At 45.9% G+C, this 72089-nt stretch overlaps 1 protein-coding gene and 3 pseudogenes across 1 annotated transcript; 2 read left to right on the plus strand and 2 right to left on the minus strand.

The window, feature by feature from the left end:
- The first annotated feature begins 19872 nt into the window (after nt 1-19872).
- On the plus strand, nt 19873-22433 carry LOC136496783 (1-aminocyclopropane-1-carboxylate oxidase homolog 1-like). Its single transcript, XM_066492543.1, has 3 exons — nt 19873-20502; nt 21538-21859; nt 21970-22433. The coding sequence occupies exons 1-3, from the start codon at nt 19985-19987 to the stop codon at nt 22228-22230; spliced, it is 1101 nt and encodes a 366-aa protein (XP_066348640.1). The 5' UTR covers nt 19873-19984; the 3' UTR covers nt 22231-22433.
- A 291-nt stretch (nt 22434-22724) lies between these two features.
- LOC136495578 (subtilisin-like protease 4) lies at nt 22725-41517 on the minus strand (annotated as a pseudogene).
- LOC136497601 (1-aminocyclopropane-1-carboxylate oxidase homolog 1-like) lies at nt 24189-28684 on the plus strand (annotated as a pseudogene).
- An 8353-nt stretch (nt 41518-49870) lies between the features above and the next one.
- Nucleotides 49871-50746, minus strand: LOC136495275 (1-aminocyclopropane-1-carboxylate oxidase homolog 1-like; annotated as a pseudogene).
- Nucleotides 50747-72089: the final 21343 nt, after the last annotated feature.

Here is a 72089-nt window from a genome sequence, read left to right on the forward strand (position 1 = left end):
AGGAGGTTGCTCAATATATACTTATTCATTGATGTAACCATTGAGAAATGCACTCTTAGCATCTATTTGATAAAGCTTGATGTTGTGGGCACAAGCATAGGCTAATAAGATTCTAATTGCTTCCAATCTAGCAACCGGGGCATATGTTTCTCCAAAGTCAAGACCTTCAATTTATGTATATCCTTGTGCTACCAATCTTGCTTTGTTCCTTACTACTATCCCATCTTGATCTTGCTTGTTTCTAAAAATCCATTTGGTTCCAATCACATTGTGTCCCTTTGGTCTTTCTACTAATTCTCATACTTGATTTCTTGTAAAGTTATTCAATTCTTCATGCATAGCATTCATCCAATCAACATCCTTCAATGCTTCATCTATCTTCTTTGGTTCAATGCATGATACAAATGAGAAATGCTTACAAAATAAAGCCAATCTTGATATAGTTTGCACACCTCTTGAAATATCACCAATGATAGTGTTCCAATGGATAATCCCTTGCAATATTGGTTGATTGGAGTATTGAAACTTGATTGCTTGCACTTGCTTGATCATTGGGTTGAGATGATGTACTAGACACTTGATTTTGTTCATTGTCATGAGAGCCATTTGTACTAGCTTGATTTATATCATCTTGCAAATTTGTGTTAGAGAGCACTTGCACTTGATCATCTTCATCATCATTCACTTACCTAGGCCTTAATTCACCAACATCCATGTTCTTTATGGCATTTGAAAGTTGAATACCTCTAACATCTTCCAAGTTCTCATTCTCATCTTGTGAACCCTTGGTTTCATCAAATTTAACATTATGAACTTCCTCAAGAGTACCACTATCCAAATTCTAAACTCTATATGCTTTGCTAGTAGTTGAGTATCCAAGTAGGAATCCTTCATCACATTTCTTGTTAAATTTGCCCAATCTAGTGCCTTTCTTCAAGATATAGCATTTGCAACCAACGACCCAAAAATATGCAATGTTGGGCTTTCTACCATTCAAGAGCTCATATAGTGTCTTCTCTTTCAATAGGTGACAATAGAGGTGGTTGCTACAATAGCAAGACATATTGATAGCTTTGGCCCCAAAAGATTGACTTACATTGTACTCGCTAAGCATAGACCTTGCCATATTAATGAGTGTTCTATTCTTCCTCTCAACAAGGCCATTTGATTATGGAGTGCACTTGGTCGAGAATTAATGTCTAATTCTAAATTCATCACACAACTCGTCAATTCTAGTGTTCTTGAACTCACTACCATTGTCACTTCTAACTCTCTTGATGGTTGTTTCAAACTCATTATGAATGCCCTTGATAAATGATTTGAATATTGCAAACACGTCACTTTTATCTTCTAGGAAGAATACCCAAGTGTATCTAGTATAATCATCCACTATCACAAAGCCATATTTGTTTCCACCGATTCTAGTGTATTATGTTGGCCCAAACAAATTCATGTGCAATAATTCAAATGCTTTACTAGTGCTCATCATGCTTTTCTTAGGATGGGTGTTTCCAACTTGTTTGCTGGCTTGACAAGAGCTACAAAGCTTATCCTTCTCAAATACTACATCTTTTAAGCCTTTAACCAAGTCATGCTTGGCCAATCTATTCAATTGTTTCATTCCAACATGACCAAGCCTTCTATGCCATAACCAACTCATGTTAGACTTAGTGAACAAACATGTAGATAATTGAGCTTCACTAGCATTGAAATCAACCAAGTATAGATTCTCATATCTAAAGCCTTTGAAGATCAAGTTAGAGCCATCTACACTTATGATCTCTACATCATCTACCCCAAATATGCATTTGAATCCAAGATCATACAATTGAGCCACGTACAACAAAATTGAAGTTTAAGCTCTCAACAAGCAACACATTGGAAATGTTCATGTCATTGAATATTGCAATCTTACCAAGCCCCTTGACATTGCCTTTACCATTGTCACCAAATATAATACTATCATAACCATTATTGCCATTGGTGTTGATTGAGTTGAACACCGATCATGTGTTGAGTGCACCCACTATCAAGAACCCAATGCCTTCCTCTAGCTTTATAATTGACCTACAAAAGAAGGTCAATTCTTTTTAGGTACCCAAACTTGCTTGAGTCCTTGAAGGTTAGTGACCTAGCTCTTTAGCACCCAAATGGCTTTCTTCTTTGAGCCCATCCATGGTGTACCAATGAACTTAGCTTTCACACCATTTGTACCCTTAGTAAGCACATAGAAAAAATTAATCTTAATTAAGGATACATTAGCATTTTTGCTCTTGTTCTTGCACTCATTCTCTTTATGACCAACTTGTTTGCAACTAGTGTAAAACCGACCATTGTTCTTCACAAAGCTAGTCTTGTGAGGAGCAAAGGCCGCCTTGCCTTTCTTGGGGGTATAGCCCAATCCCTCTTTGTAGAGAGAAGCTCTTTGGATACCCAAGCACATAAGCAAGCAGTCCTCGCCAGCATAGGACTTAGCCAAAGTGTGAGTGAGCTCATTGACCTCCTTCTTAAGGGTCTTATTCTCAACCATTAGTGAGGCATCATATGTGAAACCATCACTACTAGATGAGGTAGAAGTGGAAGTGCTACAAGAAGAGTTAGTGGGAGCAACAATGATAGACTTATAGAATGATTCATCAATTAAGTCACAAGTTAAGCCTACATTACATGTCTCAACATGCTTCTTCTTATTTTGCTCATCAATCAAAGAGGAATGAGCTTTTCCAAGCTTCTTGTGAACCTTACCAAGCTTATCATGGGCTTCCTCTAGCCTCTCATGAGATGCATTGAGCTCATCAAAGGCTTGCTTAAGGGCTTTTAGTTCCTTACACAAGCTTTTGCATTCCCTTCTCTTAATGTCAAAGTATTCTTTAGCATCATCTAGCATGTCAAGTAGTTCATCCTTAGTCGGTTCATCATCATCATTATCACTTTCATTTTCATTATCATGTTCCTCATTACTTCCATCATCACAAGTTTGTATCTTAGTGGCCTTAGCCATGAAGCATGATGGAGCATCGAAGAGAGAAGGCTTCTCATTGATAGCAATGCTTGCAAGTGCCTTCTTCTTGGTGATCTTGTCATCATCACTATCATCATCATCACTTGAGGAAGTATTACTATTCCAAGTGACCACATATAAACCATCCTTCTTCTTCTTCTTGAAGATCATCTTGTCCTTCTTTTCTTTCTTTTCTTTCTTATCCTTCTTCTTGTTCTTCTTGTTGTCATCATCATTGTCGCTATTATATGGGCATTGGATAATGAGATGATCCTTGCTTCCACAATTGAAGCACCTTCTTGACTCTTCCTTGTTCTTGGATGAAGATTTCTTCCTTCTAGCACTGGTAGCCCTTCTTCATCATGAACTTGCCAAATCACTTGACAAAGAGAGCCATCTTCTCATCATCATCCCATGAACCATCATCTTCACTTGATGTATCTTGCTTTGCCTTGCCCTTGGATGATGTGGCCATGAATACCACACTCTTCTTCTTCTCATCCTTTTCTTCATTCTCATCATCATCTCTATATGTATCATCGGTCATTATACCTCCCAACACTTGGTTTGGTGTCATGGTGTCCAAATCACTCCTCACTAGAATACTGACCAATGTGTCCAAATCTTGAGGATAAGCATCTCAAGAACTTATGGGAGAAGTCCTTGTCCTCCACCTTCTCACCAAGTGATTTGAGATTGTTGACAAACGCTTGTAACCTATGGAACATCTCTGGCACACTCTCATCCTCCTTTATCTTGAAACTAGCAAACTTCTCCTTGAGGATATATGCCTTGGCATCCTTCATGGCTTGAGTGTCCTCAAATGATTTCTCCAACTTATTCCATGCTTTATGAGCCATCTTAATGTTCTTAATTTGCTCAAATGTTCTCTCATCAATAGCATCACGAATGACACTAAGAGCAATGTCATTGTTTTGGAGAAGCACTTCTTCGATGGCGGTGGGGTTCTCTGGATCCTCTATCTCAATCTTGGTCTCTACCACTTTCTAAACTTTCCTATTGATTGACTTGATATATGTTGTCATCTTAGCCTTCTAATAGGGATAGTTTGAGCCATTAAATTAGGGTAGCTTCTTAGTGTTGTTGATTTGAGTCATTTTTACACCTGAAAGTTGTTAAGCCTCAAATCACGGTGACCACAGCTTTGATACCACTTGAAAGGTCCTAATGGCTAGGGGGGTGAATAGCCTATTAAAAATTTCTACAACAACACTTAGCAAACCGGTTAGACAAATATGAGGCGAAGCAAGTGTTGCGCTAGCCTACTAAAAATGAAAGCCACCTACCATAATTCTAGTTTCTATAGTCTCTATCCACACAAGTGGCTATGTTACTACACTAAGTTAGTGTGCTCTCAAAGGCTAACTAAAGAGCCACACTAACCAAACTAACAAGCTCTCACGACTAGCTACACTAAAGAGCTTGACAACTAGTTTGTGGTAATATAAAGAGAGAGAGCAAGATGGTTATACCGCCGAGTTGAGGAATGAATCAATCAATCACAAGAATGAATACCAATGAATGTCAATCACCTCGGAATCAAATGATAACATAATGATTTTTTACCGAGGTTCATTTGCTTGCTGGCAAGCTAGTCCTTGTTGTGGCGATTCACTCACTTGGAGGTTCACAGTGCTAATTGGCATCACACGCCACACCCTCAATAGGGTGCCACACAACCAACATAAGATGATGATCACACAAGCCACGAGCAATTTACTAGAGTACCTTTTGGCTCTCCTCCAGGGAAAGGTCAAGAACCCCTCACAATCACCATGATCGGAGCCGGAGACAATCAATAACCTCCGCTCGACGTTCCTCGCTGCTCCAAGGCATCTAGGTGGCGGCAACCATCAAGAGTAACAAGCCAAGAGAGTGAGCTCACAATGTTGCTAAATACAAATACTCAAGCAATGCACTTGGATTCACTTTCAATCTCACAAAGATGATGAATTAATGATGGAGATGAGCTTGAGCCAAGAGAGTGAGCTCACAATGTTGCTATGCCGATGCAAATGACCAAGAGAGTGAGCTTGAGCTGGCCATGTGGCTTAAATAGAGAGCCCCCACGAATAGAACTGTTGGCTCCTCTGTCTAGTGAAACACGGGTTGACCGAACGTAGGACCCCAGCGTCCGATCGCCCGATGCTCGCCACCTGTCATCAGCCTCAAATGCTAAGCGCCCGATCTTAACGGCAGTCTGCTTCGCGCCACGTGTTAAGTTGCGTCCGAACACACTGCTTAAGGTGACCGAACACTCCATCACTAGAGTCCGGTCGTTTTCAGTAAGACAACAGAGCCAGGTTTTTTTTGACCGGACGCGTCCGGTCCACCATGACCGGATGTGCCGGTGCGTCCGCTCCTCCTCCTCTTCTCTGCGTGCCGCCACGTCAGCAGAACCGGACGCTAAACAATGTTCAGCCAGAGTCCGGTCACCTGCGTCCGGTCTTAGGCCCAGAGTTGCTCGAGCACACCACTGGATTTATAAATGACCGGACGCTGCTCCCCCGAGTCCGGTCACCACGTGACCGGGGTTCGGTCACTGTTTTTCAGTGACTATTGCCTCCTTCACTTCACCAACTTCTCCACCCTTGCTCAAATGTGCCAAACACCAAGTGTATCACCTTATGCACGTGTGTTAGCATATTTTCACAAATATTTTCAAGGGTGTTGGCTCTCCACTAGATCCTAAATGCATATGCAATGAGTTAGAGCATATAGTGGCACTTTGATAACCGCATTTCGATACGAGTTTCACCCCTCTTAATAGTATGGCTATTGATCCTAAATATGATCACACTCACTAAGTGTCTCGATCACCAAAACGAAAAAGCTCCTATCAAGTTTCACCTTTGCCTTGAACTTTTTGTTTTTCTCTTTCTTCTTCTCCAAGTCCAAGCATTTAATCATTACCATGGCATCACCATCATCATGATCTTCACCGTTGCTTCACTACTCGGAATAATGCTATCCATCTCATGATCACTTAGATGAACTAGGTTAGCACTTAGGGTTTCATCAATTCACCAAAATCAAACTAGAGCTTTCAGGCTTCCCCAAGCGCGGGATCGGCACGGTCGTGGTTTCCCGGCGCGGCCATGCCTCCCCAGTGCCAGATCTGGCTGGCCCTGGCATGGGCTGGCTTCCCCCTACGCGAGATCGATGAGCAGCCCAGCGCGGCCATGGCTCCTTGAAGCCCCTCCCCAGCAGGACCTCCCTGCAGGCGGCCCTCATAGGCACCTCCCCACGATGGCCTCACCCACGGCGCTCTCGTTCCCTTGCGATGGCGTCGATGGCTGAGTTCGTCGATGTGGACTCCACATATCATTTTGGCTATTAAACTGAAGTTTAAGAGCCACGATTTGGTAGTTCGGCTAGGTTGGAAGGAAAACTTAGGTAGTATGAAAATAGATAGGCATGGCTACCTAAACAGACAAATAGATAGTTTGATTTAGGTATTGCTGGAGATGCTCTTAGATGGAGCTAAGATACAGATTAGTAAGTTTTAAAAAAAAAAGGATAGAGATTAGCGAGGAATCCAAGGGAGAATAGGAGGCACAAAGCTATTGAACAAAGGAGGAAGTTGACTTTTCTGTTCCGTTCGTCCTATCGTTCTGATTCTACCTGTGATATCTTAACCAATTAACCCCCTCGCTTCTGTCTCGGCAAAGGTCTCCAAAGCAGGGGCAGAGCTAGGTATCTGGCAAGCTGTGGCAGCCGCCATGCCTATAATCCGTATAAAATACTGAAGATATGTAGTATAGGTACATGATATATGTTGATGCATACTGTTCCGTGGGTTCCGGTGGCTGGGTTGGTGGGCTCAATGTTGATGACAATTAACAAACCCAACAGAGGAGGGTAATAGGTCCAGAAGAATATTTCTCGTTTTTTTCTCTCTCTCTCTATCTATATATTTATTATATATAATAATAAAAAGACAAAATTTCTAACTATTTTTTATCCATTCATTTTTTTTGTCCACCTCCTTCTAACTAACTCTGTGATCTTTATAGCTCTCCTGATTTATATGATAGGTTCGGGATAGCTACAAATCCAAATCCAAATAGAACTCTGTGATATCAAATAAGCTGAATAGAAATCCTAATCTCTATCTAATATCTATATCTATCTAATACCTCATATTAAGCCTCCAATCCTAACTAACCTGAATAGAAATTCTACTCTACTATATCTTCTAATATATTTTATTATAATCTATTTTTCCTTTCTACCATGTTCTCTTTTTTCAATTCTGTTTTCACACAGCCCAAAAACGTCCTCCTATGCATCCTACATCCTCAAATTCCCGTTGGTTCCAAGAGCCAAGGAAAAACACACCTGATATCTGACTAGGAGTTGTGACCGAATAAGGAGAGGGAGAAGAGTCTGGTCCAGATGAAGAACGAGTTTCTTCTTCATCCGTTTTTATTTTCTTTTCCAATCCATCGCTTTATCTATATCTATATCTATACCTTACCTAATAATAAAGAGGCAAAATTTCAGTCCATTTTTTTCATCCATCCATTTTTTGGGTCCATCTCCATCTAACTACCGGACAATGAAGAGTATTTTTGTTTGGACTTATTTATATAACTCGTGCTCATACGAGTTAAAATAGCTCGCATCTAGACCAGAATCTTAATCTAAATAGATTCCTGGATCCTGAGTACTCTAAATAGAACCCTTAATAATCAAATAGAAAATGATAAGAGTTACGTTCTTTATTTTGCTCGGCTTTCTTTATTTAGTTCTCTGTCAAAAGATAGGCAAAAATATCACATCCATGTGTTTCTTATTTTATATTCTCAGTCCGTTTACAAAGGAAGCAAACTCCAACCTCTGTCTCTTTTTCTTCAAGCTTATAGAGTCCGAATATTTTACAGGAACCATCTTTCTAAATATTTTTGTGCAAATATTATGTAGTAATAACGCGTTCGGATTCGAACTCCAGCGGAACGACAGAGATATATGGTGTATATAGACCGAGAAACATATATGTATGATAATATAGATATATCACGCCGTACCATTATTGTTATTTTGTCAGTTTTATTTTATTGATTGAAGCTCATCAGGCGCATTAATTTACCTTCAGATTCAGATGCAATGAGCGGTGGCGTGGTGTACTGGTACGACCTCACGACGTTGAAGAGAAAAGGCACCGGGCACGAGCACGACCATGGCCAACGCGGCGTCGTGGTGCGCATGCCAGATAACAAGCGTGGCGTGCGCCGCGCCAATGGCACTGTGCTCATAGCCTGCGGTAGCCTCCGCATCGTCGACAGGAGCACCTTTCGCCCAGGCGACATCATCGCGTAGGAGTCGGCCGTCGGTCGCCAAATCGAGGTCGTCACGGGAGTGTCTAGGTCGCTCAACCTGGTTCACTTTGACGACGGACGACGCCGGCAGCAGGGTGTCATGTCGAGGCCATCGGAGTAGCTCCGCCATGACACGGGACTCGTCTTGGGCAACTACGTCGTGTCTACCCCATGGCTCGACTAGGTCGCCGAGGTGTCCCTCCAGGTGGACATGGCGTTCAACGACGACGCACTTTGCACACTGGCATAGCGCAAACTGCTAGGAGACCAAGCAAAGGATGTAGGAGGACAATTAAAAGCACGACATGCGGAATGGCCGACAGACAAACAATATCTTGTAGCCGAGGCAGCACGTCGTCGGCAACTACCCGTCAGTCTCCCAGGCGTCCCGATAGATTAAAGGCCACTGGAGGCCAAGTCGCATCAGCGGCCGAATTTTTCGTTTTTTAGCCTTTTTTTCAAAAAAAAAATTATAAATATGTCCCTAGAGGTATGCTTTCAAACTCTGGACCCTTATCTCGGCGCCATCGTTGATGGCGTCGAGCTTACATGTCTCGGTGCCATAGATTTTGACGCCAATGTATTGGGCTCGACGCAGACGTGACGATGACTTGGCAGACACCTTAGCGCCGTAGATCTTGGCGCAAGCTTGGCGCCGTAGATATTGACACCGATCTTGGCGCCATGGTTATTGGCGCCGATCTTGACGCCGTGGTTATTGGCGCCGAACCCTGTCTTACGTATGGGCCCTCTCTTCCTTTCTCTCTTCCTCTCTCTCTACGCCACACCAACCAGCCACACCACAGGGCACCGCCAGCCGTACCGCCCGCCCCCGCGTCCGCCTCGCCGCACAGGAGCGCCGGCCGTCCCGGCCGCGCGCCGCCCCTCACGGTCCGCGCCGCCTCGTCCGTCTCGGCTAGCCGTGTCTGCCGCACGCATAGGCGCTCTCTCCGGTGACCCCGGCCGCGACACGGCCTCTGCTCCCAAGCACGCCGCGACCTCGCTGTCAATCCCATCCTCCATGTCCCCGTCCTGCTCTGGTCCCTGGCGTCCGCGTCATCGTTGCATTGACTTGGATAGGTAATTTTTTTGAATATGTAATGTAGGTACTTAGTTAGCTTGAATTGTAGTGCTACTTTGATTATTTGGTAGTTTCTAGTAGATTTGATGACGTAGGTAGTTGATTTAGTTAGTGAGATAGGTATAATTAGATAAATATAGTTAGATAGCTAGTAACATAGGTACATAGATATAGTTATTAGATAGCTAGTTGATTTAGTTAGTGAGATAAATATAGTTAGATAGCTAGTGACATAGTTATTTAGGGTGTAGTTGGTTAGTATCTATTAGAGAGGTACTATATAGCAGCCACTTTGGACTAAACGAACTGTATTTCAATTTTTGTTTGAACTACTAGATGGACAACCTAGTGAGCATATATCATGGAGGCACCGTCGAAAGAGATTGCTATGGATATATTGAGTTTAGTTGAGATGCAAAGTGTGCCTGTGTTATTCAATGAGAAGCCTTCATTTAGTGAGTTAGTTGCAAGGGCTCGGGAGGAGCTACATTGCCATAGAGCTGATGATGATGATGGCATCGCAGTAGGAGGGTGTACTTCACCTAGGTTCCCCTCCTAACATTCTAAGAAAGATGATCCTAATTGAGTGTGCAGACCAGTGGGAGAACTATATGAGATCGGCTATGAAGTGCTAGTTTCCAAAGTTTGGACGTGGTTGTGCATCGGGTGTTGGTTGATCCCATCCCTCATGGGTTTTCCCCACCAATGGGTCAGCAGACACACTTCGACCCTCCCGTTCCAAAACCTGATATGGATGTGGAGATTGCACATACGGTTCCCGATGCTCAATCTGCCTCCAATGAGCTAGTTGGAGATGCTTGTCATACTCATGACGTTGTGGCAGATCCTCCTCATGAGACCCCTTTGACACAAAATCATCCGAGTAAATGTCTTATCTGCATGGTTATTGGAAGCTTACCCCCTTCCTTACATCCATTTTTTTATTCTTTCCTTCATTTTTCTACTTATGTTGCAGGAGATATTCCTGACTAATGTGGATATGCCCACTGTTGCTGCTCAAGTGCACTGTGGAGATGGATTCCATGGCTCCAATAGTATTGAAATTATGAATGATTCGGAGCCATATGAGATGGCAAGGGCTCTTCATTCTGAAGATGATCGTCCTGTTGGAGAGATGACAGAGAGTGATGTTGAGATGCTGAGGCGTATCTTTCTCAGCCGCCATGATCCAAGAGTTCACAAGTTTAGCGATCTTGCTCATTCTGATCAGGCTTGTGTAGAAGGACGTGATGATGAGTTCCTAGAAGCTCCTGAGGTTGGCCCTAACATGGTAATTGAGAAGGGTAGAGTATTCAAGGACCTCCCTGCATTGAAGAGGTGGTTGCAGGCGTTTGCAATGATATGAAAGAGACCTTACAAGGTCTTCCATTCATATGCAGAGCGCCGTTACACAGTTGTGTGTGACAAGGAACGCTGCCCATAGAGGATTTGTGCAAGAAAGTAAAAGGTCACCGAAAAGTGAAAGATCACAAAAGTTGTTGGGCCACACAATTGTGCTGACCATATGCTAACACTGAAGCATCGACAGTTGACATCTACCCTCATTGCCAAACGGCTGATGGGAATATTACAGGGAGAACCCAACATGAAGGTTAGGACAATTATGAGGACCATTGAGGCGTTGTATGGAGGTTATGTGATAACTTATGGTAAAGCTTAGAGGGCTAAGCAGCTAGCATGGAAGATGATATATGGGGACTAGGAGGATAGGTATGAGCAGCTGCCAGTACTTTTCAATGCAATCAAAGTGGTGAATCCAGGCATGCATTATGAGTACATCCCAAAACCAAATGCATGGAAAGATGGGAGGCAGATATTCTTCCGTGCTTTCTGGTGCTTCCCTCAGTGTGTCAAGGTCCTTTAGGCACTGTCATCCCGTCTTCTCCATTGATGGTACGTTCTTGATTAGCAAATACTAGGGTACACTTCTTATAGCCACATCCTATGATGCGAACAACTAAGTTGGTTCCTTTGGCATTTGCTTTGGTTGAGAAGGAGAACAATGATAGTTGGGGATGGTTCTTGAGGCTAGTCCGAATATATGTGGTTGGGCCTAGTAGGGAGGTTGGCATCATATCTGATAGGCACCAGGGCATTCTTAATGCCATGTGAGAGCAGATAGAGGGGTATGCACCTTTGCACCATCGTTGGTGTACTTGGCACCTTGCCGAGATTCTACTCTGGAAGGATGGTGTGAAGGATAACTTTGATCTGTTCCAGGAGGCTGCTCGACAGCTTGAGGACAAGTACTTTTAGAAAAAGTTGGAGCAGGTCAGAACCACATCAAATGTAGAAGGTAGATCATGGCTCACAAGTTTGATTAGGGATTTGGAGAAATGAACAAGAGCTCACGGTGCCAGTGGATGGAGGTACGAGTTTTAGTGCAGCAACATGGCAGAGTCATTCAACAAGTTGCTATTGGGGATACGTGGTATGCCCATGAATGCAATCGTTCAATTCACCTTCTACAAACTTGTTGCCTGGTTCAACGATAGACAAGCCCATGCATTGAAGTTACGGAGTGATAGAGTGATATGGGCTCTGAAACCAAAGGCACACCTAGAGAAGACAAATTAAAGGGCTGGCACACATGAGGTTACATGTTTTCACCACGCCACATGGACTTATCAGGTTGAGCATAGGGGCGGTACAACATTCGACGGTGAGGTTCGAGAGTCGAGGATGCATGTGGTAATCCTCCAAGATTTCACATGCACTTGTGGTAAACCAAGGCAGTACCACTTTCTATGTTCTCATTTGGTGGCAATAGCTAGGCATCGCAACTTTAATATCGAGAGTAGGATACCTCACGAGTTCAGTGTCGACACGCTTGTGCACATATGGAGCCCCCGCTTCGTGTCTTTCTAGAACCCTAGAGAGTGGCCTCCATATGATGGGCCAAAGTACATTGCGGATCTAGCTTACCATTGGAATAAGCATGGATCAAGGAAGATGATGAGGCACAGGATGGTTATGGATCAGATACCTGGGAGAACTGAGGCGTGGGAGAGGAACCCTATTTCTTACTGATCTCAAGCAGTACGAGTGCGGCAAGTGTGGTGGACTGGGCTACAATTCATGCACTAGCCATTGGCAGATTAGTGAGGTGCGACTATTGGTTGCTTTTATTATTTCATATTTGTCGTATTCATTCAATTAATTATGCATGTCTCAATTTATGCTTGTAATTATGTCAATTATTTGTACATTTCTAAGTTTATGTTTCATTGTATATTGAATTTCTATTTCATTGACTTTTTTTTATATGATGGTGCAATTCCACCTGCTCGACCCGACGTACGAGGAGACCCACCGAGGACGTCTCATAGCGGAGGGGCATATAGTAATCTATACGTCTTGTTCAAATTTTTGTGAGCAGTACATGTGTTCATGAAGTAACAGGAAGACTATGTTTTATTCCTATGCAGGACCTTCTGCTCCTTCATCCTAGAACCCACAATGGGTTCTTGGACATGCAGTACGACAATAGGTACACTCCTTTCCTGCAAAGAGCTAGCCTAGTTGTCATCTCTTTTCAGGTTCGTCGTGGGTTGCCCAAGTTCAACTCAGCGGCCATAACTGCATTGGTTGGCATGTATTATCTTCAATCATTGCCTCCATTCATGGCAATTTGTTCATGCGCTTGCCTTTTTGACATGTAATCTTGCTTTATCTAAAATGTAGGTGGCGGCCAGAGACTCACAGCTTTCACTTGCTTTTCGGAGTGATGATAGTCACGCTCTAGGACTGTCAGAAGATGCTAGGTCTGAGGATTCACGACAACATAGTGACTATGCAGTGCAGGTCAGAAGGTTGGAGAGCACGAGTAGAGGCCTTCCTTGGACATGAGGTTGGCGAGCAAGGGGCTCGCACTTCTGGAGTTCTAATCTTTTGGCTTCGGCAAGAGTTCGCATAGTGCCCCAAGGAGGCAGATGAGGAGATAGTTGGGTACTACTGTAGGGCATGGATCCTACACCTGTTTGCCTGTGTTCTCTTCCTCGATGCCACGGTGACACTGCATCATGGTTGTGGGTCCACTGCCTCACTGACTGGGACTAGGTGGGTCAGTATAGCTAGGGCTCTGCAGTGTTGGGTTTTCTTTACCGGTAGCTTTGCGAGGCATGTCATCAGACTTCGTCCTCGGCGTCACTTGGTGGATGCGTATACCTGATCCAGTTGTGGATGTGGGCTCGTCTACCAGTTGGCCGTCCCGAGGTTCTGGCTCGTTGTGAGTGGTTCCCAGGTCAGCCTCCACGCCAGCAACCGACGTGGGCATACCTTTGGGACCAGGTTAGGGTTCCAGCATGTGAGGTTAGAGCGGGCATACATTGAGTTCATGAATGAGCTAGACACGCTCATGTCGTCTAGTGTAAGTAAATTTTATTTTCTATGCTGGTTTGAAATGGTTTAGTATAACATCTAACATCTTGTTTGGACATGTTGCAGGTGTTGTGGGAGTCGTACGATAGAGAGGGGGCACTTCCTTTTCAGTTGAGCAACATGTGTGGGTGCGATGATGACTTCTACAGGATGAGGTGCCCTCTAATCTGCTTCTATGCTGTCGTGTTCCACTTGTCACATAGAGTTGCACGCTAATTTGGAGTGAGACAGCTTTGGTCAATGGCTCCGTTCTTGACTGGCGTTGACTTACACAAGTAAGTATTTTGCTATTTCAATTGTCTCATGATGGTCCATTTTCATTAATTCCTATATAAGATGAAGTAATGATGACATACATGCACTTTTAATATGGTGACATGTACATGGATTGAGATGAATGTGCGTGTATGGGCATTTCTTGTTCTCACCATTATGGCAAGTTATAGGACTATGGGTTCAACCTATGTTGTGATCTATTTTCTCTTCTTTCTTTGGAACCCACATGGTAACATTTTCCATAGTGAAGCTTACATATGATGATACTGTTACGTATGATTTCTTCAATCACTCTGTACCTTTCTTGAGAAGCTTACATCAAATAGTCGCATCATATAGCTTAGCGCCATCATTTTACAGCATCAATTTCATACCTGCCAGAAACTAACATCTTACGTGACATGCAGGTTGGATTGTAAGAAGAACACGAAGATTTTTTATTGTGAGAAGCACCACTAGTACTACATTGAACAATGGGAGCTGTTGCACGACAACATGGACGAGAACAATGAGCCGCACACAAACCATGAGTACAGGCACTACCAAGCTTGGTACCAACGTATGACACATTGCAGACTACAGCTACAATGGACAGAAGATGACTACGTCGACATCGAGTTCTCCGACGATGAAGACACAGCGTATGACCAAACTACTCGTGTAGGAAGGCAGGTGGAGGTAGGACCAATCTTGGACAGAGTGGTAAGTCAATTGCCTTATTTTTCTATGTTAAGTTGCATACCAATACATTATGCGTTTGAGGTCTCTATTTTAGCTAGTGGCACCTTCGAGTCGTAGCATCGTTATAATTCAGTACAGTTATGAATTAACTAGTACTTTGTACTAGATTAGTAGCATCCTAATTTTTCAATATCCACCACAATCTTAATGTGAACTTTGTTGCAGGGCAATACCCTCAAATGCTCGGTTGAAGACATTGAGCGCTTTCATTCGAGAGTCAGGGACGACGACACGCGTAGCTTCCTAGACGTAAGATTCAAATTATTCTTTGAAATATATTATTAATACATTAGATTCTTTCATTTAACATTATTTTGTACAACAGAGACTGTCACGTCGGCTACGCCGTGCGGCTGCTTGTTGTGGTTGTAGAATAGCCACGACGCAAGACGTGCACGTTCCTTCCACAGGCAGAGGAGGCTTAGGTTCGTCTAGCCAAGCACCTATAGGGTCCATAGGCATTGCGTACGAGGACGAGGACGAGGACGACGATGAGGTGGAGCAGAGGCACGAGGAGTTTGACCCATCTTAGCTCCAGGACGCTCCCTCGACTCATCCTACACAGCCTTCAGGCACTAGGCGATGCCTTCCACCTGACCCTTACACTCCAGGCACCGATGCTCTTGGTCACAAGGATAAGGGTAAGACTCGGAGGTAGTGAGGGTTTGTGGTAGATGTTATTATGTAGTATTATGGACTTTGTGGACTTTCGTTATGAACTATTGTGGACTGTATGGACTATTATTATCGAATATGAACTACTATGGACTATAATTATGGACTGTGTGGACAATTAATATGCTCATATATATGGTTTTAGATGAATGTGGCATATATTTGTATGTTTGTACATGTTGTATTGAGGTTAAATATTCATCTCATATTTGTGTATGGATGGCATAAAAAATAGGGAAAATTATGGCAAAATTTTCTACCTAAAGTACGTATTAGTCAACGGCCTTCAGTTTTTTGGTTCAATATAGTGATTGAAGTCTAAAATCAAATAGGCTTTTCTGTCATGAAATCTAGGAGAAATAGCCTTTATAGTGATTTGTCATGTCACCATCGAATAGACTTTTCAGTGTCCTTCGAAATAATGATTGAAGTCTGAAATCGAATAGGCTTTTTAGTCATGGAATCTAGGCTCTCCAGTGTCCTACAATGTAGCGTTTTCAATGATTCTGAGTAGACTTTCCAGGAGCATTTATAGCACAATACAATGACTAGTAAACCTGCCTCCGCCTATATATATGCGTTCTAGGATGCATTGCTAACCAAAAGAAAAACCAAACTAGTATTCGGTTTTGTTGGAGTAGGAATGTCTGGAGGGTCATCTAGAGGAAAGAGTTTCGAGAGTGGGAGAGGAAACAGGGGGATGAAGGGAACTCCCATTGTGTGGGAGAGGTCTCTTGGGCCTAATTTCTTTGAGGAACTAGTGTATCAGTTTTCCCCCGAGAGCAAGAGTGATTCCACTAAAGAGTGCCCTCTTAGAGGATACGATAACAGGAAGGAAGATTGGCCAAAATTCATGCATGATGAGGACTGCTTAGTACAGATGTTCACCAAGGGGATCGACAGAGGTCGTCGCTTCTTCAAATGCCCACGAGCATGGATAATTGCTATTGCATTTTGTTTATTAAATATGTTTCTCAAATACCCTTACAACTCATAGGACATACTTATTGTAGTCTTTCCGAGTTCGAAGAAAACTATGGGTTCACTAGGTGGGTTGATCCTCGACCAATTTATCCACATCCGCGGTACATCTACTACCTGCAGGACCAAATCTTTGATCTACAAAAGGAAGTTAGCTGCGGGTACAAGGAAGACAAAGATGACGACGACAACAATGGTGCAAGTTCACAGGAGGCACTCTGCAATGATCCATATTGCACCTGCCCTAATCACAAGAACAAGGGGCCTCAGCCGTCACCCTCGCCGCCACCACCACTAACAATGGGAGGCTACTGTAGAGAAGGTGCAACACAATTTGCTATGTGGTCACACTACTAGGACGACCCTATCTTATTCACATGGCACATCCATGTGTTTGTTGTTTGATTTAATTATCTAAGGCATGTTAGGTTTAGTCGAAGGAACTATATGCCATTTCTTGTGCTTGTTGTTCAGCTTCAATTACCTAAGGCATGCTAGGTTTAGTTTAGGACCTCTGTACCCTAGTTCAGTACATGTTCTCACATGTCATTTCATGTGTTTTGTGTGTTGAATTATATAATGCCCTACTTCGTTAGGTTTTGTTTGCAGCACGTGATCATATTTCACTATGTCCACAATATTAAACTGAATATTATGATCATAAATAATGAAAACAACTACATAATGAAAAGTCTAATACTATGACACATTAAACAACACAATAATACTAGAAGTACGTGTCGACAAACTAAATAACACAGTACATGACCTAAGCATGCCCATACTTAAAGTGCATTACATGACAACACAATGAAAATTCCAATAGTAGACAATATTGTTCATGAATAAACTATAGAACTAGCAAGTAATAGAGACTACTGAGTGCAACGAGGCCACTTTCTCTTCCTCAGGGCATCGGGATTCTCCTCCATCGCTGCTTTCACTTGGCATGCACGCTCCAGCTTCTTCTCTCTCTCCTCCCTTTATGCAGCAACATGCCTCCTTTCTTCCTCTTCCTTGTGCTCCTTTTTTACAGCCTCCTCTCCGCGTCTCTTCTCTATCATCTTTTTGTCCTCTACCTCCTATCGCAACAGTTTCTGCATCCATTCCTTATCTTCAGGCTTAATCTCAGTGTCGATCCACTGCTCAAAATGCATAGAGCGGTGGAGGGGTCTGCAAAAAATGCAATTGTTACAAAACAAAAAAATCATGCAAGATGTCATATGACACAAACATCAATTCCTCACCATCTTGTTAATGCGACGCTGACGAAGTGTAGGCTCAAACGTAAAATTAGGAACACATCCAATACATCTGCCTATACGTGTCCTCTTCATCGAACTTGGCTATCCTTGCAAGGATCGCCGCAAAAGTACATGGGCACTGGAACACCACTAGACAGAGGCAATGAGTCGAAGGCATTTCTGGTCATCCGGCCATAACTACAATTTAGTCATTTTCGTTCTAAGAACCGAAAGCAATTAACATTAAACCCTACACCTAGGGTTTCCCATTTGATCCACAACAATGAACCCATATCATAATAACAGGCGTTGAGGTTATCTTGGTTTGGTAGCTTTTCCACGCCTTAGGCATCCTACAGTTGTATAATATAAATATTAAAATTGCATGAAACCCTAAGTAATGACGATTCTTAAGTTAAAAAATTCGACTAATATATACCGAATCGACTTGAAAAAAACTAGGAGGGAGCGAGAATACCTTACTCTCGAAGATCTACGGAATCAAATCAAAGTTTCCAAGGTTCAATATGCCGATTTGTGAGGTAGGACGAAGTGGGGAGAGGAAAAACCCGAGAGGGAGGAGAAAGAAGAGGAAGAAGACTCGGGCAGGAAGGTTGGGCGTTGGGTTAAAACACCACCTCGGCGCCATAGATCTTAACATCGTTCTCGGCACCAATAACCACGGCAGCCAAGCTTGGCTTCAGTAATCATGGCGCCAAGCTCGGCGCCAAGATCTACGGCACCAAGTTTGGCGTCAAGATCTACGGCGCCAAGGTGCCTGCGTCGAGCCCAGAACCTAGGCGGCAAAATCTATGGCACCGAGATGTGTAAGCTCACGTCACCAACGATGACGACGAGCGAAAGGTCCAGATTTTGAAAGCATACCTTCATGGACATATTTGTGATTTTTTTTAAAAAAATGGCTAAAAAAACAAAAAAATTCGACATCGGGGCACCAGTCTCCAGAGCAGACGTCGTGCACTAGGGGCATGATTGGTTGCTTTGGTGAGGGGGAGTCGGGATGAGAGCCGGTCCAGGATGGTGAGATGCATGCTCAAACCATGTGCTCAGTCGTGTTTGGTTGTCTTTGTTGTTGGTCCAGTATGAGATAAGATCTTGTTTGGTTGCATGCATGGATGGGAGTTTTGAGTGTATGACATATGGGTACCTGCGCCATGCCTGAATCAAGCCATCCTGTATAGAGAGGGAAGTGGAAATTAAGAAGATGAAGTCGTGCGGGATGGATGAGGGCAGATGAATGAAAGGATAGAGACGAAAGGTATGAGGAGGACAACCAAACACACTGCATAAATAAGATCAGACATCAAAACGGTGCGGAGACGATCCGATTCGGTCTACCAATCACACCACAGGTCGCCTCAATACATGTGGGAACCAACAAGACGCTTACCCAGGCCACGCGTGCTACCACATAGTTCCGGCCCAGGCTGCCTGAATACACTTGGTGCGTGTTGCCATGGCCGCTCCTGCATGAGCGTTATTTTGCGGTGCAGTGCCGGCACAGTTGCGCACTGTGGCCATCACAGTATCGGCCTAGGTTGCCTGACACCATGCGCATGTGGTGCCGTGACCGCAGGCTCGAGCCACCTCGCAGTGGCCGTAGCGTCTCGCATGCGGCTCTGCCGTAAAACATCGCACCGGTATATTTGCTAGTACTACTATAATAACAATCTATAATAGCCTGATCGATACTTAAATAGTCAGAGTAGATGATAAATTGAAGACGAAATCATCTATGTAATCTTCATTTAGTGAGGTATTTTAGGTGTCAATGCTTTACTATGGGATTTGTAGCATATATTTATATTTACTATCACAAAGTAATATATCTTTATGTAATATTTTAGTGGATCCTTATATAATTTCGCTATACATGTTTGAATTTTATAAACCCCGCTATACCTGAAAATTATTCCTGCCTCCGTCACGGCCGAAGCAAGCCCAGAAGCCCATCATTGAGGCCCACATGTACATGGCGATATCCCGGTTAGCTCATGTTGAGTGAAAAAAAAAACGTTCTCCTAAAAAAACGTACATGAAGACGAATGTTGCATCCGGTAACTGGCCATTGAATCAGATTTATCAACGGGAAGAACGCTGTTAAGTCTGCTGCTGACGCACTGCTAATAGAGATCAGATTAGCCCGAAGCGAAAAGACGCACACGGCTCCTTCCTCCAGCATCGCTAGCTGCAGCAGACGACACCCCACGACGACGTCATCATGCCCGTCGCCGCGGCCTTGGACCGAACCGACGAGCTCCGCGCGCTGGACGCCACCCTCGCCGGCGTCCGCGGCCTTGTCGCGTCTGGCGCGAAGCAGGTTCCTCGAATCTTCCGCGTCCCCTACCCGGAGGAGCTACAGCTACTCCACCACGAACAACCGCCAGCGGCGGCGAGGGCGACCGTCCCGGTGATCGATCTCAGCGGCGGCGACCGCGCAGCCGTGGTGGGCGCCGTCCGCGGGGCGGCGGCGGAGTGGGGGTTCTTCCAGGTCACGGGCCACGGGGTGCCCGGGCAGGTGATGTCAGCGGCGGTGGCGGCGATGCGGGCGTTCCACGAAGCCGACGGCGGGGAGGGCAGCGACAAGGCGCGGCTCTACTCGCGGGAGCCCGGGAAAGCGGTCAAGTACCACTGCAACTTCGATCTGTACCAGGCGCCCGTGGCCAACTGGCGCGACACGCTCTACCTGCGCATGGCACCCGATCCTCCCGTCGCCGACGAGCTGCCGGAGATCTGCCGGTGAGCATCTCCTCTCTGTATCTGTATACATAGTCTGCCTGTACTGTACTGCCCTCTCCATAGCCTGCCGGAGATCTGTACTGCCCTCTCAGAGATCTGCCGGCGCCCGGCGGTGTCTAAGTCAAGGCAGGGCGGCTTTAAAATATTGTTAGGAGCAACCCTTAATAAAATGAGCATGATTAGATCATTCCTGATGTGGCGATCCTGTATGTAGCATGTGCTTGATAAAATTAACAACAGGAATGAAATGGGTAATAAACTAGTACGCTGGGAACATATTCGCTTTGACTTGCAAGCAAATTAAACAGGCTTTAATGTAGAATTTTAGGTGTTGTTTTGGTTAGAGGAAGAGTGTGGTTGATGGCTTTGATACGTTGATAGTTCCAAGCACACTATCGCTCGTGCTAGCCTATCTATCACCCGATATAAATATACTATAAAAATATATCTTATGACAAAACTAATAATAAATATTAGTATTTTTTATATACTATTAATCCAACATAAGACACTTTAATACTTTAGAATTGTTTTTCTATTTTATTAAACAAACAATAGATGAGTTGCCGATTATATTAAATAGAAATTGTATTTTTTTTTTACCGGAGGGAGGAGTACTTGTATGCTGATAATACTAGTCATATATTTGTTGAATAAATATAGACTATTTCTAACTTCTAAATAATAAAATAATTCTGATACTTTGTTAACACTTTTAATTGTTTTTTATTAAATAATACTCTCTCTATTTCAAATCATAAGTCGCTTTGACTTTTTTTTTGGTATCTGAAACGGAGGTAGCACGCCGTAAGTCCTTGTCAGACCATGTAACAGTCTACCACTCCTTAAGATTACTTTTGCCGGTTTGTTTGACTTTGTTCCGCTTTAATCAATCAGGTAGTAGCTAATAACTTTTTAGGAAATTTTTATTTCTATATATTTTATTATTTACTCCGTTCAGGAAGTATTATAATATATAATATAAGAGTACCTATGTTACAAGTCGTTAAAAGTAAAATATATTATGATATGCAGAGATGCACTATTTGAATACGCCAAACAAGTGAAAGATTTGGGGGACAGGTTGTTTGAGCTGCTCTCCGAGTCCCTTGGGCTCAAACCGAGCTACTTGACAGACATAGAGTGCAACCAGGGACAGATTATACTTGGGCACTACTACCCTCCATGCCCCCAGCCTGAAGTCGCCATTGGGACGAGCCGGCATTCAGACTCTGGCTTCCTGACTATACTATTGCAGGACGGAGTTGGCGGCCTCCAGATCCTCCATGACGACCAGTGGGTCGACGTTAGACCGACGCCTGGAGCATTCATCGTGAACATAGCCGATCTCCTGCAGGTAAGATGATGAGATCACCCAGGCATCAATTGAACACACATGTACTTGAATACATTTTTTAGTGTTTTTTTGACTGATTTTTTTTCCATTGAATTGATTGGCATCTTCAGTTGATCTCTAACGACAAGTTCAGCAGCGTCGAGCATAGAGTGATAACAAAGAATGCTGAACCGAGAGTTTCGATCGCGTGCTTTTTCAGCACTCATTTCCACCCCGCTTCGACGAGAATGTATGGCCCAATCAAGGAGCTGCTGTCCGAGGAGAACCCTCCTTTGTATAAGGAAACCCTCGTCAGAGAGTATGTTGCACGTTACTACTCCGTTGGCCTGGATGGCAACCAGAAGACTGCTCTAGCTGATTTCCGGTTGTGAATTCTGAACGAAAAGAGAAGACTGGTCTAGCAGAAGATGCAAATATTGGGACAATCTGTATCGTGTAATGAACTAATGATACCAAAGAGAAGATGAACTAAAATCAATTTGGTCTCTGGACACGTATATTTCTGTAACACGTATTAAGAACATAAGATGTTTGTTTTCTTTGCCCTTGAGCATGTACTGCATTTCTTTTTCAATTCCCATATTCCACTCATAGACAAGATCATTTTGAAGTTTTGAACAGAAGACTCAAAACCTATTTTGACTGATGATTGATGAACAGAAATGCAGAAAGTGCTCTGATTCCAGTCCACATACAACCACTCGGTGTCTTGAGCTCCTCAAGCAAAAGGTATCCCTGAACCTGAAGAAGCCTTTAGTTTAGCATCACATGGAAATTGCTCTTCTATCTATTCACGCACGTTTGGTGGCATTGTGCTCAGTCAAGGAGCTGCTACTCTACACTACAAAAAGGCCAAAGAGAGAGCTCACACGAGAAGTGATCTCTCTGTTCTTTGCAAGCAGTCAAGCACAACATTTCAGAAATCTCTGTCGACTAAAAATGATTCTAATTATGCAATCGATGATTGATCGCATCACATGGAAATTCTGCGTTCCATCAAGAACGAGGATTGGGCTGCGAACAGAGTACTTGCCGGAGACCCACCGGAGGCTTCCTTCCGCCGTGCCGCCATTGGAGGCGGCGTCAACTCTGCTGAACCTCACCCTGAAGTCTGTCTTCTGGTTCAGAGCCGAACTCCAGCCTCGGTGGCACCACCTCAACGGCGACGCTTGGCGGTGCCACGACCTCCGCCGTGTAGGCCGAGACAGCCTGACCGACGTTGGTCACCGTGCGCCTCGAACGTCACCAGGAACGACGGGTAGTTGAGGTCCTTGCCCTCGATCTTGCTGACCGTCGCGCAGCTCACGTTCTGCAATGGCTTCGTGATGATTTCGCAATGGATGATCGATCGAATCACTATTACTAGTACTAGAATAATATGTTTCATTGAAACTTGGACCCGAAAGGGCAGTTCTCTCAGTGAAATCCCCTTACTCAGCTTTAATTCAAATACAGGTTCCCACTTAAACAAAATGGTTTCGAGGTTAAAGGCTCTACTGAATATTAAAATTTTTCTTTGGTATCTTCGTAGAGGAGTGATTCTAACGAAAGGTTACTTAGCCAAACGTAATTGGTAAGGTAGTGAAAGGTGTTGCTTTGTCGCAAAAATGAGACAATTAAGCATTTGTTCTTTCAATGTCATTTTGCCCAGGGTACGGTTTGGAGCTGCATACATATTGGTTTAAGCCTTCGCCAACCTTGTAGTATTTCTCATATGTTTGGACGTTGGCTTCGGGGGTTGGGAGGGACGTAAAACCTTTAGTTCTGCTAGGGGCGGCAGCTACATGTTGATCGTTTTGTTTATACAGAAATGATTTGGTATTTGAAAAGAAACATGTTTATTCTCCTTTTCAGGGCACATTGGTTTATCCATTGGCTCCATACTTGGCTTATCCTCCATAGGCTTTGGCTTTGGTTATAACGGCATTGCAACAATTAGCGTAAGCGGTCATGGTATTTTTCTCTTATGCACGTGGGTCGCGATCTAGTCTTAGTATTAATAGTCATAAAAGTGCTAGACTCTCCTTTATCTTTGTTTATGCTGTGTTTTTATAGAGAGGCCGGAAGTGGCTCCACAAATTTTATATCAACTCAGTGCAATGATTATGAATTAATAAAAGCCTTGACCGGAAGGTTCCGGGTTCGAGTCGCGGTCTCCTCGTATTGCACATGTGAGGATAAGGCTTGTCACTGGCACCCTTCTCCAGACTCCGTACAGAGCGGGAGCTCTCTGCACGGGGTGCACTTGGTACGCCCTTCTTTTATATTAAAAAAAAGGCTAGCTCCCTGTGTTTAAACCAAGTCCTCAGCTCTCGCGGTGTGGCTCGCACAAGGTCATTCCTTCCTCCAGGCTCCCTAGCTGCAGCAGACGCCCCCACAGCCACGGCGACGTCATCATGTCCGTCGCCCCGTCCTACGACCGCACCGACGAGCTCCGCGCGCTGGACGCAACCCTCGCCGGCGTCCGCGGCCTTGTTGCTTCTGGCGCGAAGCAGGTGCCTCGCATCTTCCGCGTTCCCTCCCCCGAGGAGCCACTCCAGCAGGCCCAACAACCGCCAGCGGCGGCGACCGTCCCGGTGATCGACCTCAGCGGCGACCACGCAGCCGTGGTGGACGCCGTCCGCGGGGCGGCAGGGGAGTGGGGGTTCTTCCAAGTTACAGGCCACGGGGTGCCCGAGCAGGTGATGTCAGCAGCGGTGGCGGCGATGCGGGCATTCCACGAAGCCGACGGCGGGGAGGGCAGCGTTAAGGCGCGGCTCTACTCGCGGGAGCCCGGGAAGGCAGTGAAGTACCACTGCAACTTCGATCTGTACCAGTCGGCCGTGGCCAACTGGCGCGACTCGCTCTACCTGCGCATGGCACCCGACCCTCCCTCCGCCGACGAGCTGCTGGACATCTCCCGGTGAGCATCCTCTCAATTACTCTAATGATTGTCCGCCTATACTCTCCGGCCATACCCTGCCGGCGGTGCGTACCCAAGGGCCAAGGCAGGGTTGCAATTTGCCATATAAAATGTTTCTAATTGTAATATGCATCTTTCTTCAGTTTGGCATTGGCCATCCCCTACCATCTCCCATCCATCTTTACTTTTACCGTTCATCTTAATTCCTAAATTACCTAACCAATTAATGAAGATGAGATATAGTAAAGAAGTCGTCAACGGCAATGAGATATACAGTACCTCATAGGCTTATATACTTGAAAAACAGGGTGTGTAGTTGTGCAGACCGCAGGCAAGCCATGGGCTAAGCCTAATATCTATCCTCTGCCTTCTCCAACTGCCGTTCGATTTCTCAGCAAGTCTGTTCGTTTGCGCGGATGCCGAGCAGGGCAGGAACGAGCGACTGGCCACCGTCGTATTTCAAGGGGCTATCTACGCCAAAATCAAGGTATGGCGAGGGCCATGCCTCGCCATATCTGAACTCCGCCCCTGAGCGGAGCTAAATCGAGCTATAGCGGGATATAGTGGCTAAATTATAGATAAATACAAATAGCGGCACTCTGTCTTAAAAGGCTATAGCGAACTGTAGCGGCAGCTATAGCAGCAGATTTAAAACATTGATTCCTTCTTTGAGCCGGAAGTCTATGACTCCAAAGTTGAGCTTCATTGTTGCATTCACTAAAGAATTGTCTGATTGTTGTCGCTTGTCTTTGGAAGCTAGACTAGATCATTTTTTCTCTTCCAAAGTACTGGCAGCAGAGTGCGACAAAGGCATCAAAGTGAGCTATAGGGATATGCCCGGGTCGGACAAGGTTTGTGTAGCATGTGAGTAATATAATAGTAATAAATTGAGCAATAGGAACGGAATGGGTACTAAACTACACTGGGAAACATATTCGTTTTGATTTTGCAAGCAAATTAAATAGGAATTAAGAAAGTAGAAACTTTAGCACTACTTTTCGTCATCAAGAGGACCACATACTTCTGTCAAGGAAGAAGACTACATATACTCATATATAGTAATATAACAATTTTGTTTTATAGCTTTGATACGCGGATAGTACCAAACACACATCACACCGATGCTAGTATATAATAACATACTCGTCAGTATACTTGTCGAATAAATATAGACTATTTTCTAACTGTTAAATAATAATAAAATAATTGGCCTCGCTTGAAACACATGAACTTTTATCGGTTTCTACATGTTTATGTGAAACATTTATACGATTCCTATAAAATTTATGCCTTTGTTGTAATAATGGATGGTTGTATGCAAAACTCTTGCAGAGGCTGGAATATAATTTATTCCTTTTCCTAGAAAATAAAATTTATGTGTTATAGATGATCCTTTTTGACACTTCAAAATTGTATCTCTTACTGCCCTATTAAAAAACCTCTCTACATTAGGTTAAAAAAACACTCTATATAAGGGAATGTTTAGGAGAGATCCAGCTCTAGATCCATGAAAAACATCTCCAGATTCACTTTTCAAAGCCAAACACTTTTAGCTCCACCAATTTGAGATAAAAACACATGGATCTCACTCCAGATCCTATGGATTTTGTAGAGCACGTCAAGGGTTGTTCTAAAAACTCTTGGATACCTGGAGTTAGCAAAAAATACTCATCATGCCACTGATTACACAAAAATAATGGTTTGTTCTTCTCTTTTCTTTCACGTAACCTCTCCTTCGCAACCAGACACTGTCACGCAGCCCTCCTCTTCATGGCCCTGACGCCGCCTGGCCTTCCCCATCGGCGCCGGTGGCTCTCGTCCCCACCCGCTTGCTCCTCCCCTCCGCGTGGCCCTCCCCTTCGTGGCTCGATGCCGGCACCACCCCACCGGCACCCCGGTGCCGCCTGACCTTTGCCACCGACTCCAGCGGCTCCAATCCCCGGCCACGCCACAACGACCACCTCGCTACAGGTAGGCCACCGCGCTCAGGTGTGCCGCCAAACGTTGGTCAGGGGAGGTTGAGCTCCTAGTCATGAGCTGCAATTGGCTGGCTATTAGGCCGGCCCTAGTAGATCCACCGTGGAGCTCTCCCAAACAGTTTCTCGGCACTAGTAGGATCCGATATCTACGATAGAGCTTCTCTACCGTGGATCTAGTACCCTAGATTTTAAAACTAGACCTGGATGCTAGAGCCTCTTCCAAACATGTCCCTAAATCTCCTCTCCACGACACCCGTCATTCTCATAAAATAGAGACGAGGACATGTGGTATATCCTTGTCAACCCTCCTTAAAATTATTTTGCATGTTTGCCTCACTTTCTTCCTGTTTTGATCAACTATATATTAAATGATCAATCAAGGTAGTACTCCCTCCTATTTTAAATTATAAGACGATTTGAATTTTCTAAATACTATAGTTTTTGCTATGCACTTAGATACACTATATCTAACTATATAGTAAAAACAATATGTCTAGAAAAGCCTAAACATCTTATAATTTGGCACAGAGGGAGCAACTAATAACCTTTTAGGTAATGCATATTTCTACATTTGATGAGTTATTCCATTTTAAATTGCAGTATACTTAATTTTGTTTTGTCAATCAAACTTCAGTCAATTTTGACCAAGTTTATAGAAAAAAGTCAAAAACATATCAACATATACACCATTAAATTGTTTCGTTGAAAGTGTCTATTAAATATATTTTAAAAGTGCATTTATTTTGAACTTATAGATGGTAATATTTTATTTCTAAAAACTTAGTCCAAATTAGAGAGATAGGACAAAGCCAAAATAAACTATAAATCCATAATTTACAACATATTTATTGAGCATTATATATAAGATAAGAGTACACACGAGGGCGCATCCATCGTGTGGGCAGGGGGTGCTCGAGGCCCCCCTCCGCAGACCTCATTAATTTTTTCTGCCATTGATTGAAGCATGGGGGTGTTTGAGGCCAAACAAGTGTTCTTGGTTTGGTACCCTTTATACCAGTACTAGTGTTTAAAATGTATTATGATTTGCAGAGATGAAATTTTTGAATACGCCAAACAAGTGAAGGATTTGGGGGACAGGTTGTTCGAGCTGCTCTCCGAGTCCCTTGGGCTCAAACCTGAGGCTACTTGACAGATATAGAATGCAACCAGGGACAGATTTTAGTTGGGCAGTACTACCCTCCATGCCCCCAGCCTGAAGTCGCCATTGGGATAAGCCGGCATTCAGACTCCGGCTTCCTGACGATACTACTCCAGGATGAAGTTGGCGGCCTTCAGATCCTCCACGATGACCAGTGGGTCGATGTTACACCGACACCTGGAGCATTCATCGTCAACATAGGCGATCTCCTGCAGGTAATAAGAAAAGATCATCAAATCATCGTCAATTGAGCACACACTGGAATACATTTTGAGTGTTTCTGACTGATTTTTCTCCGTTGATTGGCATCTGCAGTTGATCTCTAACGACAAGTTTAGCAGCGTCGATCATAGAGTGGTGGCAAACAATGCTGGACCAAGAGTTTCTATCGCGTTCTTTTTCACCACTGGTTTCCATCCAACTTCGACAAGAATGTACGGTCCAATCAAGGAGCTGCTGTCCGAGGAGAACCCTCCTTTGTACAAGGAAACCCTCGTCAGAGAGTATTTTGCACGTTACAACTCTGTTGGCTTGGATGGCAAGCAGAAGACTGCTCTAGCTGATTTCAGGTTGTGAATTCTGAACGAGCAGATTACCTTTTATTTACCAGCAAGATGCAAATGTTGGGACAATCTGTATCGTGTAATAATACCAAAGAGAAGATTAATAACTGCTCGATCGCCACAACAGAAGTACACATGTTTGTATAGTAAGTCTGAATTGAGTTTGGAGTCTGGACGTATATTTCTGTAACACATAATAAGATGTTTCTTCTATGCCGTTGAGCGTGTACTGCATTTCGTTTTGGGGCTCTTGTGTTCTTGTCCCTACTTTAACGTGAAATTATGATTTTGCCTTCGTTTTTCTAACTTTGTGATTTTGCCCTTAACTGTAGCAAAGTCAACGCGATTTTGCCCCTGGTCAACGGTAAAAACAGGGGCAAATTCGCGTTGACCAGGGGCAAAAACGCGTTGACTTTGCTACAGTTAAGGGCAAAATTACAAAGTTAGAAAAGTGAGGGCAAAATCACAATTATACATGTGTGTAGGGGGCAAGAACACCATTTTCCCTTTCTTTTTCAGTTCCCATATTCGTTCCGTTTATTTTGAACTTGTCATTCATATTAGTCCACTCATATACATGAACATTTTGAATAGGCTCAAAATCTATTTTGACTGATGAACAGATGCAGAAACTGCTCTGATTCCAGTCCACGTACAAGTACAACCACTCGATGCCTTCAGCTCCTCAAGCAAAAGGTATGCCTGAACCTGAAGAGGCCATTAGTATAGCATCACATGGAAATTTGTCTTCTACCTATTCGCTTACATTTCGTGGCATTGTTCTCAGCCAAGCAGCTGCTACTCTACGCTACCAAAAAAACCAAAGAGGGCTCACAGGAGAGGTGATCTCTCTGTCCTTTTTGCAAGCACATTATTTCAGAAATCTCGGTCAACTAATAGTGATTGTAATTACGCAATGGATGACCGATCGAATCACTATACTAGACCAAATTCTGCGTTCCATCGAGAACGAGGATTGGGCTGCGAACGGAGTACTTACCGGAGACCCACCGGAGGCTTCCTTCCGCGGTGCCGCCATTAGGGGCGGCGCCAACTCTGCTGAACCTCGCCTTGAAGTCCATCTTCTGGTTCAGGGAGCCGAACTCCAGCCTCGGTGGCACCACCCACTGCTAGTGTCACACTAGATAAACAAGGGTCGGCAGAGGCGGACTAGGCAAAGAGCACTTTGCCGAGTGTCAAACCTCGAACACTCGGCAAAGTGTTTGCCTAGTGTCAATGACACCACTTGGCAAAAGTATTCCACTGACAGTAGAAATCGTAACGGACGTTTTGCCTAGTGTCGGAGGTCTGACACTCGGCAAAGTATGCAAGGTTTGCCTAGTGCCAGGCGTCCGACACTAGGCAAATATGTCAAGCTTTGCCTAGTGTCAGGCCACCTACACTAGGCAAATATGCCAAGCTTTGCCTAGTGTCAGGCTTCCAACACTAGGCAAACTGCCTACTTTGCCTAGTGTCAGTCCCAGGTGTGCCACGTGTGGCCCCTTTGCCTAGTGTCAGACCCCTGACACTAGGCAAAGTAACCAGAAGCTGAATTTTTTTTTATTATTCCATTTGTGACACAAATATAAATCATATTCAAACACCACAAATATATAACATGAATCATAAATAAGAACCACATGTTCACATATATCACATGTTCATACCAAAAATCCAAATGTGCCACAAGTACGCTCAAGTTTCAGTGTAGGTACTGTGAGGTTTAAAAGAAAGAAAAAACCGAAAGAAATTGCCGAGAAGCATGCCATAGAATGCATTGACAATAATGTCATCAGCAGAAAATAAACCTCCACACAAGGTCGCCTCAAACACAGAAAAAATAACAACATCTACAGCCATATCCAAGCTTTTCTCTCATGTGTTGTTTTTATACACTGATTTCATATTGGTTAATGTTGCAGGAGCTGATATACTTCCCATTATAATCAATCTACGAAGCACATCCATGGGACAGTACTAAAATGCTAGGTGAATTTATGAAAAGAGTGAATAGCAAAAGAACTTCCATGCACATTACTGAACATGAAACCTAAAGGAAATGACCAAAGCATCACTTTCAACTTTGCAGGACAGTAAAAGAACAACAAATGGCACTACTGGTACTTGTGTGATCTCAAACTTCTAATAGTGTAGCTAAATATGTACCAGCGATTAGTAAGCTAACATATACTATGCAACCCAACTAAGTACCTGAGTAGGGTCATGATGTTTGTTACAGACCAGATAATGTTTTTTTCCAAGTGGTTGGCTTGTTCTGAGATTTTACAATGTGCATATAAATTGTATCAAACTAAAAATTCAAGGTTTAATCTGAATGAAAATTTTAGCACACGGTAGAAGAAATATGATAAAAGCAATGGATCAGGAGCACCTTGATGCAGTTACACCTGCTGATAGCCCTCAAAATGCACCCATGGAATGAAGTTGTCTCAAAACAAAATTTTTGCACAAGAATAAAAATCATTCTGAGAAACCTAGGCAAGCATTAATAAAATAATTTAGCTAAAACTTGATGGAATCAACTGTACTGTTGACCAATGAACTTTTTTCTTCGTCTAGATGGATACTTCCTACTCAGTAAATAATCTAAGAAAACCAGCAGCATCATACAAATTCACAAAATGAAGCAAGTTCGTTGAGGATGCTATAAATTATGAACTAAAACTTTATCAAACAGGTAAAAGAATGACAAAAAGAAGAGAACAAAAACACCTTGATGTTGTCGCACCTGATGATAGTCCTCAAAATTGGCCTATGAAATGAAGTCCTATGTTGAACCGAAATCACTACACAAGAATAAAATTCAATTTGAGAGAAATTTGTATTGTGTATCGTCCTTTGCGTCACGCAGACCATGGCGCACAGCCTGCTCCACCGTCGGGCTCAGGAACTGCCACTCCTGCCACTCTAGCAAATGGAGAAGATCGATGAACACCAACAAATAGGTAAAATGATTCTAAAACATGTATTGCCGTAGCAAATGTTTAAGTATAACATCTATGCTGGTCAATATGGGACGAAGGTAAATGTGAGGCTGTGTCTACAGGAGAACATTTAGGCACAAATTTGAAAGGACGAAAGCCATGTCATCTGCTGTAGTAAGCATTGACCTATCCAATATTTCTTAACTTATTTAATACATTAGTCTGAAAAGTAAAAATCTAATACTGAGGAACATACATGAATAAATTAAAATGGTTTGTACAGGCCTGGTTATTCACCAATGCGGCACTTGGGGAACATTGTGAGTGATTGAAAGGAGGTGGCCTTCTGGAAACAGATTTGCATCACTTGTACCAGGAATGTAGGAAAAATCTCACAAAAAATTGGTAACTGCACCAAGAATTTGGGGCTCCCGCCACACAAACATTCAGTAAAAGAAGGCCAAGAGACATGGAGGAGATGGGAGGTTACCTCGTCGCCCACGCAGTCGCCGGAGGGACAACAACCTGCCAGTCGCCGCTGCTGTCGCTGGGAACGCGTCCACACTGGAGAAGGGCACCGCCGCCGGGGGTTGGGATGAAGCTGGGCCGCCGCGACCCCTAGCACAGGCTGCTAGGGTTTCCTGTAGCACCTGCAACACATGAACACACACGGAGCAGAGGGAGGAGGCAGCGCCGGGGGCAAGCGACGTCGGCGGACACCGCCGGGGCCCAGTCGCGAGGGGGAAAGGAGGAGGAGGGCGCCCGCAGCCGCCGCGCCCGCCTGTGCCAGCCGTCGTTGGCCTGTCCGTGTCGGGATGGAGATGGAGAGGGAGAGGGAGAGGGAGAAACCGTTGGGAAGAGGGAGAGGAGGCCAGCGGGGTGCAGGTCGCGGCCGTGCGCCGCCGTCCTACCCGCACGCCGCCACGGAGGTCCGCTCGCCGCCCGGGGGGCGCCGTCGCCCTGGCCATCGCCGTTTCGGGAGAGATCGAGAGAGGATGGGGCGAGGTGCGTTTTTTTCGGAGCAGAAGCTGTGTCTATTATTCGTTTCGTTGGATTCGGAGCAGAAGCCAGGGGAGGCAGCAAGTTTGCCTAGTGTCGATAACCCAACACTAGGCAAACACTATAAAAAATAAGTTTGCCTAGTGTCTTCCATGAGACACTAGGCAAAGAGGCCAGTTTGCCTAGTGTCTAGCTGGCACACTAGGCAAACTTATTTATTTTTTTTCAATTTTGGTCTTCAAACTTTTTATCGAGCCTCCCTACATAAAATGAGACTACATGTTGAAAGTTGGCACAATTTTATGAAATTTTGCTATATTTCTTTAGTTTATTTAATTTCTTTGAATTTTTTCGACAAATGCAAATTTGAACTGCAAGTGTGTCAAATAATGGTAATTCATGAATACAAAAATGATATTCGTGTTAGTAAGTGTTAGTTGAGACCGTATCCAGAAACAGACAAAAAATTTCACACATCTTCACGTCGAGACATGACCACGAACTTGCGAGCAAATAGTTTTTAAATTCTATTAAATGAAAACGGAGTCTGAAATTTATGAAACTTGTCGATAAGTCAAGATATCGCATGCGGGTGCCATGATAAAAAGGTTTCTAAGCATCATACGTGACGATGTGCTCGAAATCTTTTTAAATTTTTATCATGACACCCGCATGCGATATCTTGACTTGTCGACAAGTTTCATGAAATGTTAGGGTTTCTAAGCATCATACATGACGATGTGCTCGAAATCTTTTTAAATTTTTATCATGGCACCCGCATGCGATATCTTGACTTGTCGACAAGTTTCATGAATTTCAGACTTCGTTTTCATTTAATAGAATTTAAAAACTATTTTCTCGCAAGTTCGTGGTCATGTCTCGATGTGAAGATGTGTGAAATTTTTGGTCTGTTTCTGGATACGGCCTCAACTAACACTTACTAACATGAATATTATTTTTGCATTCATGAATTGCCATTATTCGACACACTTGCAGTTCAAATTTGCATTTGTCGAAAAAATTCAAAGAAATTAAATAAACTAAAGAAATATAGCAAAATTTCATAAAATTGTGCCAACTTTCAACATGTTGGTCAAGGTATAGTAGGAAAGCTACAGAAAAAAAAAATTGGAAGCTAAAATCAAAAAAAGAAAAAATATTTTGCCTAGTGTCTCTGTAAGACACTAGGCAAACTGGCCAGTTTGCCTAGTGTCGTCCGGAGACACTAGGCAAAGTTCTAATTTTGCCGAGTGTTAGCGGAAGACACTCGGCAAAATGGTAACGGCGGTTGCCCTCTGGCAGCCTTGCCGAGTATGATGGTATGCCTAGTATTGACACTAGGCAAAATGGTCATTTACCGAGTGGATTTCTTTGTCTAGTGTCGACACTCGGCAAATCGTTATTTTGCCTAGTGCCTTTATTTTGCCGAGTGCTCCGGGGTCTAACACTCGACAAACAAGCTCTTTGCCTAGTGTCCGACGATTGACACTAGGCAAACCATTAAACGCTAGGCAAATCTCGGTTTTCTAGTAGTGACCTCGACGGCGACGCTTGGCGGTGCCATGACCTCCGCCATGTAGGCCGAGACAGCCTCCCCGACGTTGGTCACCGTGCGCCTCACCTCGACCACCGGCGCAGCCGCCGTGAGCGTCACGAGGAACGACGGGTAGTTGAGGTCCTTGCCCTTGATCTTGCTGACCGTCGCGCAGCTCACGTTCCGCAACTGCTGCGCGATGATTTCGTTGACGAAGGTGTCGTTGTACCCGAGCCAGCAGATGTAGGGTATGTAGTCCAGCCCCGAGAGGTCGTAGAGGAGGCCCGGGTCAAGCGCCTTGGTCGGGTTCACGATGTCGGAGCCCATGAGGAGGTGTCCTGCCAGCTTGCCGGTGACCTCATTAGTGATGGGCGTGCCGTCCGGGTGCGTCACGTCGACGGTCGTCATCATCGCCGACTTGATCGCGGACGGCGACCACAATGGGCGCGCTCGCTTCAGCACGGCTGCGATCCCCGAGAGGTGCGGCGTGGCCATGGATGTGCCGCGAATCAAGCCGAAGGTGCGGGTGGGCGCGCTGCCGTTCCCGCCACCGGCGCCCGGGATGGCCGCGATTATGTTTGTCCCAGGCCCGGTGATGTCGGGCTTGATCACGCCGAGGTTTGACATGTTGCAGGGGCCTCATGAGGAGTAAATGGCGATGGCCGGCTGATAGGAAGGGTCCAGCGTAACGCCGTTGAAGTGGAGGCTAGCTGTGGGGTTCGTCTTGGAGTTGATGTACGACATGATCTTCTCGTCGTCGTCCTAGCTGACGCGCGCCGCCGCGATGGACACGTTTCCCCTGAAACTCATCATGCCGCCCTCGGATGCATCGTTGAAAAAGATGATGCCCACGCCGCCGGCAGCGCAGACCTTCTCGCCGCGCAATGTGGTGGTTTCCGAGCGGTCACAGAAGACGACCTTTCCGCGGACGTCGATGGCGTTGAGCGAGCCGTTTTCGAACACGCCTTGGACGTAGATGAGCGGCGCTGGCTTGAGGGCTCTACCTCTTGTTCGCCTCGCCTTGGATCACCAGCCCATTGCCGAGCCTGATCCTGGAGACGACGCACCGGGTCATGGTGCTCGCCGACATGGTGAGCACCCAAGGCGCGCAGTTGGTGACGGTCCCGTAGTACGGGCCTTGGTTTTCGGCGGTCGTGCTCACGAACACGCCCGACGTGACGGCGGAGAAGCTACCGATGGCGGTGAGGTCCTGGTAGAAGGGCTTCTGCGTGGTCGTCTCCCACGGAGATGGAGATCATGTCTACGCTGTCCATGAACGCGCCCTGCTCGATGGCGATGAGCTACTTCATCGACGGGCATGTGTCCTCGAAGCACACCTCGTAGAACGCCAGGTGCGCGCGTGGCGCCATGCCGGAGGCCACGCCGACTTTGGTCCTAAACATCTTGACATCACCGACGAAGGCGCCCACGGCGGTGCTGGACATGTGCGTGCCTTGCTCCCCCGGCGTCAGCGACTGCCCACCGATGAGCTTCTTGTTGCACGGAGCGCCACCGAACTCGCACCTGCCTCGCCACTTAGCCGGCGGTGGCGGCATGCCTTCGTCGCCGTAAGACGCGTGCCGCAGGTCGATGCCATTGTCGAGGACGCCGACGATGATGCCCTCCCCCATGTTGCGGGCCGCCGCCCACATGCTCGTCTTGGGCGTGATCAACCCGAGCAGCGTCGCCGTGTACGTCGTCCGCAGCCGGTAGTTGACGTCCGGGATAGCGTCGACGCACCAATGGAGCTTGCGCAGCGCGTCCACCTCCGGCACCGTCAGCCGCGCGGCGAAGCCACTGACGACGTGCTGGTATGAGTAGACGAGCTGCCCGCCCTCCGACGTCCGTGCCTCTTCGAGGACCGTCGCGGTGCTGGTGTTCAGGAGGGAGGCAAGCAGCGAGGCGTGCCATTCGCGCAGCTTCACTGTTAGATAATCTCCTGGATCTCTCGTCAAATGCGCAGCAGGTGAAGGTGCCATCGTAAAGGGCTCTCTGCTATTGTACTATAGCAGCTACAGGGCAGACGCCGAACGATTCACCTGCCGCACTGTAGCCATAATAGGGGCATGCGCCAGAGTTAGCCCTACTGTCACATCTAGTCACTGTAGCAGCATGGCAGCTGTACTAGGACTTTATGGATAGAGTTGTATAAATAGTTTACCACTACAAATCAGTAAAGAGAGTTCAGATTTATCATCTCCTATACAGGGCTTCGACCAACGTTGATGTCTCTACTGTGTGTATGCTCTGTTCTCCCTCTATTTTTCCACCTCTGACCATAGTGTGTGGTCGGCAACGACAATTCGTGGTCGGCATCGCTAGTGTGTGCTCAGCAACACTAGTAAGTGGTCGGATATCTCTGTACCAGAGATCGAGGGGCTAACAAGTGGTATCGGAGCCGTACAAGCGTCGTCGTCGGACTAACCGCTGGCGATAATGGACGGTTCAGAGATGGACGACAGCAGTAGCACTGTTGTGACTGCCTAGCCACGATAGGAGGTCGTTGTTCATATGGTGTGGAAGGTTAGAAGCACCAGTTGGCCGACTCTGACTCGCACCAACTATGGATAGTGGTCGGTGACCATGAAGGTCAAGCTCAGAGCCCGACGGCTCTGGAATGCTGTTGACAAGTGCACTGACAATGAGGAAGATGACATGTCAGCGTTAGAGGCTATTCTCACTGCTGTACCGGTGGAGTATAGGGAGCCATTGGGGCCAAGAAGCTCTACTAAGGAGGCGTGGGAGGCTATTATGGCGATGCGCGTCGGTTCCGACCGCGCAAAGAAGGCAATGGCCCATCTTCTGAAGCAGGAGTACGCCAACCTCAAGTTTAAAGATGGTGAAATAGTAGAGGATTTCTTTCTGACCTACAGACGCTCATCAGCAAGCTGAAGAGCCATGACATCACCGTCAACAAAGAGGAGGCGGTCTCCAAGTACCTCCACTCCGTGTCGGCAAAGTACATCCAGATCACTCTCTTCATAGAGACGATGCTAGACTTGTCCACCCTCACCATTGAGAATGTGACATGCCGTCTGTGGGCGGTGGACGAGCACCTGGAACAGGCGACAACAATGAAGGACAATGGGAAACTGCTGCTGATAGAGGAGTGGGCTGCTCGAAGGAACTCCAGGGTAGCCTTCTCCAGCCACGATGGCGATGGCAAGCGCCATGGCAAGGCTTCTTCAGAGAAGAAGAAGCGGGTCGACCCCAACACCTACCGACACTGCGGGAAGACGGGCCATTGGGCATAGGAGTGCCTAATTCGTAAGTAGGAGAAGAAGGCTAAAGCTCATCTAGCGTAAGTTGCTGATGATGATGAGGCCACTATCTTGATGGCAACGTTCTGTGCACTGCACGATGTCGAGGCCAAAGAGAAGGGAGAAGTGACGACGATAAAAGGATCTGGGAAGGCCTTGAAAGCTGTCAACCTCGATGAACCGCGCGCCCAAGTCCACCTCAGACGTGTGGGCGATGAGCAAGAGCAGCGGTGGTATCTGGACTCTAGCGCCAGCAACCACATGACGGGCTCCAAGGCAGTCTTCTCCGAGCTCGACGACGATGTTACTGGTACGGTGAAGTTTGGTGACGGCTCAAGGGTGGTTATCCGAGGGCGCGACACCATCATCTTCAGGTGCTAGAATGGGGAGCACCGTGCGCTAACAGATGTATATTACATCCCATAGCTGCGTTCAAGCATCATCAACATTGGTCAGCTGGATGAGCACGGTAGCGAGGTACTGATCAAGGACAGAGTCCTCAGGATCAGGGACTAGAAACAACGACTTCTTGCCAAGGTAAAGAGGTCCTAGAACCGGTTGTACCTGCTCGACCTGAAGGTAGAGCAGCCGGTGTGCCTGGCGGCAAGGCACATCGAGGAACCATGGTTGTGGCATGCCCGGTTCAGACATCTTAGCTTCGACGTGCTTGGTCAGCTGGAGAAGATGGTCCGAGAGCTACCCCACATCGAGCATAGAGGCGAGCTATGTGACAGCTGCCTGGCTGAGAAGTAGAAGAGGTTGCTGTTCCTAAAGGCGGCCAAGTATCACGCGGCGAAAGCTCTCGAGCTAGTCCACGGCGATATCTGCGGGCCGATCACGCCAGCCACAAATGATGGTCGACGGTACTTTCTCCTACTCCTAGAAGATTGTAGTCGCTACATGTGGCTGCAACTCCTGACGAGCAAGGACAAAGCAGCAGAGGTGATCAAGAAGTTCAAGATGCGCGCGGAGGCTGAGAGCGGCAAGAAGCTCTGCATGCTGAGGACTGATTGCATTGGCGAATTCACTTTGGTAGAGTTCGCTGCGTACTGTGCGGATCAGGGTGTGGTGCGACACCACACCATGCTGTACTCACCATAGCAAAATGGCATGGTGGAGCGATGGAATCAGACGGTGGTCAGCATGGCTCGATCCATGATGAAGGCCAAAGGCATGCCGATAAGGTTCTGGGGTGAGACGGTGACCACGGCGGTGTTCATCCTCAACCGTGCGTCCACCAAGGTCCTGACGGGCAAGACGCCGTTCGAGGCTTGGTATGGGCGCAAGCCGAGCGTGTCCTTCCTCTGGACATTCGGCTGCATCGGCCATGTCAGGAAGATGAAGCTGACCCTCACCAAGCTAGAGGACAGGAGCACACTGATGGTGTTCTTTGGCTACGTGGAGGGTACCAAGGCGCACCGGCTCTACGACCCACATGGAGATAAGGTACTTGTCTCGCGCGACATCGTGTTCGACGAGAAGACAGCTTGGGAATAGAATAGTCTGAGCATGGGGAAAGCTGGCGGCTTCACCAGCACCTTCGTCGTCGAGCACTTGGTCATCCACGGTGGTGGAGACGCTAGGGAAGAGGTGTCGTGCACTCCAGGAGGGTGCTGAGAACTCTAGCGACAGAGCCGAGCACTCTAGGAGGGATGCCAAGCACTCTAGGAGGGGTGCTGAGCACTCCAGGAGTGGAGCTAGGAGGTCCTATAGTGGTGTCGACCACTCCAGGATGGGTGCCAAGCACTCCCATAGCGGAGCCGAGTAGTCTTGCAGTGGTGCCGACCACTACAAGATTGGTGCCAAACACACCGGGAGGGGTGTAGACCACTTCCAAAAGTGGTGATGAATAGTCCAAGAGTAGTGCCGAGCACTGCATCTAGGGTGCCAAACACTCCAGGTGCTGTGACAAGCAATCCGGCAGAACAGGGAACTCTATCGACGCCGATCGAGTTTGCCTCACCTCCAAGTGACATCACTGAGTTCGTGGATGCCTTCCACGAAGGTGAGGAGGTGCGGTTCCACAGGCTGGATGACATCGTCGGTGGCACAAGGCCCTCAGGCTTGGTGGGTCGGCTGCTCAATGACCAAGAGTTGCTGCTCATTAGTGTAGAGGAACCACCCACATTTGCGCTGGCCGAGCACGATAGAAATTGGCGATGGGCGATGCTGGAGGAGATGAAGGCAATCGAGGAAAACGAGACTTGGGAACTCGTCGATCCACCTCCAAGATGCCGTCCGATCAGCCTAAAGTGGGTGTACAAAGTCAAGTGAGACGAGCACGGTGCCATTATCAAGCACAAGGCATGCCTAGTCGCCCAAGGCTTTGTTCAGCATGAGGGCATCAACTTCGAGAAAGTCTTTGCACTGGTAGCGCACATGGAGTCTGTCTGTTTGCTACTAGCCATGGCAGCAGCAAAGGACTGGCGCATCCATCACCTAGACATAAAATCCACCTTCCTCAACGGCGAGCTGGCGGACACGGTCTTCATCAGGCAACCTCCGGGTTTTGTCGTCAAGGGAGCAGAGCACAGGGTGATCCAACTGCACAAGGTGCTCTACGGGCTGCGACAGGCCCCACGAGCGTGGAACGCCAAGCTTGATGCCACGCTAGGCGAGCTTGGGTTCATGAGGTGTGCAACCGAGCACACGCTCTACACACGGTGATGGGGGAAGAAGGAGCTCGTTGTCAGTGTGTATGTGGACGACCTGATCGTCATCGGCGTGCGCGCAGAGGACATCGATAGTTTCAAGCACTAGATGGTGGCTCGTTTTTGAATGAGCGATCTTGGCGCACCCTCCTACTACCTCGGCATCAAGGTGAGATAGGGGAAGGAGGCACTCACGCTTAGTCAGAGCGCGTATGCCTCTAAGTTGTTGGAACAGAGCGGCATGGCTAAGTGCAAGCCATGCATAACTCCGATGGACGAGCGGCTGAAGCTGACGAAGGCTAGCACCGCGGTGAAGGTGGATGCAACACTCTACCGGAGCATCATCGGCGGTCTACACTACCTAGTCCATACGAGGCCGGACATTGAGTTCGCCGTGGGCTATGTTAGCCATTTCATGGAGGATCCTTGAGAGGATCATTGGGCTACGGTGAAGCGGCTACTGCGCTACATCAAGGGGACGGTGGATCAAGGGATCGTCTTCTCCAAGACCGGTGGAAGCAGGTTACAACTCATTGTGTTTAGCTATGCAGACATGGCGGGGGACATCGATGGATGGCAGAGCACCTCTAGAGTGCTCGTCTTCCTCGGGTCGGCTCCAATTTCATGGCTGTCATTGAAACAGAAGGTGGTGGCGCTATCTACGTGCAAGGCAGAGTACGTAGCGATGGCCACAACGGTGTGCCAAGTTGTGTGGCTGTACCGGCTATTGGGAGAGCTGACTGGTGTGGAAGCTCACCCACCAGCACTGATGGTGGACAACCATCCCGCCATCGCCCTCGCAAAGAATCTGGTTCTCCATGATAGGAGCAAGCATATCGATGTGAAGTTCCACTTCATTAGGGACTGTGTTGATGGAGGGCAGATCGTCATCGAGTTTGTCGAAACTGGTTGGCAACTTGTGGACGTCCTCACCAAGCCGCTCGGTCGTCTTTGACTCATAGAGCTGAAGAAGATGATCGGCATGGAGGGGTTCAAGGGTAGCAGAAGGATTAGGGAAAGAACTGTTAGATAATCTTCTACATCTCTTGTGTGAATATGCAGCAGGTGAAGGTGGCGCCGCAAAGGGCTCCCTGCTGTTGCACTGTAGCAGTTGCAGGGGCAGGCGCCGAACGGTTCACCCGACGCACTATAGCCACAGCAGGGGCAGGTGCCAGAGTCAGCCCTGCTATCACATCTAGTCACTGTAGCAGCATGGCAGCTGTACTAGGACTAGATGGATAGAGTTGTATAAATAGTTTACCACTGCAAGTCAGTAAAGAGAGTTTAGATTTGCCATCTCCTATATAGGGCTTCGGCCAACAATGGTGTCTCTACTGTGTGTGTATGCTATGTTTTCTCTCTCTTCTTCTATCTCTGACCATAGTGTGTGGTCGGCAATGACAGTTCGTGGTCGGCATCGCTAGTGTGTGCTCGACAACACTATTGAGTGGTCGGATATCTCCGTACCGGAGATCGAGGGGCTAACATTCTCGCCATTCTCCTTAGGCCCATTGGCTCGGCAGACGACCACTAGGTACGTCCCCACGGCGTCCCCAGTGGCAGCGGTGGTGGCAATGTCCCCGGCGGTAGTTGCTGGGGAGAGAAAGATGGCGACGATTGTGGTGGTGAGGACGAATATGAGAGATGGAGTTAGGATGGTGGGCATGATGGTGATCCGGGCAACGATCTATCTACACATTGATCTACAGGAAATTCAAGGAAGGGGAAGCGAGAACGTAAGCTGGATTTTGGTTTTGACAGCGTGCTTTAAGGCCATCAATCCGGTCATGGCCCGCCATGAACGTACGTTTTAGAGCTGCAAAGCAGAGCATTGTGGGTGGTGGCTCGCTATTTTTAGAGCAAAATTGGAAATTGCCGGGCGACTGAAGCACAGGAGGCTGGAGCTTATGGGGATTTGGGCGTGCCAATAGCTATTCTGTGCAGGCATGCCCGAAAACCAGTGGTCACTCGTGGGAGAACCGACCACCTGGCAAGGCAAAAGCTTTTCGTCCGCAAAGGGTCTAGGGCCATTTGCTTAGGTTTAGGACCTATTTGATACAACTTCGGCTCACATTGTTTAGGTTGATCGGAGCAAGAGACTCGGTTGGTTGGCCACGCTAGGTGGAGCTCACCGCGAGTTTTTCCGCGGGAGATTTTCCTAGTTTTCTTTGGAGTCTCAAGCGCGGTGTCGTGCCTTTAGCACCTGGAGTATGATGATCTTAATTGGCTCTGAGTCACATGTGTGTATGAGTTTATGCTTAAATTCAGATACTACAACTTGTACTTAAAGTATTGAGACATACACAATTTCTTATTCATAAAATGCATGAAGTGTCCATAATACCTTTGTAGTTTGTCTTTTTCTATTTTTCCTCTACTCGTGTACCACTTTCTCTCTCTTCTTCTTTCTTATCTCTCCGTTTGCTCACTCACATAGCTGCTCCTTCATGTCCCATTGCCCATGCCCATCTTCCCGCTCATATTGCCATCTACTTCACCTTTGTCCCAGGGCCTACTATTCTTGCCACTCTCTTCCTTCACCATGGGCGTTCGGTCCTATCGGTTCTGTGCCCACATCCTTATTAGGCAGGGAGGGCTGAAAGTTCATCTTCAACTTCCAGCCTCTTCTCCTCCAAGCAGCCATGAATTTTTTTTGGAGGGGCTTTGGGAGAGTATCCATGGGATCAGCGGCGGTAGAGGGGCTTGAGCCCCTTGAAAGGTCCTTGTTTGGTTTTGGTAATTGAGTGACAACCTAGGTGAACTAATTGTGTTTATGTGAGATACACAGGTGATTAGTCCATAGGTACATGTGTGTGAGCAACATATGCCATGGAGGTGAAAATGGCTTGGAGATGTTGCAAAGCTCACACATGTGATGATGAAGGAGCTTAAATGTACATGAGACATGACATTGAGTCATGTGATCAAGGTGGAGAAGATCAAGACAAGACTTGGCTTGATGGACCGATTGCAAGCGTGAAGGGCAAGTCGAAGGCTTTGGAGTGATGGACCACATGGCGGTGAAGCTTGAGCAAGACTTGGCGCCGATGGACGATGGCAACGGTGAAGAGCAAGTAGAGTCAAGATCGATGAACCAATATGATCACATGATGATATGAAGTGGATCATATCATTGTTGATCATGTTGGTGCATGTGTTGCATCAACATTGGAGGAGATGGAATAGAATACGCAAGGCAAAGGTATAACCTAGGGCATTTCATTTCACCGGTCATAGGTGTGTAGAGAAGTTTATGACCGGGTTTAGGATAGATGGCCATACTATCAAGAGGGGCAAACTTGTTTGCATATCGGTCATCTAGTGCCACTCGAGTGATCTAACTTTGCATTGTCGCTAGGATCGAGTGGCGTGGCAAGTTGAGTGGCTAACATCCTTTGGGAAATGATTGTGAAAATGCTAACACACATACACATGGTGGTGTACACTTGGTGGTGTTGGCACATTTACAAAGGCGGTGGTGTTTGCAGGGTTGAGATGGGTTTGGGTCTCTCTCTCCCTCCCGCCGAGCTTGCTCGGCGGGATTCAGCGCTTTCGAGAAAATGAAATGTCTATTTTCTATTGCGTCGGATGCAAATTTTGGTGGTTAGCACATTGGTGCAAGGGTGAAGAAGTTAGAAGTGAAAACGAGTTGGTCGCGAAGATGCCGGCGTCGGTCAACTGACCGGACGCTGGATCTGAATGCACCGGACGCTGGAAGGCTGCGTCCGATCAGGCTGACGTACGGTGATGCAGTAACTGGAGTGTGACCGGACACTGGCTGCGTCCGATCGCGTTCGACCGGACGCGTCCAGTCATGCTCGGGAGCTTACTAGAAACGACCGGACGCTGGGGGTTCAGCGTCCGGTCAGTTGAAGCTGCTGTGTCCGGTCAGGTCAAGTGACCGTTGGAACTAGGACACGTGGTCGTCTGCAAGCGACCGGACGCTGGGGTCCAGCGTCCGGTCAACACGACCGGAGCGTCCGGTCAGCTCGACCGTTGCCCAGTGAAGGGGTAACGGCTAGTTTAGCCCTTGGGGCTATAAATAGAAGTGGCCTTCAGCCATGGCTGGTGCTGAGCACCTTGGGGGACTTTGTGTCCATGCTTGAGAGTGCTTAGGAGCCCTCCATCTCACACATACTTGATAGCGATCATCCGATTGTGTGAGTGAGCGATTCTAGTGCGATTACATCGTGAGGTTGCATCGAGTGGCACTAGGTGATCGAGTTGCAAGCCGGTGGTGCTTGTTACTCTTGGAGGTTGCCACCTCCTAGACGGCTTGGTGGTGGTCTCCGTGGAAGCCCGCAAGAAGCTTGTGCGGCGCTCCGGAGAAGTGCTTGTGAGGGGCATTGTGCTCGCCCCGCGGGAGCCGCAAAGAGCAACTCTAGTAAAGCGTGTCATTGAGCTACCCTCACTCAAGGGGTAGGTTCTTGCGGCGCCCGATGTGCGGGCTTAGCGGGTGATGCTAATTAGCCGCCGAACCACCAAGTGAGCGGTCGACACAACGGGGACTAGCGTGTTGGCAAACACGTGAACCTCGGGAGAAAAATCATCGTGTCAACCTTGTTCTTCCCATTGGTTTGCATCCCCATTATACAAGTTTGCAATTACTTTTATACATATTAAGCTTGTGTAGTTGCTCTTGTAATTAGATAGCTTGTGTAGCTTGCTAATTACCTTCTTGCTTGTGTAGCATAGAAGTAGCTCCCTTGCGTGGCTAATTTGGTTTTAGTAACCTTGTTAGTCACATTGCTTAGTTTGTGTAGCTAAATCTTTGCGCTCTCTAATTAGGCATTGGTTGCCTTATTATTGAGCATTGCTAGTGAGCTTAGTTAGCTTTGTGCTTTTGCTTACTAGCATGTGTAGGAGCTCCCTTGTTGCTTAAAGTACTAGTGGCATAGGTTTGTGTAACCTTGCTCCTAGAATTGTTTAGGAGAGCTCTAACTAGCCCGGCACCTTTGTTGCATAATTGTTATCTTTGCAAGGTGCTAGTGAACATATATAGTGGGGTATAGTCTTGGCTAGACCAATAGTTTTAATTTCGCATTTGTTTCGGTTAGCCAACGCGATTAAGTTTTAGAAAAGACTATTCACCCCCCCTCTAGTCGCCATCTCGACCCTTCACCCCTCCCCCTCCTCCCCCCGCCTTATCTCTAGATCCATCCACGTCATCCATCTCCGTGTTTAGCTCCTCTTAGTTTGATTGCAAGTGGAGTCGGGTAAAGGGACCCAATGAGCTAGCATGGAGGGGCTCAAGGAGCACTACCAAACACATTCTAAATGAAAGATGTCGTCACTATAGCGACAAAAATGACGTGGGTCACCCGCGTGAAAGAAACAACCTAATTTTTTTTCCCTGACTTAAAGCCAATTTTCTGACTTCCTTTTAAAATGTTAATTAGCACTAGTCTAATGTGCCATCCTAATCAGTATTATCTTACTATTTGACTAGTTAAAAAAATCTCCACTTTAATTTTTAAGGCGTGGAAAATACAAATTAACAAAAAACTGTTCCTTGCTAATTCTTAAGACCGAAAAATACCACATTAATTAGATAAAAATAGAATAAAAATACACCTATATGTGTACATAAGTTACATATAGATGCCAAAATTATGTTAGAATCCTTATACGGTATGCTTGTACTTTTTGTTTGTAGCGTCGGCACAGGAGGCCCCTTCCTAAATGATTATAGCCTACTAAAAGGCATGCTGAATGAGTGAGTTGTCTAATCTACATTTCATTTCATGTCTTTTTTCCCTAACTTCTGATTGAAACATGTTATTAATGTTGTCCATATACAAGTAAGGTAGACACTATATTTAGAAACTTACCATCATGTAGACTAGAAATCATTTCTTTCTTTCTCTTTCTTGATTTTAATGTCACATCAATATTCTACTTAGTTGACATCCTAATTAACGACTATAAAGGCCATCTAAGTTTATTTGTGGGGACGGCTCTACCAGCACCTTGCCACCTTTCAATGTTCATAGTAGAGCAAATTGCTTATAGACCATAAAAAAACCAGCCCTTTCTTTTGGACCACAAAAAAATATTTTTTCTCTTCTACCACAAGTCAAAAATTGTTTGCTCCGATACCATTTCTATCCGTTTTGGTGAGGTGGCTATGAACTTAGATGGGCTTTGGAGGGAAAATGTCCATTTTACCCCTCACCCCACCCCTGCAACCCACCACTGGACATTGCAGCGTAGGGGCCATCCACCTCCACTGTGCAGCCGCTACTCCACCTTTTCCTTCTTCTCCCACTCGGCCGCCTTAGCCCGCGCCACGACGTTGGAGGGAGGGGGGGGGGGCAGCCAACCCATGCACGATGATAGAGGAGGACGAGGACCAGCCAGAGGTGGGACTTAAGCTAGGCCGGGCTGGCACGGCACGACCCTCACATGCTTCTTGCCGCTTTCGATCGTGCCCTCTAGACACGGGAGGCACGTCGGGCCGTGCCGATATGGCACGTTAAATCTTTTCTTCGGCTCAAGCACGGCCCGTGGCACGTCGGCACGCCTTCGGGTCATGCCGGCCTAAGCACGACCCTCAAAATGTATCTGCTAGTTTTCTTTTTTCCGCTCGTGATATAAAATATATATATTTTGTGTGTACTATTTAAATGAAAGTTTTAATTATTTTCATAATCTATTCAAGAATTAGATGAGAGATAGTATAGTAAATGCTAGAAAATTACATTGTATAGTTGTAAAAGTATCTACGTGCTATTTTTGTGCCGTGCCGGCCCAAACACACCCTAAAATGCGGGCCGGGCCATGTAGCCCGTTATGCCTAGATCCTAGGCATGACATGGCCCTCTTGTGCGTCGTGCCGGCACGGCTTAAAACATTGCGTGTCCTGCCATGTTTCATGTCGTGCCAAAAGACTGTGCCATGACTCAAGCACTCAAATGGAACGGCCAAGGACCAGCCGCCGCCCAAGCGGACCAGGTGCTCGAGACGGGTGCTCCAGTTCCTGGACGCCGCGCGGGATCGTAGCGCCGCCTCCCTCGTCTGTCGCCGAGTCCACCAACCACGAGTCCGTCGCCGTCCTCAACCTCCTTGCTGCCTCGGCCACCCACATAGCGCGCCACTTCCCCAATGCGCGGAGCCTCCTCCCGCTCCTGGCACCGTGCGGAGCCTCCCCAATGCGCCGCACATTTCGACGGCGTGTTCCTTGGATCCGCCCCTGCTACTACCGTGCTGTGTTGCTGCTTGCTGGTGCGGGCATGCGGCAGCCTGCGGCTGGGCCTTCGCTGGCTGTTTTTTTTTTTTTTTGACAACAAACAGATTTATATTAACAGCATGAAGCTGAGAGTATTATTATAGCTTGCATGTGATACAAAAGGCAGTGCAACCAAAAGCGGGCACAGATGATGGTGATGCAAATAAGAGCATACAGGCTGAAGAGTTGAGGCAAAATCAGAGAGAGCCTGTCTAGCCAAGCTATCAGCAATTGAGTTAAGGTTTCTAGGAATCTTGAAGATCTGAGAATGACTCCGAGTAGAACAATTGATGAACTGCTGAGTGAAGAACTTCATCCGCCAATCTGGAGGGTGAGTGTGATCATTTTGATAAAGGAAGTCCACCAGCTGTCGGCAATCTGATAAGAACGTCGTACTGTTGAATTGGGGAGCTTCATTAAGGGCAGCGGCTAGAGCTAAGGCAGCTGCCTCAGCCATTAGCACAGAGGAAGCGCCTGACAATTGCGCCTTGATGTAGATCGTCTGCACCAGCTGTACCTATGTATTAACAAATAAGATTCCAAGGCCAGCCATCCTTGGCTATTGAGATAGTTGATCCGGGGTGGTTGACGCATCTACATAGCATCTTTCCCCAGGACTAAGTGCTGTAATTCGGTCGACGGGCCTGTTCATCAAAGTGTTGGTCTCTTGCAGGGCGCAATGGCCGATGTGGTAAGGACCTGCAGTAGATTTGGTCATACCTCGGGTATTTTGGTTGGCCTGCCATGGCGACGCTGGGGAAGCATCATCAAGTGTCGAGGGGTGCCGATGATTCCTGTTCGTCATTCCTGAGGGTTGCCGCTCACTGAGCGATTGTGGAGGATCATGGATCACTTCCAGGAGTGCTTCAGTCTGAGCTGAGTCAGGCTGGGCATGCGTGATGTGCATTCCTGGAACCTGCACCACTTTCTCATGACAAGATATGTGCACAGCAACTGCGTGGTGCACCTGCCAGGGAGATCAAGACTTCCTTTGGAATCTGGTGTCATTTCTAGCCTTCCAAATGTACCATAGAGTGATTAGAATCTTAATGAAAAGATCATTGGGGGTGGAGTCGGTTATACTAGTTTGAAGAAAAGATGTGCGTCATCATCTTCAGGAAGGCTGCTGGTGTGAAGAGGTGGATCGGCTGAGAACCAGACAGCCGTGACAGTGGAAGAAAAGATGTGCGTCATCCTCTACAGCGCCACAAACTGCACAATGCTTATCAATGTTAGTGGTGTACCTTGATGCCCTTTCAGCAGTGGCCAGAGCCCGCCTGATGAGTCTCCAGGTAAAGGCTTTGATCAGTGGAGGGAGATCCTTGCTTTTCCATGCTCTGCAAAATAATGTTAGCTTGTTGATTTATACTTATGGATCCCTTGTGAGGAAGCTGAATTAGCTGCTGCCTGCTTAGATGCCTGTAGATGTTCCTGGTGGAACATTTTCCATCTTTGGCTGGTATCCACCTAAGGATGTCATTTTGGTTATTGGGAACAATGGGTACCTCAGTGATTGAATGCACAACCTGATGATAAAAAATGTTAGCAATGAAGTGCACATTCCAGGAATGGGTGTTAGGGTGCCAGAGATCAGAAAACAGTAGTCGGCATAGGGGATTAGGTGACTGGTAGAAGCACGTGGTCATGAATATTCTCCCATAAGGGGCACCAAGGAGTGAACCAGATGGAGCTGTTACCTAGAAACGATAGACAATATAAATGACGAAGAACACAGGGGACATGAGATTTTAACATGGAAAACCCTCATAAGGAAGAAGGAAAAAACCACGGACACCAGCTAGCAAATCTTCACTATATCGGGTAAGGTTACAAACATCGGGAATTATATATTTTCTCATCCCAAGACGACGGCTTACATGATGTATATATAGAGATAGAAAAACCCTAATAGACGATGATCCGTACAAACATGCGGCCTAAGCCTCCCGGCGACGGGTCTCGCTTCGCTCCATAAGAAGTTAGCTGTGTTCCAGAAAGAAGTATATGGGTGGTATTTGGCTTTGAGCACGGCAGTGAGCAGAGGGTTCTTGTTGGTTGCTACGTTCCATGCAGCTTGGGTGATCAGACTCTTGTTGACGGTTTGGCTTGGGCGCTGGCCGCTGCCTTGCAGCCCTCCACGCATCAGCGCCTGGGGGTCAACCTGCACGTCTCGCTCGGCCAGCAGAAAATTCAATGCCCAACAGGGCCGGTCGGGGGCAGGGGCGCCGGACCCTGGGTCCACCAGTGTCGGGATCCCTGTAAAAGGCCGTATAGATGGCATCTCATAATCAAGTTTTAAGTTTGGAAAACAAATACATCAGGAATCCAGACCAGTGAAGCCAGTTGAATGAGTGTTTCGAGCAGTGAAGCCAGTTCTGTATATAAGCTTTGCACAGACATGCTGCACTTTTAGGCCCTGTTTAGATGCAAAGTATTTTTAAGTAATGAAGAAATATTATGGTTTTACAAAATACTTTGATTTTTAAAAGCTATTGAGTGTTTGGATGCAACGAATATTGTAGTCTCTAAAACCATGATTTTGTCAAAACTGTAGTCTTTTTGGAGTTTTAGAAACTTCACTCATGACCTCTTTTTTTCTAAACCACCGTGTCATGTCTCTTTTGCTTATAAAACCATAGTTTCATGGTACTATAGTTTTTTAAAACCACGTGATCCAAACTCGTTGCGAGCAGAACTACTGAGTTCATTCTCGCTTTGGAATTAGACAAACACAATGTTCAGTTTTTCCTTCCTGCTGGTAAACACACAAACTTTCTTTGGGAAATTAAATTCACAGCCTGAAATCATTTAGAGCAGTCTTCTCCCTGCCAGCCAGTCCAACAGCGAAGTAACGTGCCACGTAATCTCTGACGAGTGTTTCCCTATACAAAGGACGATTCTCCTCCGACAGCAGCTCTTTGATCGGATCATACATCCTTGTGGAGGCCGGATGGAAGAAAGTGTTGAAGAAGCACACGACGGAAACTCTTGGTTCGCCATTCTTTGCTACCACTCTGCTCCACGCTGCTGAACTTGCCATTGGAGACCAACTGAACATGTCAATGGACGAAAGAATTTCAGTACCAAACTCTCGACTGTATGTATCAAAAACAAGCTTCTTCATATACAGTCTCTTCCCAAACTCCCAATGCATGGCGACTTCATGCTGGGGGCATCGAGGGTAGTAGTGGCCTACTATAGTCTGTCCCTGGTTGCGCTCTCGGTAGCTCGGTTTGAACCCAAACGACTCGGAGAGCAGCTCAAGCAACCCCTCTCACAGACTCTTCACATGTTTGGCGTATTCAAATAGCGCATCTCTGCAAACCATCATACGAGAACCAGAACCACTATCGAAAATTGAAATGGATGGCGCAGTACAGTGGTACCACGCTCACCTGCGGCTCACGGGCAGGTCGTCGGCGGCGGCGGGAGGGTCAGGCGCCATGCACGGAGGTAGAGCGTGTGCGCCAGTTGGCCACGGGCGACTGGAACAGGTCGAAGTTGCAGTAGTACTTGACCGCCTTCCCGGGCTCCCGCGAGTAGAGCCGCCTCTTGCCGCTGCCAACATGCCGTCCCCGCCGTCGGCTTCGTGGAACGCCCGCACAGCCTCTACCGCCGCGTGCATCGCCTCGTTGGGCACACCGTGACCCATCACGTGGAAGAAATGGAAACCCCACTCCACCGGGGCCCGGCGGATGGCGTCCACCACGGCAGCGCGGTCGCCGCCGTCAACGGAACGGTCGCCGCAGACGGGTTTTCTTAAGGTGGAGAGGCTCCTCCGTGTCGGTGTCGGGAAGCGGAAGATTCGAGGTGTGGCATTTTTCTTGTCGATGGCCGCCTGAGGCGTCTACCATCTTTATTTTGATGGGACGGTTCGACTGGCAGGCACCGAGCCCGGTGACTTAGGTTTTTTTTTCTCCTGCAAAACTTCGGTCGCTTTGTATCGAATATTTAGACACATATTTGAAGTATTAAATATAGACTAATTATAAAATTAATTATATAACTTACGATTAATTTACGAGACGAATCTTTTAAGCCTAATTAGTCCATGATTTGACAATGTAGTGTACAGTAAATATATGCTAATAACGGATTAATTAGGCTCAATAAATTCGTCTCGTGGAGTACTGACAGATTCTGTAATTTATTTTTTTATTAGTATTCAAACATTTCATACAACATCCTCGAGTGACATCCTCTGAGTTCTAGTCACCGGATCTAAAACAACCCCTTAGTCTGGACTGCCTTCATGCTAGTACAATCCTATCGTGCCCTGAGGGGTCTCGTGGGCGTAGGCCTGTGCGCAGGCTTTTGTTCCGTCCGCCTAGCATCGTCGTGCGACGTGTGACTTACGGGCGGTGTAGCCGTGTGCGGGGCTATAAAATGTCAGTTCCTCTCTTGGTTTCAAACTATCCTAGCCATGTACATAGCATCCAGTCGGGCCTGGAGGTCAGTGATTCTCCGTTGCATCATGCTCGTGGGCAGCGATGCCCTCGTGAGCTCTGAGAGTTGCTCGGGTGGGGATTTTTCCCCTTGTTTGAATGCACTAATCTCTTGTTTCGCGTCATTGAATCCTGGTGAAAACAAGGATCGTAGTGCTTGGGAACCTGAACCGCTTCGCTCCCCGTGTTCCTATTCTATGGAGCCTTCTAGGAGACCCCCATCTGTCTTGAATGCCAACCATCATCTCCCTCCACTATCGCTCCTCAGGGCGCCTATATAAGCCGAGGGAAGGGGGTCCCCCAAGTTCCTTAGCGATTCACCAAGTGACAGAGTGGCGTTCCTTCCCATGTGCCATGGTACGTGGCGGGTGTCGGTGGCTGTGCCGCTGTTAGGAGAAGGCTTTCAAGATCAGGCTCTGTAGCAACTTGCCAGTAGCTGTTCGCCTTGGATGCTAGAAGAAGCTCCCCAAGGATGGGGAGGAACCATACTTCTGGAGGCCCAAATCACTGGTGGTGTGGCGGTCGGACTTGTACGTGATTGGCGTGCACGAGGTCTCCAACAGCGAGATATCTGTAGGAAATCCTGGAGGTCGAAAGGTCCCTGCTGTTGCAGGAAAACCTTTTGAGCCCCTAGACCTGTATCTGGGATACCTCGTGTATCAATTTGATGGCTTGGGGCCATCGAGTCGTTGTTGTGCGTTCCTCCCCGATGTTGGAGAAGCTGGCGCGGAAAGGGCTCCTCGCGGGGCTCCTCATCCTCTCGGATGCTAGAAGAAGCTCCGCGAGGTGTTCTCCTGGAGGCATCTCCCTAGCGTCGTCCCTGCTCGTGGTGAAAATCCGGTGGCGCGGTGGGGGCTGCAGATATGCCCTTCACCTGCTTCTTCGCTTCATAAGATGTCCATCCCTGGGGTGCGGGAATAGACCAGGACACGTAGGGTTTTCTTGTGTTTTGTAAGTGCCGCACTTGCTTTGTAATCATTTATCCTAGATGAATAAAGATTAAGCTTTTTGCGGCGCCGCTCGCTTACAATGTGGTCGACCCTCGGATCTTTAGGTTGAGGCTTGGCCTTGTCCCAATGTTCTTTCGGCCTAGGCCTTGCATGTTTCGTTACGAAGCGGCCTTTGGGTTTACCTGCCCCATTGACTACCGTATCATAGTTCAGAGGTCGAAGTTTTGTCTTTACGGTCACGTGACTGAGCTTTCATTTTTAAGTCAAGCTCTCGAATCATCCAGTCAAACATCGGGCACTTTGTGAGAGGCCAACCTGTCAGCCCTTGGAGGGCCCAAGGTCTTGGCTGGCCATTGTGGTCGAGAGCCGAGACAGAGAGAGTCATTTCGAGGTCTTTTGATTCGACTTGGTCAAGGCTGCCTAGCCCTCCCTTCTCTATCACCAGTTTCGAGCCCGTTTTTTCACTCCGTGTGGGGTGAGACGGTCCACCGTAACCACACGGTCAAGCAGTGCGCCTTGTGGAGCTCAATGGGTAATTCGAGTGGGACCCAATTGTCCCCCAACAATCGACGTCCCATACATCATCGACCGCCTGTCCCTCGGTCTTGGCCATCTCCGTAACGGCCAGAGGGCATGATGCCTCCCGCGGAGGGGGTAATCCGGATGGCTTCGAAGCCGATGACTCGGACACTCAATTTTGAGCCACTCCGGGCTCATCTTCTCCATGCCCCTAACTCTTGTGTGGGCCTAGAGCCTTTTGGTGGGCCAGCCCGACTTGATTTTTGAAGCCGTCGTCGTATGAAGCGTAGATGGGGAAGCTGGAGGGGCGCCCTACACGCGAACTGATGAGAACGGCTGGATTGCCTGGTCACGTCATGTGTTTAATGGCGCCGGCTCGCATGTGTTCGTGGGGCGTGTGGGCGCGCTTTTGATGTAACGTGGGGGCGGTGCCGTGTGGTCTTTACTGCCATGATCTGGCTGCCAGCCTCCTTGGTTTCCTCTAATTGGCTCTCGCCTTCACTTGGCCCTTGCTTAGTTCCTCCAAACTTCTAAAAAGTGCACTATACAAAAAGAAGATTCCCTGTCACATCAAACTTGTGGTACATGCATGGAGTACTAAATGTAGACAAAATAAAAAACTAATTGCACAGTTTGCTTTAACTTTGCGAGACGAATCTTTTGAGCCTAATTAGTCAATGTCTTCACTATGCAAAGTTTGCCTGCGCAAACTTTGCCCAACTAAACACCGCCTTGCTATTTGCTGCAGAGAGAGTGAGAGAAAAAGATGGAGAGAGAGAGTAGGGAGTTTCTAGCGTTGTTGGTGGCTTGCCTGCGCGGCTGTTGCCCTTCTCCCGCTCCTTCGCGCTGCGTCCTGTCACATGGAAATCCACAGCAGTTAGTTCTATATTATATATGTACGTAACTCAGAGAGCCCAGTGTGCCCGGTTTGGCTATAAATTTACAGGTGGGGTAGGAGCAAGGCAACCGTCCTTCCCTGTCTTGCGGTGATACCCCATTCACTTTCTCCCCGGCCTCAAGCAAGCCTCGCCTTCGACCGGAGTAATGGATCATGGGAAGTGCCCGGCGAAGGACCTTCCGGAGGGGGACGGGCCTCCGCCGTGTCTTCGTGCACATTTGCGGTGCCTCAGGTAAGGTGGTGTTGTTCTTGGTTACCAGAATCGTTCTGTGCTGATCACCTTGATCTTTTCAGGGCCATCTCTCATGCTGCGATGTGAAAGGTTGGGCCGCCTCCGGTGCCGCCCGTTCCCCGGACACGCGCCCTATAGGACCGACGGGGTCCTCTTGTCCCGGCCGTTGGGAGGTCCACAAGCCCATCCGTGATTGAGATGTGGCTCACGACCCGTGCTCTGACACTAGGTGTGAGGTTAGTCGGCTCGAGCTTTGTCTCAACGCCGTTTAGGCGGCCCTTGCCGCTCCGGAGTAGGAGACCATCGCCGCTCGAGGGGCAGCTGCTGACGTCCAGGCCAGGATAATAGGTAAGGTTTCCTTCGCCGAGAAGTTCTGTCCTAATGTCCATGGCCTTTGTTTTGATGGTTCTTCCTATTGTCAGCCCTGGAGGAGGAGTTGGCCACTCTTCGAGAGGCGGCCCTTGTCACCTTCGACGAAGTGAACCCAGGGGGTGTCCTACTTGAGGACCGCTTGTGGGCAATGCTGACTCGCATCAGGACAGTGGGCCTTCACGGAGTGCGCCACGGGGCTGACGCGGCCCTGGCAGTGGCGTAACTTTGTTCCGGCCATGATCTCCGCCTGCTTGAACTTGGCTTTTCGGTTAGCGCCAACCTAGAGGAGCAGGAGGAGCTCATCGGCGACTTCACCGCCTCCGCGGAGGCCATTGCGGTGGCCACAGATGCGAGGGACATCATCCTTGCTGCCTTCCTAGATCCATAGGTTGTATCTAAGGTTGTTTTAATGAAAGACTATTCGTTGTTCTCATTAAAAAACAATTTATGCCTGCTGCTTTGTCTTTCGTGGATTTTGTTTCTTGTGTTCAGATGTGATCAGCCCTTACGGCCATTGCGCTTGGATGAAGTGATTAAGAGGTCATAGGTCGGATCCTGCCTCCCCTCTCGAAGGGGAGTTAGGCATTTCAGTGAAGTTTCTTTCCTCTCATCGCCATATTCGAATCCTGGTCATGTCCGCTCTCTTTCAGTCTTATGTGTGGGTGTGATCGTTAGCGCAATTGAGACATCAGAGGTCAGATCACCAGTTTTTCACGATACGAGATGAAGTAAGGGTGGAAACAAAAAATATGAAACAAAATTTGGTGTGTATGCCCCTGTAGCCCCCGCTAGTGAGCTGTGGCGACTGCTCGTGCGGGTCGGCATGGGTTACTCGAATGGCCACGTTAGACACGGGCGAGTTTAAAGTTGTTTCTAATAGTCTAGTTAGGACTTAAAAATTTGTACAATGATTCATCGAGCGAACGTATAAAACAAGCTGAGTGGGAACTGATGTGACCATTTTGTCGCTCCGAAGCCTGGTGAAGATGTCATGCCCTCATCGCGTCCTCGGGCAGTCTTCCTGGCATCGGGTGGTCGATGTCAAAGATCACTGCTGCCTGATTGGACACCACATGGACAGGGGGGCCGCCAGCCCCCGAGTCCTTGTCCTCAGGCCTGGTGAAGGCGCGCGCATGCACCTACTACACGGTTGGGGCGCCACCTGCCTGAGCCACCTTGCAAACGTTGTTAGGGTCGACCTGCATGGCCGTGGGGCCCTCTGCAAGCTTGGGCGCTGCCGAGGGTCGATTCCCTCTGCTCGGGTGGAGCATGACCTTGGCCGTGGCCACTCGGGTGCTTCCAGACTCGGCGGACTGGCATGCGATCATCGCAATGTCACAGTTCTTCCACTCACAAAGGAGCACCTAGTGGACATCTACACCCATGGTTATGATCCCCTGTGGTCCGGGGATCTTGAGTTTGACGTAGGTGTAATACCCCAGTGTTAAGTACTGTATTTGACACTCGTATTTTATGAGCACAAGTATCATCCAAGCATTTATGAACATGAGCATATGAAATTTCATCTCGTTCTTATACCTTATCACATGAAATGTTGATTATATATATATATATGCTTATGCTTGCAATCATGTATGATCAATGTATGAAATGGTGATAAGGTCACAATAATACCTTAGGCACATCTAGAATGGTGGATGGAACAACTTTTATATTCATGACATGAACCAATTTTGCTTCTAAGTGTTGGTGTACTTTGAAATGTCATTTTCATGATGCTAGTTCGATCAAAGTTGAACATTAGCTTAGAGTGCTTGTATGGCTGTGTGACCTAAATAAAAGTTGTAGTTTACATCGAGGGTAACAAACTTTATTTAAGGATCATGAGCTGAATTAGTGTCTAACATGGTCAAATGGAGCTCACATGTATCAACAAAATGCTGATCGATGACTTAAGAATTTTTCTAGTGTTGAAGTTTTCAGTTTCAAAGTACCTTGCTTTGGAGCAATGTAGTTTGAAAACCGTTGAGAATTAGGCCAAACTCCTTTAAGCATTTTTGTATTGTTCACGTAGCTCTACAAATTTTATTAATGAACCTTGCACTAATTCGGTATGGATTAGGAGTACTAATCGCTTGAAGATGCGCAGTCAGTTGGGTTTAGGGTGGACTGAATCGGCGCCGCGCGCGAGTCGTGGCCGACCGGTGTCGGGCCGTGTCCGACGCGTGGTGGCCGTACGCCAGCATCGGCTCCACCCGTCAGGCTGCCGTGGGCAGATAAGTGCGCCACTCCCTCCCACTCTCTCACACGCACACTCGCCTCTACCTTGCCTCCCTCTTTCGCTCTCGCGCTCACCGAGCGAACCGCAGCGCTACGCCGTCGCCGCCACGCCATTGTGTGATTGCTTGCGCACACCGCTTAGCCATCACCTCCTCCACCTCACCGACCTGTTATCCGTGCCAATCGAGCCAAGGTAAAGGCCTACGGGCGAGTTCGCTGTCGCTGCGCCCTTGTCAGAGCGCTGCCGAGCTTGCGCTCACCGTGGCCGTGCTCCACCAGGGCGTCTTGCTCCCGTGTTCCTCTCATTCGGGTTAGCCAAGGGTTAGGTCTAGGTCACACCACTGGCCATTGAGCCAACGCCGGCACACCAGCGCCGGAACACAGTTGCGCACCGCCATGCTGCCATGCACATGGCCAAGCTTTGTCATCGCTCCACCTTGACCTAATCCACGCCGTAGAGCTTTGCTAGGGTTTGTAGATGCCGTAGCCGCGCTCTCCTGGCCATGTCATCACCGAGGATGGCCAGAGCACCACTGTGCATCGCCACCGAGCCGCCATGCTCGCCGGCGAGCTAGCTTCGGTGATCCTCTGAGCAAACCGAGGGTACCTGTAGGTGCGGAATAGGATGGGGAACATGTTGGTGCCGACCTCGTCGCCGGTGACCTCGGTGATGACGAGTTCTCATCGATCAAAGCCGGTGCTCTGCTCGGATTCACTAATGTGTGCTGTTAGAAGTCTGCTATTAGAAATGACTTGTTCTTTGAGCAGATCTAAAAAGATTGAATTGTTTGACCTAGATAACTACTAAATAACCTTAAGATGATTAAAAGAAAGTTGTAGATAATTTCATAAGCTTTCCAAAAACTCCACAACAATATTATTTAGATGTGTACAACTCTAGTTATGGTCAAAACAAGTGGCTACTATCTTGCAGTCCAGAAAATTGCTTAGGTGAGAATTTGTTTAATTACTAGAGAAGAGATATACACCTACTCAGTAAAAGAAAATGTAACTTGTTATCACCTTAATGCAATGTTGCTGAGAACACTTATGAGGATGCATTCATCCCATCATATCATATTATATATGTCATTATATATGTATCCATGATATCTTATTTCCTACTCATGCATATAGGATCGTCCGAGGGGATAACTCTATTGGAATTCGACTAAGAGCCGAAGGAACAACAGGAGACACCTTAGGCCGTAGCTCCAGAAGGAGAGGAGCAAACTCTTGAAGACTTACCCGAGTGCTCAGACCATAGGCCAACTTCTTTTATCAAAGGCAAGCCCTGAAGCATTTTAAGCCTCCCATGATTTACAAAATTTCACTTGACTCCTTTACGTTTGATGCATTAGGTTATAAGAGTTGATTGGAAACACTTGATGCATGGAACTACCTTGTCCAGATATATATACCTTTAACCTTGTGTAGGTCCAGGATCGAATATATGCTTGGCCATGCTTAGACCGGTAGAAGTCGGGTGATTTCCTGTCACCTACGAGATATAGGTGGATACCGAAGCATGATTGACTATATTTGCTATCATGGAAAAGAACCATGAGATAGTGTAACTAGAGGCCAGGCGAAGTATATGTGTAGGTTAACTCATGTGATTCCGTCTGTGCTGATTAAGGACTGTATTGTTGTTGGCACTTTTGTCGAGATTGAACATATGCCTCTCACTTAGCTGGCCGGATAACTCGTTCCGACCGTAAAGCCGAGTAGCTCAACTTAGGCCAGGCCTCGTTCTATTAGAGTGCGCACTCTGGATGGTAGTAAGGATATGCGGGGAGCCAGACATGAGCCCAAGGGTAGGATAGTCCTGATCGTCCTGACAGCTAGTTGTCCCTGATTGTGCGGCACTGGTCGAACCCGCGATATGTGCACCTGAGTTGTACCAAAGGTGATCTAAGGTAACCGTTGATCTGGTCTGCCTGGGTTTATGTTAAGAATAAATTCCCAGCTGGTTGAAATCTATTCAAATCGCCGTCTCTCCCGGATAGTGAGAAACTTGGCTAGCCCCAACATCGTAGTAACTGTATTATGGAATGATGGTTATGATGAACATGGAATGACTACACTGGCTATGGTAACTATTGTATGCTACTAAATGATATACCATATGTTTGGCACAGGTTATTTGCTAATCTAGAGATGAATAGCTGTAATTAACTTGATAACCGAATTATAAATGTACAACTGAATTAGTCGCTTTTTATGCAAAATGTTGTCAAGCTAGCTTGACTTATAAAGACTTGCATGATCCTTGGAGTCACTTTATTTTTGGTTTATGATGGGTAAGTCTAGCTGAGTACCTTCTTGTACTCAGGGTTTATTTCCCATTGTTGCAGATGGTACAGTTTATCATGGCTATTGCGAGAACTGCTTCTGTCCCACCGTGGACGAGGAGTAAGGCCCTAGGTAGGCATCTCTTGTTAATCCCTCTCTTATGCTTTTGTGGGATTGTGATCATGAGCTGGCACAGTATTTGAACAACGATGTAGATGTTGGTTTCAAACTTTAATTGCTTTTGCTACTATTTTACCTGAACTTGGTTTGTAATAACTTTTAATCATACTCTGATGTATGAAGTTGTAATTTTGAACTTTATGTAACATGTGACATGTATATTGAATCATGTATGATCTTGGTTATATGTTGGTTGAATCAAGACCCTTCGTGGTATTCGATGGACTACCGAGTTTATATGGGCTCAAGTATGACAATGCGATCGCTTACGGTCTGCTGTTGTACTTGTGCTCTTATAAATTGGACGATTCTACTATAGTAGGTATAGTTGGGGACGACCATGAACTTGGCGTAGCACAGTTGGCCTAGTATCACGTGGTATGTGCCTAGAAAATCCGCTATTTTGAAGGTGAGCACCTCCATGTGGAGGTTGTCATGACCACCAAATGTTACGGGAAGTCAACCTGCTAGGGGGTATGGCTTGCATCCTTGACATGACTCCATGGAATGGGGCGCTGTTTGGCCGTATCACGGACCACGATAGTCTCATGGCATGATATGTCTCGGCTTACAAGACATTCAGGCCACTTCTACCATCCATGAGCCCCTTAGTTAGGTGCATCTTGCCGACGATCAGGTCGACGATAATGGGGAAGTGACCCAGCTAAGGAATGTAATCGGGTTGGTTGGATCCATCAAATGTGATCATGGCCTCCGACCATTTTAGGAAAGTGGGGATCGCTTCCCTTGGAGAGATGGCTAGGTTGACTTCTCAGGCCGTGAGCTTCTACCTAAGCTTGGACTCATAGGCCATAGGCCCATCGAAGATCATGAGGCACCCTTTTGGGTCAGGGAAAGCATCCACTTTCCCCTTATTGTCAGTGGGTTCACCTGACTTTTCATTGTTAGTGGGCTCGTATTCACCTCTGAGGTAACACTTCATGTGGTCATAGTCCTCGAGGTTATGCTTGATAGGTTAGCCATGGTTGTGACATGGGCTCTTCATTAGCTTCTCAAAGTTGACGGGGTTCCCCTGCCAGTCTTTCATTTGTCTACTCAATCGACCGTCGTGACAAATCCATCATCACGGTGCTTCTTGCCTTTCTTGCCCTTCCCTCGCCAGTCACGATCCTAGGCATCATCCATTGTTTCAGTAGGGGCCCTCCCCCTATCTCTACCAAAGTTGGTCTAGATAGCCTCCTCGCTAGAGGTGTGGCTGGTTGCGAGGTCGAGTAGCTCCCTCGTAGTCTGTGGCTTGTTGCGCCGATGCTCATGGATGAGGGACTCATTGGTGTTCCCACAGACGAACACCCTGATTATGTCCATGTCGATGATGTTGGGGAGCTCGTTGCACTATGTTGACATCTATGGGTGCACATAGAAAATATCCATAAGCACACGGATATCGTAGTAGCTTTTCGCCTAGAGTATTCCAAGTATCGTATCCATAGGGAAACATGTGAGATTAACAACAATCTAATTTAACTAGGCATAACAACAAGGTTAAGGATAAATAGGAGTGTAGAGAGGACTTATAAGGCTTTTAACTTCTAACTTAAGTTAGCGTTGTATTCTAGTGTTCACCAAGGGACATCGCTAATGAAGAGTATAGCTAAATATGCCTCTTCCTTCGCTACCGGGTCCTACTAATCCTACAAACAGGAGGTGGATTACAAAGAACCTCGTATCTATCACTCTACTTGGTCTACCACATGTTCTGGCGTGTAGAGTGCATCCACAGGCAACCAAGAGTCTAAGCACCATGCTTACATTATCAATTACTACTTTTAACTCTACTAGCAAGATTAAAGCACTCAAACGAGTTGTGATCCTTGTTGATAGTCGTTAACATCAATTATAAACCATCAATATAACCTGCATGTATACTTAATTCCATCACCAAATATAGGTCTAGGGGTTTAAACTAACAAATTCCATGAGTTTTGGTGAATCTATGTTTTTCAGCAGGGTTTATATAGAAAACCATCAAGGTGGACCTATTCGTCAAAGAAAATCATGTTTATTCATGACAAAACAGACTTAGGAAGACTCTAGAACACTCCAGAAGACAACTCACCAAGACCCACGTCTAGAGGCTGGCTGGCCCCACATGTAGGTCGGCCGGCCTAGTGGGACCACCTGTCAGCATCTCCTTCGAACGTTGGTTCTCCACCGCCTCAAAGATCAAATCTACGCCATTGTTTTAAGTTGGTTTGATCTAAGAGCTTAGAATTGATGGCTCCCCCTATATATAGCATCCCCTACCCCCTCCCTGAAGCCATCTTGAAACCCTAATTCATATCCTCCTCATCAGGATCAGCCGGCTATCAAGAGAAGATTAGTCCTCCATAGGATCTAGTCTTCTAACTAGAAATAGTGAGATAGAGAGTGAGGGAAGAGTTTAGAGGAAGTGCCGTCCTATCAGTGCTCTCTCTACGACTTGTACCTTGGCAAATTCAAGTTCTACTTGAGCTTGCATCTATGATTTCTCTGGTAATCAACTTCTAATTCAAGTAAGTATCGTGTTTATATTGTTCCTTAGGTTTATGACTCTTTTAAGTGCTTTAATCTATTGGCCATAGGTTAAAGTAGTAATTGGTAGTGTAAGCGTGGTGGTTAGACTTCATTACTCATGGATGTACCCTGCATTCCGGACCGGTGGTAGATCGCGAGGGTGACTACATAGTCTCGTTGAGTCCTTCATAGTCCACCTCCCATTTGTAGGCCAATTAGGACCCAGTTACTACGGATAGCATCATCTACTGGTGTCTTTCCTTAGTAATGTCCCTAGTTGAATGGTAGAAGACATAACTTACCTAAGTCAGAACTAGAGAACCTTAGTAATCCTCTCTATGCTCCTGTTTATCCTTATCCTTGTTGCTACCCCTGGTTAAGTTAGATTGTAGTTAATCTCACATATTTTCCTATGGATACGATACTTGGAATACTACCGGATGAAAGCTACAGTGACATTCGTGCGCTTGTGGATTTATCTGTGTGCGTCTTAAATATACCAACAAACTTTTTGGCACCGTTGTTGGGGAAACAGTTGCTAAATTAACTATGAACCTAGCTTAACTTTGTATCTTTTCTTTTGTTTTAATTTTTTCTTTTAGCATGGATAACACTCCTATATATCAATATGCTAAACCCATGAGCACAATCCTTCAAATGATTCGAGAACAATCCTTCTCGGGAGAAGGCGATGAAAACCCATACTCACACCTATGAGAGTTTGAATAGACCTGTGCATGCTTGCATATCACGGGCATGTCTGACGAGACCCTAAGATGGAAGTTGTTTTTGTTCTCTTTAACAGGAAGAGATAAACGATGGTATAGACAAACCGTATGAAGTATGCAAGAAGATTGGGAAACGCTATGATCTAAATTTTGCTTCTCTTTTTTCCCATCTCTAGAGTGGTTAGCCTTAGAAAAGAGATCCTAAATTTTAGACAATTAGAAAAAGAATCTCTTGGCACATCATGGGAATGTATTAATAGCCTCATTACCACTGGCCCAGACCTTGCTATTTTAGACCCATTGCTTCTTCAACATTTTTATATGGGTCTTAACAAGGATTCTGCGTGATCCCTTGATATGGCCTCTAGAGGAGCTTTCCTTCATTTGTATGTTTGTAAGGCAAGGACTATCCTTGACAAAATTATTGGACACATTCCCTACACTAGCATTCATGATGAACTCCCCGAGGAAGAGAAGGAATGATCTCCCGAACAAGAAGAGAAAGTTTTGATAGCCAAATCACAACCATTCCAATTCTAAGATTTAGCTATCAATCCTAAACCATCAATACCCCCAAATCCTTCAAGGGAAGAAGAAATTCTACCTTTAGAAATTCCTATTGAAATTAAGGATGATCTTTTTTATGCTGATTTTGAGAAAAGCTTAAACTTTCTGCTACATAAGAAACCTTCGAGTGAATATAATTCAAATCCTCTCAAGAAGGGACCTCTTAAAAAGCATCTTAAATCAAATTCCTTTGGGGGACATCTAGAAAAATTCAAGGGTGGCATGTCAAGTGATGCCATAGAAGGAGGGCCACGCCATTTAGAAGCCAATCCTATCTTCTCTCATTCTATACCCTTATAAGATGTCTTATCCAAACCCATCCTGGACCCCGATGATCCCTCTTATGCTCTTTGTCCTGAGCCTTGTTGACAGTCACAAACACCCATTTTGACCATCAACATTCCACCCAAAAGCATGGTAAAGTGAGGTAAATCATCATCACATGCGAAAATTTTTGTTTATAATTCACCTAGTTCCACTTGTGCTTGTAGAATTGTTTGTATGCAGGAAATATTCCAAAGTTTGGCCAAAAAGGTGACAAATATGGACATATGGAGTAAGTGGACGTGGCAGGAGGCCTTGGGCCCACTTAGGCCCACCGATTGGCCCTACTAGGGCATCGCTTGACTCCCCAAGTGGCCCTACCATGTCACCAATCCATGGGAGCTGCTCCTAAGCCAATCACAAGCTTCCATTCAAGGCAGTTTGATCAACAGACAAGATTTGTTCATGGTGGATTCATGGGCCCATTATCATAGACTTGGGAGGCTTCCACCACCTTACTAACTGACTTACCTACCAAATTTTGACATGTGCTGCATTCACAACCGACTTGGAGGAGCAACCATGGTGCTATGATGTAGAGGCGGTGCATCCAAGGTCTGGCCGGCGCCCCCCTTGCGCTACCCGGCGCCCTAGGTGCTCCACCAACCTTGCCACTGCCTACAAATACCCTTCCCCTCACTATACACTATAAATAGTCGGTGTGGAGCTCAGTGGAGAAGGACCCCATTCATTTCCAAGCTCTCCAAGCTTCTCTTAGCTTTCTAGCTTAGCATTAGCCATAGTAGTCTTATAGTGGCGTAGAGCAAGAGCAGAGCTTCTTAGAGTCCGAAAGAGTCTTCTGGGTTTGGTATAGCTTCTTTGTAATTCTTTCATTTTTGCATTACTTTATTTAGTATTTATTTTAGTACTTAGTATTGCTTGCTTTACTTTAAGTACTTAGTCATTAGTGTTCATCATTAGTGAGCTTATGTGCTTGTTGTTTGGCATTAGTAGCATAGATTATCTTATCATTAGTAGTCTTTTGTTAGTACTGGTTCCACCGTCTGGTTAGTGTGCTTTGATCTCATTTCATTAGAGCTCGGATTGAAGTAGTAAGCCTGTAGATTAAGCATGGTGCTTAGGCTTTAGATTACCTGTGGATACGGCTAGGCCTCTGGATTGATTGTGGTAGGTGGCAAGTGGTGACAGTCTTGTCCATCCTCTGTATTCCACCATGATAGGTCTAGTTATTAAATCGTAGGGCTCGTGGCATACCTTATCTATTTAACTCTCCTAGTTGGTAGGTGGGCTATGCCCCGAAGTACTATCGCATTTCTCCTAGTCATTTGTTTACCCTTAGTTATTAGAAAGATATATCGCTTGCTCTCCCACCTAGCTATGTCTAGTTAGCTTGTATTTAGTAGTTAGTTTAGGTAGTTCACACTCATCCTTCACTATTGTTCACCTACCTAGGATCAACCTCAGATTTGTCTTAGCAAATCCTCGCCCTATATAAATTCTAGCCTTCTGCCTTCCTATGGGGAAAAATATAAATTTGACACTCGGTACTCACTGAGCGAAGTGCTACGCGATAGTTCTGTGTGCTTGTGGAATCCTTCAATAGTTGTTAAGAAATATCAACAAGACTCATAGTGATCCTAGAAATCCACTAAGATACCCAAATCATAAGAGCCATGAAGGCCACAAGGATGACCTAGAAGAGCAACGACAATGGCTAGAGGATATTAAGGACACATATGTCTTTGCAAGAAAAGAATGTTTGGACAAGGCTGAATCATTAAGGGTAGAACTCAAACCAGATTTAGATCCAAAGGGTGAGCTTAAGTCAATCTCCTTAATAAACATGACTCATTCGTGTTTGGAGGAGGCCTTAGACAAGATCAACCCGAGAGTCACCAATCCAAGTGAAATTTTGGACATTCATGAAGAATCAACCTTTTAGCTTGAAAAGGAAGATGAGATCAACGAGCATGGAAGCTACTTCATGAACACCTCATCAAATCCATGCTCACATGAGAAAACTCCTAAATCAATTGGTCTCCCCAACATTGCCACACATGAGATCTTGAACCCTCTCATACTTCCTATTCATAAATATTTTGAAAGGGTGGTTGTAGATGTGTTTGTTTATCATAAATATTGCAGATCTCGTTGTGTGTTGACATGAATCTTGAGATAGGTACATCAAGACTAGTGTTGGAGGGGAAACCACTTCACCAACTTGAAGCATAATTTGAAGGTTTCCCAAGGGCAAGTTTTTTGTCCTAAAACAAGCACTTTCGGGAGATAACATGAGTTTTCACCTTTTGCTGTAATGCCCTTATGAAATGAGCATAGAAATATAATTGTGAGAATATTCATTCGGGTATTTTTGTCACTAACCATTATCGGTTTGAAGCAAAAAGAACGAAGGATGACAACGCAAGGTATGTCCAAACAATCATCATGCAATATTGAATCACATCCATCCAAACTTGATTTTGCCATAAAATTCAAGCTGGGGATAGACTTCCCTAAAAACATCTCTTGACATGTTGCTAAATTATATTGGTTGTCTCTACCTTTAAGACAAGCTCAATTTGCTAAATAACAATCATGCTCTTTCATCTCTATTTGAGTAAATCTCTATAATGTTTTCATGCTACCTTTGTTTGCTATAGTATATGCTTAGGTTTTGAAGTATTTTCATATACTTTTTAAATGAGGCATGGTGCTTAGTTTAAACTATTTTCATGAATTCAATTGGACAAGGTGTCTATTTTGATTCTTGAACCAAATGGTGTGCTAATTTTACTTTCAAAGGCTTTTAAATTAAGCTTGGAGCTTTGGTTAAAATGCCTTCCTAAATCAAATTAGATATGCTGTCTTGGTTGATTTTTGAGCCGATAGCATGCTTTAGTAGATGCTGGATATTTTGTTAGACTAACCCCTACAGGAAACTCTCAATTCAATTTGGGTATGTCAAGAGATGAATTCAAATCAGAGATGAAGGAAGGCACATGATGAACTCTAATAACTTTGCGCAAAGAAGACACAACTCATTAAACATAGATGGAAGAACTCTATGGAACAAAGAGGAAGAAGATGAGTGTCATAAAATACAATCTATAATCAAAGCACTCACTCATAGGTAGTGGACAAGCAAATCAACAGACCTAATAGCCCTCACCAACATGAGATCATTTATGGAAGCAAAATCAAGATCTGAGGCATAAAACAATGAATGGGTGAGGTAGAAGGTCCAACAAAATGTCAAAGATCAAAGAGCAAAAAGAAGGCATAACAAAAGGATGAGAAAGAAAGGGTGTAATCTAGGAGACAAGAAGCTCATGAACAGCTCAAGATGTGTGGCTAGCTGAACAAGGAAAACTTCAAGCAAAAAGGAAGGACCATCACGAATCATCTACCCTTCGTCATATGGTGTCATCATGCTCCAATGACAAAGGTAACATCCTAAGGTAAATGGTCATTATTTAAATAATTTTTCTTGATTTTGGTAGGCACATAAATAAGAAACAAACATATTCGAGTTACAACTTTCTTGATCCAACCTGATTAACTCAACATGTTTAGTTCTTTAAGCTTGTTCCTAGCACCACTTTCTTGATCCCATAGTCTTAACTAAATAAGCTAATAAGTGCACATCTTATCTCTGGAAGATGATAGTCATAATCATGTAAAGATTGATACATTACGTAGATAGACAATCCTTCCGTAGGTTAAGCAATTTAATCATTTTTGCCAAATGTATTTAAATGTTACATTCATGCTCAATCTTCTATACCTATCACCCTTGTTATAAATGAACAAAGCATATAACATCAACCTTATCATATTCAATGTGCCTAAGGTTAGAGAAGAATAAATAAAATTTTAGTTCTATTGGTGTTTTCCCACTAGCAAAGCCTATGCACTTGATCTCTACCTTGTCTTTATGATCGAGCAGGACACACTTCAAGCAAAATAGGGGGAGTTAGTCGATTCCCTAATTTCTACAAGTGAAGGTTCTGAACCTATCAAACCAAAATTAAAACTCAAAACCAAGATATGTTTGGTGAAAGAAGGTGACATCACCATTAGAAGCATCATCACAAGAATCCTCATCTTCGGAACAAACCGAGGTGCTCAATTAATGAACTTCACAAGGAGAAGTCCGGTTCGAAGGACTTACAACACCGAACCCTCACCAAAAGAGCTAGCTTAGGGGAGAAGCACTCCCGTGTATCCATGTAAGTATTCTTTCCCCTTTGTTTTAGTTTTAGTTTCTTTTAAATAGTTAAAAAATGATTGAAAAACAACATAAAAAGTGGGCATGATAGTTGTTTTAAGAGATGTTAAACAAATAAAGAGGACTCTGAATAATCTCTAAAATAGAAATGATGAATAGTTGCTATGTTCTAATTTCTTTCAGGTACCTAGTTTTCAGCCTTGAATTCCCCCGAGTTTTGGATACGACTGTTTTGATATAAGGATTTACTCTGAACTTGAAACTCATGGGTAGCATACGCTTAATCTAAGTCTAGGTAATTGATGGATATGATATGAGAAGGTCTGAGCTCTTGTTTATCTTGTTCCAAGTAACACTAAACTTCTGGAGATTTATCTTTTGAAAAACATAAAAATGCTACATGATGAGTTCCTATATGACAAAGCTTGAATTCTTAACAGAGCCATACATATTATTTAGATTAGGAAAACTTCCACATATATGCTGCTTGCTTTTGCATTGAGTTTTGTCAAGCTTTGTTCACCCTTATGAGAGATTTGTCATGCTCTTAAAATCAAGATCACATACACACCACCCAAATATACACTACTCCTATACTAGGGGTAGGCGCAAAAACATGCCTTCATCTAGATCCACCCAAAAATGTTCTGCTCCTACGAGTGAACACAAAAAACATGCTTATTAGGTTTTTCATCCACCAAATAAATGCTCCAAGTTCTTGTTAATATCTCTCAAAGTTTTGTTGTAGAGAAGAGGCATGGGGATATGCAAAAGTTATTCATAAAAAAAGAAGAAAGAGAAATAAAAAATGATGATGAGAAAAAATGGACACAAAAGTGTCCGAGATATCGAAAACAATGGGTACTTAGATGCCCGCCTAAAAAAAGATGAGAATAAAGATAGCCCCTGTTCTCTTGCAAAAATATTTCCAAGTTTCAAGAGAGAGATATGTGTCAAGGAGCACAGTAGAATTAGGTTAGCCACTATACATATCCACTATATATTCCACACACATGCACATCTTGATTTGATTCTATGACATTTTTCTCTTTGGATCTATTGTTTGACTTTACAATATACGCATTGCAAGTATGCTCTAGCTTTCTCCCTACCTATGAACTCCACATAAGCCTTATTGGTAGGAAGAGAAAAGGCACAACATCATTTTTATGCCTTAGTGAGGATGCACAAATACCACATACATTGAGAGACTTGAGAGTGTCATGCAATGGAATCTCTGAGTTTTATTTTGAAAACTTATAAAAACTCTGGAACAATGGTGGAGCAAAGAACTTGGGACATAGTGCTTGACTTGATCATTCTATATTTAAATTGCTCAAGACCTAAGTGAAGGCTAAGAATCCCCATGGTTGAAGGTAATATGGGTAAGTTTGAAAGTCAGATCTGTTTATTCTAATCTGGAGGAGAATTTTTGATTGAATGCATGTGTACTTTTGAAGCGTGAAATGATTGTAGCAACTCCTGATCCATTGCTAAGTTTAGCTTTGCTCAAGGACTGACAAAGGCTAAGCTTGGGGGAGCTTGTTGATGGTCATTAACATCAATTATAAACCATTAATATAACATGCATATATACTTAATTCCATCACCAAACATAGGTTTAGGGGTTTAAACTAACAAATTCCACGAGTTTTGGTGAATCTATGTTTACATCAGGGTTTATCTAGAAAACCGTCAAGGTGGACCTATTTGTCAAAGAAAATCATGTTTATCGATGACGAAACCAACATGGGAAGCCTCTAGAACACTCCAAAAGACAACTCACCAAGACCCATGCCTAGAGGCTGACATGTGTGGCTGGTCAAACCCACATGTAGGTTGGGTGGCCCAGTGGGACCACCTGTCAGCGTCTCCTTAGAACATTGGTTCTCCATCGCCTCAAAGATCAAATATATGCCATTGTTTTAAGTTAGTTTGATCCAAGGGCTCATAGTTGATGGCTCCCCCTATATATAGCAGCGCTTACCCCCTTCCTTAATCCATCCTAAAACCCTAATTCATATCCTCCTCATTAGGATCAGAGCCAGCTATCAAGAGAAGATTAGTCCTCCTTAGGATCTAGTCTTGTAACTAGAAATAGTGAGACAGAGAGTGAGGGAAGAGTTTGGAGGAAGTGCTGGCCTGTCAGTGCTCTCTCTATGGCTTATACCTTGGCGGATTCAAGTTCTACTTGAGCTTGCGTCTGTGATTTCTCTGGTAATCAACTTTTGATTCAAGTAAGTATCGTGTTTATATTGTTCTTTAGGTTTGCGACTCTTTTGAGTGCTTTAATCTATTGGCCATATGTTAAAGTAGTAATCAGTAGTGTAAGTGTGGTGCTTAGACTTCGTTACTCATGGATGTACCCTGCATTCGGACCGATAGTAGATTGCGAGGGTGACTATATAGCCTCGTTGAGTCCTTCATAGTCCACCTCCCGTTTGTAGGCTGACTAGGACCCGGTTACTATGGATAGCATCTTCTGCTGGTGTCTTTCCTTAGTAGTGTCCCTAGTTGAATGGTAGAAGACATAACTTACCCAAGTTAGAAATAGAGAACCTTAGTAATCCTCTCTACGCGCCTATTTATCCTTAGCCTTGTTGCTACCCCTAGTTAAGTTAGATTATAGTTAATCTCACACATTTTCCTGTGGATACAATACTTGGAATACTACCGGGTGAAAGCTACAGCAGTATCCCTATGCTTGTGGATATATCTGTGTGCGTCTTAAATATACCAACAATCCTGATGAACAAGAAAGCACAAAACTACTTTAAATCATAAATCAATTAAGAGACTTATCTCGAATGCAGGCTCGAATAGATCCTAAATCCACCAAGGTACTAGTTGTAGAAGTAGCACTAACAAACTAGGTACTTCCTCCAAACTCTTTCCTCACTCTCTAGCTTACTATTATGTACAAAGGATAGATCTCACTTGAGGACTATTCTTCTCTTCAATTGCTATCTATGATCATGAAGGATAAAGGATGGCCTTCTAGAGAAGGTTAGGGGGTCTTTTATAGGGCAAGATGGAGTATGGGCAAGGCATTGCCACATCATCAATCCACGTCAACTTCCTTAATCACCATTGGATGAACCGACTTCAAACTAACCTTCATGCATGGTGGAGATTGATCCTCAGAGGTGGTGGAGAGTCCACATCAAAGGGGAACCTGACAGGTGGCCCCCATAGTCCACGTTAGAGAGGAACCTGTCAGTGTCTCACGCTAATCTTTGGTGGTAAGTCTTGAATAATTGTCTTGAAGCCCTTCTTGGTTGAGTCCATCATAGATCATCAAAATTACTTCACATATTATGTTCCATTTTGGCCCGTAGAATGGCTAAATTCACATGCATGCAAATATTCACCTAGACTTGTGGAATTCGTTAGTTTAAAGCTTCTAAACCTATGGTGATGTTTGATTTTAGGGAGTTGACTAGGAAAAATTGATGGTTTATTCTTGCTATAGCGACCGTCAACACACTGCTTGGAGAAGCGGTGGATGTACTCATGAAGAGTCTCCACGGGCTTTTGTGTGCAGTTCTTGAGATCCCAAGAGTTTCTAGGGTGTAGGTATATGCCCTAGGAGTTCCCCACATATATGCGCTTGAGGTTGGCCTAGGAGTGGATGCAATCTATTGGGAGATGTTAAACCCAAGCTCACACATTTTCTGCTAAGTAAAAGGGAAGGTACTAGATGATGAAGATATCATAATCAGCTCCTCCCATGCGAAACGCAAGACGAAAGTCTTCAAGCCACATGTTGGGGTTTGTATCCCCAAAGTATTTGGTGATGTTGGGGGTGCATGGAACTATGACAGAAATGGAGCCTGCTGGATTTTCTTCTCAAAGGCCCATGACCCACAAGCATCTGGGCTTGGGCTACGTTTGTTATCCCGGTCTTGCTAGGGATGTGTGAGATTGCAAGGCTCGGTGGAAGGCCCCATGGCTGATCATGACCTGCTATCCTAAGCTCGTGGTGTTGAAAGTTTAGCGTTGAGCAAGCCTAGTGGTGGCCACAAAAGTGGCTTCATGCGGGTGATACTTCGCGCATGTGTCCTGTTCCATTCCTTGGAGGATGAGCTCCAGCTTCCATGAGGGGCCCACTCGAGGTGCCCTGACCGCATAAGCTTGGTCTGGCACTAGCCTTGAGTCATCACCATTCCACCGAGCTTGTAGCCTACTGAATGGTGGTGGCCTCTAGCAGCCCTTGGAGCTCCTTGAGGATCCACTTGCCCTCATCGATTGATGGCTTGGGCACCAATCGCATGATCATGGCCACCGGGGCGACGTTCTGGCTGGCTGTCGGGAAGACCAGAGTCTCTCCCTCATGCTGTTGGATTTGTCCAAAGACATGCTGGGCCCTTGCTCGTGCACCGGTCACGCCAAAGTGCTACACGCTCGAGAACTCCTCGATCTAGAGCTCGTTTGCTTGATCAGCTTCACGGCCCGCTCCAACCTCTCTAACTCGTAGGTCGCCTGCTACTCCAGAGTTCATTAGATCAGGGGCAGCCCACCTTCCTCTCCTCCCTCCACTGCCACTCTAGACCCCG

The sequence above is a fragment of the Miscanthus floridulus genome, chromosome 12, assembly GCF_019320115.1.
Source record: "Miscanthus floridulus cultivar M001 chromosome 12, ASM1932011v1, whole genome shotgun sequence".
Taxonomy (NCBI): Eukaryota; Viridiplantae; Streptophyta; class Magnoliopsida; order Poales; family Poaceae; genus Miscanthus; species Miscanthus floridulus.

Bases quoted from the DNA above. Each gene is read 5' to 3' on its own strand.
- LOC136496783 (XM_066492543.1), top strand. From the start codon at position 19,985: ATGCCCGTCGCCGCGGCCTTGGACCGAACCGACGAGCTCCGCGCGCTG. The intron at 20,503-21,537 runs GTGAGCATCTCC...TATGATATGCAG, and splicing joins GAGCTGCCGGAGATCTGCCG to AGATGCACTATTTGAATACG. The intron at 21,860-21,969 runs GTAAGATGATGA...TGGCATCTTCAG, and splicing joins ACATAGCCGATCTCCTGCAG to TTGATCTCTAACGACAAGTT.